We start from the raw sequence: 72,089 nt of genomic DNA on the forward strand, positions 1-72,089 counted from the left end.
AAAGTGCGTGGATAGGGGGGCATGCATACCGAAACGACTAAGCACAGGATTGCAGCAAATACACATTGTAGCTCATCTGTCCCGCTGAATTTAACATTTTCTTATTAATTTCAGTATCAGAGGAAGCCCTTTAGGTAATGAAAGACTTCCGATCATCATGGTTCTCAATTCTATGTCTGATAGGTGGTTGGATAGTCATTTTTGAGAATGGGGCGAGTTTTGGAGCTGGCGCCTTGTCCATTGGTACATTTTGCATGGTTCTGTTGGGAATCCTCATCCACGGAACGAAACGAAAAGTGCGTGGAAAGGAGGGCATGCATACCGAACAGGACTTAGCACAGGAGTGCAGCAAATACAGATTGTAGCTCTTCTGTCCCGCTGAATTTCACTTTTCCATTTATTTCTACGAGAATAATTGGATAGATACTGCGCGAATCAAATAATCCAATGAAGATGGTGGGGGATATTGAGTTGGTTTTTTTTCCAAAGTTTGCTGACATTTTCAGTAATTGTCTAAAGGCGAACAAAATTCAAAATGTTCAAAGTTCTGATTCAGAATAGTCCAAAAATAAAATTTAGATTCTCCAACATGTAATAAAGCTCTTAATTGATGTCAGTTTCAAAGTTCAGAATTTACTGTAAGTGCAAAAATATAAACTACACAAATATGATTTAAAACAAATTTCGTAGATTGAACAAATTGGCTTTTCCTAGTACATTTTAACAAACTGAATTTAACAAAAAATTTTACTAGATTGTCTAACTTACAAACTCACTCACATCTAATCTTTGACAACTCCGCCCACTTTGGTTTGACCAGTCAAATGTATTAAGGATAGAAAATTGCATGAACGGGGGAATCCGTATGACAAAAATTTAAAACACTCAAATTAGGTAGAGCTAAGCATAACAAATTCAAAGAATGCAATCCTAAGATCTAACCATAAAATTGATAATAAGTATAAATTAATGACATTGATATCCTGAGACAGGAAAGAAAAAATGCCTTTTCTAAACATCAAATGAAAACAATTAACTTTCAACTACAGATGCCAAACAAGTCTAAAAAAAAATTAAGAATAATTATATAGAAAGATTGATAATTAAAAGATTGTCATTCAGAAACCCGCATAACAAATAATCATAACATTGGAACCAGTACACACCATTAGCATACCCATGAACATTATATCTTTTATATTCAATATAATACTAAACATTGTTATATTTAGTAAGATATTAACTGTTTTGTTATCTGAAATACAGTACAGAATTACGTTTTCTTTATTGTGAAGAAACATGGCAAAATAGGACGTAAACAAAATTGTCTGTCATGGTTAGGTTTATAATTAGGGTTAGGGTCAATCTCCGCGTCCGACGGTGTCCGCAAATCTAACCATTTTCACCTGTTTATATATATTTGACCTCAACGACGAGCCTATTGTGACGTCACATTGTTTTTGGAATCGTTAAGGTTTAATTACGTCACATTTTAGAAATCTTCCAATAAAATGAATTTAACAGAAAAGGTGGGGAAATTCTCATGCATTATTCCTAGCCAGTAAATTATAAAAAAAAAAATTATTGACGGTCAATATTTTTCGGGTGGACTAATATTTCAATTATCTACTATTCGTCTATATAGAGTTTATAGTGAGATTAATTGTGTTTTCGGGCAACATTGAACCCCCGAAGAACGAAAAATTGCCCGAAGCAAAGCGTCGGGCAATATTTCCTTCCTCGGGGGCTAACATTATCAATGTTGCCCTATTTGTCGGGCAACATTGATATTGTTAACCCCCGAAGAACGAAAAATTGTCCGAAGCAAAGCGTCGGGCAATATTTCCTTCCTCAGGGGCTAACAATATCAATGTTGCCCGAAAACATAGTCAATATTTGTGTAATAGTTATGGTACAAATTTATCATGATCAGGATTTGACTATAAAATAAAAAAAAAATCAGCTGCCAAACGTGTTGATATCATCTCTGTGGTGTTTTGCTTTTTTGTAAAATAAATTTCAAGTTTCTAGAGGTTGATGTCTTGATAAATACTTTCTTAATTTAGGGGGCAAATATGTGTGCAATAATTCCAAAAAGTCTTCAAAGTTTATACTGTTTAGGGAAACTCTTTTTAAAAAAAAATATTTAGATATTCCTTATTGTGAAACCTTCATAGGTATGGCATTACAAGCCAATTGCATATGGAATTGCTTTATGAGGAAACATAATTGACTGGAACAACAAACAATAAAATAACACAATATTTCGATCTACGCAATCCCAAACTTTAAATATCAGGGAATCGACCCTTGTTTTGATCATATATCTTTTGCATTCTTAGAGACAAGATGGGACATAAGGAAAAGATACATGTAACTAATAGTTTTTTAAATATAATAATATACAATTAGGGACTTCAGTGTAGGTCGATATGTGGTTATAAGGGCAATTAATATTGACCGAAGACACAGAAAGTTATAGCGACCGAGCCTTCGAGGTTGCTATCGTTTTCTGTGTCTGAGGTCAATATTAATTGTCATGATTCCTTATAACCACATATTGACGTTTACTGAAGTCCATGATAGTTATATTATATAATCACTCAAAGTGAATGCACTGAAACAGTCCTAACAAAACAGACTTGGCTGTTATAACGTCACAATTATTAAAAACACGCTTCTCATACTTTGACGTCACGTTTTACGTAACTTCACTGCAACCGAACGCTGTGTCGTGCGCTATCATTTTCCACCGAAACATTTTCGTTTCGTTATCACAAAAGAAGGCATAACACGTGACGTCATTTCAGCCAATGAAAATTCAAAAATAATCTACTTATATAATACATATAATTATACTTATAATTATATATTATATTATTATACAATTATGGACTTCAGTGTATGTCTATATGTGATTATAAGGACTCATTGCAACTGATATTGACCTAAGGCACAGAAAGTGATAGCGATCGAGCCTGCGAGATCGCTATCACTTTCTCTGTATGAGGTCAATGTCAATATTGCAATGAGTTCATTTAACCACATATTGACCTCTCACTGAAATCCATAATTGTATAATAATGGGGGAATTTCACGTGACGTTCTTTCAGCCAATGAAAATTTCGAAAATAATCTTACAATTATAATATAAAAAATAATTCATTTTAGTGACAACGTCAGGTGTCCACAATTGATCCAAATGAGAGCTTGAAAACTCTTTTTGATTTCTCAACATCGACATCTGTGGTGGCTTCAATGGCATCTAGGAGCTTCTCCACACTGGCTTCTCTCCCCTCCTTCCTTTTCCAAGCGTAGAGCATTTGGAAAATTTGGGACTCCACACCATATGCCTGGTAACTCATCATTATTTGTTGGATTTTGATGTTGTCCAGTCCCAGCCGAATTCCCAGTAACATGAAATTTTTTCCAATATATTCGCTGATTGAGGCAAGCTCTTTATCCGTCGGTGTTCTTTCAAGAGTATCAGCTAAAATGGCAATTTTTTGTATACATTTAATAAATGTTTGTAATCTAATCTCAAATATAGAAAGATGTTTTTTCATGTAGCTTTTTTTAAATTCTAGCTTCTTTTAGGCCTTCAATCTAGAATATGACCTTAATAACTCAAATTCTTGATTTAGTCAAGGCATATTTTGTGATAGTTTTGTTAGCAAAATACCAGGTTAACATATTTTAGAAAGATATAGTTTTAAAAGAAATCATAACATTTTTCATTGACCTAGGCAAAAACATTCAAAGAAATGAAATTAATAAATAGACTTATATTGTTGTAGTTCACTTGTGTACCTAGTTTTATACTGAGACTAGGAGGGAAGTGATTGTTTAGGTACTCATTAAAGAAATGTTGAACAACTAAAGTTGTTGCATTTCTATTCATTTAAAAGGAAGTAAAAATAAAGCTACGTACTTAGCCTTTGACATTTTTCATCTTTGTGGACACTTTTCTGTTGCTGTTCCTGATTGACAATTTGAATAATTAAAAGTAATAATATAAATTATGTAGACTCTTAGAGCTTAGAGGAGTAGTACGGAAATATGTGGGGTTCTTGAAAACGTACATAATTGGGTGAGGCATTAGCCGAGTCCAATATGTATTTTTTTTTTCAAGGACTCCAGATACTTCTGTATTACCCCTCTAAGTGTCTACGTAACGAATTTATCCAGTCGATGGTGGTCTTAAAGAATAAATATTTGTAGTATCAATTGATTGCTTTCACTGAGGGAAGCAATCCATTCCACATCCATTGTGACGTCATTTATGAAACTCCATGCCGGGCTACGTGAAAACAGTATTGATGATAAGCATTGGTTAACTTTAATATATGGTGGGTAGGTCACGTTGAGGGGGCACATTAGCAATATCACAAAGTACGTTTGTAGGCAGCATGCATCGTTTAATACAGTAGCACTCCCAACCAATGAAACTTCAAGATTTTATCGGAGACAGGATAAGTCAACACATTACGCAAGGAAAGCTTGCTTTTGAATAACATTCAGGTACTTCATCACAACTTAAAATGTTTCTATTAAATTATGCACGAAAATTGAACACTTACTTATGTCGGTACTGGAAGAAAATATATTTCGTAGAAAATTCTTCAAATCTCTACAATTCTTTAATGTAATAGCTTCAAACTCAAACACCAAACAGATTTACTCAGAGTTTATTTTCCCTCATTTTATGCTAGTTCAGGACGCTCCAAACACTGCACACTAAAGAGCTCTATTTATTGGGTAGTTTTATTGATTTAGAATGATCTGCCCCTAGATGTAAGATTAAAGAAATTGTTATTTACAATTGATTACATAATTTATAAAAGATTAAAATATTTTTCGCATTATATAAAACCAAGAGTAAGACATTTAATTTATTATTTTCATTAATTTTCCCGATGTAAGTTAGCAACGGTGATTTCTGCTCACAAATAGCCCATTGTCTTTGAGCATTTTTCCTGCGCAAATAAGGCACGTACACTATGTTTTAAATGAATGAAAAAGTCTCAATATGCATATCTTTATATGATGTATTTTTTCTGAGTTTCTGTTAGTGTTTAGAGCTTCCTTAAAATATATTTTTATAACAATTTTACACATTTACTCAACAGTCTTTGCCAAGAAATGAATATATGCTTAAGAAAATATTATATAAAATATTAAATTCAAACTTTTTTATATTATACGTTTAAAAAATCCATGATAATTATAACAAATTTCACGAGTGACAAACTTTATCATCCTTGGTAAACAAAATTAAACTTACCAGATATAAACAAGTACTCGATATTATCTTCGAGGTTCTTTTCTTTCCCCTTTTACTGGCGTGTTTTTCTTTCTTTATAATTTTTTTCTGAATAAAAAAGAAATTACTTTTCACGTGTGTATTTGTATCTTAAAAATATTTTTTTTTAATTTTTTTTCAATATTTGTCTCTAATATTTCAACAACAAAATACCAACCATGGGCTCTGATTCTTCTTCCTTCTTTATTACATCTAATTCTCTTTGAAAAACTGAACCTGTCATAAGATTTTTCAAACCTTATAAGTCTTCATTTTACAGCTTTTAAAATCTCAGAATCTTTGAAAAAAAAATAACTTTGTCTAGAGGTAATTATTTGTTTTTGTTATTGAGTTCCTTCAACTTCCTTTAGAAGACATTCATGTTTTCTGTCTGTTTGCATGCGTGCATTTATTGACATAAATCAAGACCGATTACCGATCCGAAATTTTTCACACTGTCGGGGATTCGAATCTCGCTGGGGCAGTAATTTTTTTTTTACCTTTTTTTTGTTGCAAATAATTTTGCGATATTGAAAAAAAAAACCTTTAGTAACATGATCTATGTAGAAAGACTGATACATGAACGCAAACGAAAAAATACATTCTATAATCTATTGCATGTAGAAGCATATCGTTTTGGAGAAAAGTGGGTAAGAGGACCAACTGTTGCCTTATCAACAGAAACAACGCATCTACAGTACCGACCAGACCCAACCTGACACAAAGCAGTCCCAGAGCAGTCCCGGGGACTGCTTTCTGGGACTGCTAAAGCAGTCCCACAGCAGTCCCAGAGCAGTCCCACAGCGGACCCAGAGCAGTCCCAAAGCGGTCCCAGCAGTCCCAGCAGTCCCAGCGGTCCCAGAAAGCAGTCCCAGCAGTCCCAGAAAGCAGTCCCAGCAGTCCCAGTGGGCGGGGTTTATTAATTTAACGGGTGGGGCTAACTCAGAAATGAGATTTCCAATAAACTATGGAACTATAAAAGGCAGCTGAATTTTTTTCTGAGCAGTATGCCAGGAATCCTTACAATGCGAAGGTCATTTACATGTATGAGTAGTATCCGCATATATTTGAAACAATTTGAAATCATATTTATTGAAGGAATAAAGCTTACACACCTACATAAATGAATTACACTGAACATGTATATTTAATCACAATTATCTTGGTTTTTTGTGATTGATACTGGCTCCCATATTTATTTTCTATACAGAAAATTAAAATTGAATTAATTATATTTCACCAGAATTAGTTTTAAATAGATCTATTCATTATACATCATGGCCGATTTCCATACTATCGGGATACTCTAAAGGCATTTTTTTTAAAAGTATTAGGGCTTTTGAAAAATTCGTTGCTTAAATTTTGCCAAGTAATATTTTTCAGTATTGATTATTCTTTACTGACATGTTAATTTAAAAATTATTGTTTTATATGTAAATTGTATTAGTGGCCAGTATAGAATCCTAAGATTATGTTCAACATTAATTAATCTTGAAAGAAATTTATACACATTTCACTTATCTTTTTTATGCATTACATTTTTTACATAGATTGAAATTAGGGTCATTGTTTATTGAGCAGCATGTTCAATGATGTGTAACACTGATACGTGTACCCAAATAACATGCATGATTGATTTTCTGCCCAAAGGCGATTGAAACCACAGGTGTTTATACCATTTTATTCATACACATTATCGGCCAGGTAAACAAAAGCAAAACAAAAAAGAAATAAATCACAATTACAGGTATTACAGGTTTTCAACTGTTTATTAATTTTTTTTATTTACTCTTTTAATAACTTATTCATAAATTAAAAACTCATCTGTAAATTCCCGTATAATTGTTCACATTGCTTATGTTACGGAAGAATGGTGGCATAATTTTATTTCATGTCATAAAATAAATTGTTAGATTTTTATTTGAGGGCTGGATGTAATACTCTTTTAACGTGGTGTTTGTAAAACGTGTAGCCTTTTCAATTAAAATATCTTATATCTAAATGTAATGATTTTTTAAATAGTGCCAAATGAAAATTTTGAGTATTTAATTTTAGATTTAATAAGAAAAGAAATCTACATGTAGATATTTTTTCTCATAAGCCTGTAGTTTTATATACTTTAGAAATAAAAATCTCCTCCTAACTTCCTTATTTAACAACTTTATTTTTAAAAATATTCTGTATTACATTTGTGTAAATATACAGTCCCTAAAACTATAAATTAACTATAATACATGTAATCTCCAGTTATTAAAGGATTATAAGAAATCCTTGCGTATTAAACAGTTAAAACACCTCTCTGCTGCAAGTAAACAAAACAATAGGGAGCCTGCAAATTCAGAATACACAAGGGGGCGGAGCTATCATGTCACTCAGAACCTTTGTCACACATGAGTGAACAAAGCAGTCCCAGAGAGCAGTCCCAGGGGCAGCTGGGACTGCTGGGACTGCTTTTCATAGCAGTCCCAGAGCAGTCCCATAGCGGTCCCAGAGCAGTCCCAGAGCAGTCCCACAGCGGTCCCAGAGCAGTCCCACAGCAGTCCCAAAGCAGTCCCAGGGACTGCTTTCTGGGACTGCTTTGGTGTCAGGTTGGGTCTGGTCGGTACTGTAGTTATGATTATTTTATGATCTAAAATCAAGATATTTTTTTTATTTTCTATTATAATAATGGAAAATGAATCTAAAAAAAATAAGGAAAATTTCTTGCATCAGATTGAATGATTTCCTCATACCTTGACGAAGATCTAATTTTCTCTTACGATTCCTGAAAAAAAAAAACCCAAAGTTTATGTAGCGATATCTTACTTAATCAAAAGTATTAAAAATCATACTTGCCCTTAGTTTTTTTTTTTTTTTTTTGTTTTGTTTTTTTTTTTTTTTTTTTTTTTTTTTTTTTTTACTTTTACAGACATTAGAGATTGTTCTATCTGACGTATCCGTATACGTATCCGTATCCGTATCGAGATATGAAAGGCATCTCGATCCCGATGCCTAAATCATTTAATACAATTCCATCTCTGTTTGTGGTTACTTAAATAAGCCAAAGTCTTGCATTGAAAAATAACAAATGGCAATTTTTTTTCTATGAAAATAATAAACTGCTGTAAACCTCTATCATTTTGAAGAAAAATATTGATTAAAAAAAAAAGAAAATGAAACCATATTAATTTCATTTTGTTTCCAAATATTTGTTGAAAAATCCCCTTTCTCCTTTTCCTCTCTCATAATATCAGGATATTTTATTGATTCATTCTGTATTTTTCACTATAATACCATTACACGTAACTGATAACATAACAGATACCCCCCTCCCCCCCCCCCCAAACACACTGAAATACAAAATACCTTATCATCAACGCGATCAATAAAACTCTGTGGCCGTTTTTAGAGAGAGTTTTCAAATTGATTTCATAATTCGCTTCAGGACCGTTACACGTTCTGAGTATATGCTTTGAATAGCCAGTTCAACTCCCTCCTTTTCACCTCCCCTCACATTGGAGTCGGAAGGAAATTGAAAGTAGGGAGTGGGGCTAATTGAAAGAGAGAAAAATTCAGCCCTGAAAAAGCAGAAAAAAGAAAAAAAATTTGTTGATTTCCAGACTCCTTAAATACTATTGTGTGAGTGTGTGTGGGGGGGGGGGGGGTCGAACTTTTTTCATTACAGTTTTCTTTTCAAACACTCCCACTTACCCTACTTTAACCATTGGCGTCGGCAGCAAATTGTAATTTGTAATTGGAGGGGGGGCTAATTGTAAGAAATATTTTTGTTATTCCTTCAAAATTAAAAAAACTGACAGACAAAAAAGGAAATGTCCGTCTAAACACGAAAATCCTATTCGGGGGGTGGGGATGGGGGGGTGTTAGTTTCACTAGCAGTCATTTTCCAAACAATACCACTTTCCACATTAATTTAACCTAAACTAAAACGTGTTTGTGGAAAGTGGGGGGGGGGGGGGCTTAACCAACGCAGCGACGTTCAATGTCTATATTAAGTCTATCTATGGATAAAAAAGTGGGGGGGGGACTACCCCCTCCCTCTAGCCCCTCGGTTCCGACGCCTAAGTTAACTGCAATAAGCCCCCTGCCCCCCCCCCCCCCCCCCCACACACACAATAGTATTTAAGGGTGAGTTTTTCAGAGCTTGCTTTGTTTTCTTAAAACTTCATCATGTAACTTTCATGACAAGAAGTTAATATGCAAAAAAAGAAATAGTTAAAGAGAGGAAGATAAATCATAACCTAACATTTATTTTCCTCCCCCTTTATCGACAAGTGTTTAATCAATCAAGTCTAAAATATACAGCGTTTAAACACAACACTTTCAAATCTTGTACATAGTCATTTCTCAAGGTCCTTGAAACCCTGGATACGCATAGGCGTCGGAACCGGGAGGGGGGGGGGGTAGGGGCGGCCTAGCCCTCCCCCTCTTTCTTGCAAAGATAGACATTATATAAAGGCAATTAAATTGGAGTTTACCTTTTTTTTTGTTGGTTTAGCACCCCTTTTCAACTAGTTCCCCTTTCTATTTCCTTCCGACGCCCATGATACGGTTACATGTATCAACCTACAATTTAGGGAGTGTATTCAAACTGCCCCAGAATTACCAGATATCCAAAATTTTTTTGGAGAACTATGACTATCAAATACGTGATAATGAATGGCATAGAAGATGATAAAAAAGGAAATGAGGATGGACATTTTCAGTGAATCCCCCATACACATTTGTTTTGCACTTTGATTAAATCTTTCCCAGTTAATGTACAGGTACATGTATTTACAATTTACAAGTTTAAGATAAAGAGGTTTAACTGTATATATATTATTGGGGATATGTCGTGTTCTTGTAAATGTTATTTCAAGAATGAAGAATGAATACTCTAAAATTGAGAGAGAGAGAGAGAGAGAGAGAGAGAGAGAGAGAGAGAGAGAGGTCGATCTATAAATATTTTCTACACATTTAAATTTAAAAAAAATCATACCTGTTTTTTTAATTTTGTTTTTAAACTTTTATACCCCCTCCCCCAAAAAGACATGATGCATAAGACGTGTACAGCAACTTGTATGTTTTTATTTTAAAAAATCACACTACATAATTATCATTTCTTAGTGAATAAGGTTAAAAACCAAACTTGAAACGATGGAAATGTAACAAGATGGTTTAGACATCGGGATCGAGATGCCTCTCATACCTCGATACGGATACGGATACGTATACGGATACGGATACGTCAGATAGAACAATCTCTAATAGCATATGTTAAAGTACTTTGAGCAAAACATTGTTAATTTACTGAATATTTAGTTCTATTTGACAATCAAACTGTTTAACATGTCATTTTGATTCACACTATGAATCTTCACACAGAATCCGAACTGATTTGACATTTAATTTCTCAAAACATCAATAATTGTGTCCCTCGAAACAATATTGAATACTTGTACATTCACACACACACACACACACATCCTTGTAGTGTTTGTTTGAGTGTAAGCAGAATTTTATTTTACAAGTGAAACAATGATATTCTGATTAGGTATAGTAAAAATATGGATACTTTGATATAGTTAATTTAAACGCTGAAAAACGTTCGAACTTAATAGAGGTTAATTGTACTTAAATGATGTTCCATATGAATAAAACCTACAGTATATCAGCGGCTATGTAATGTTATTATGTTTCCTTTGTATATTTATGAATAAACTATCAGTTGTGCATTATTGGGAAAAGAAGCAAAAATGATGACTTTTTTGAAATTGATGATGATGATGATGATGGTGATGATGATGATGATGATGATGAAGTTTATGATCAAACACTTAAAAGAAAACATACTGATAAAAGCAAAAATGTATATTTATATGCACTAATTACCGTGAAGAATTGTTGTCATTTCTAATATCCTTTTTCATGTCATTATCCTTCCTAACATCCGCAAATAAAAGAAGAAGACGAGGGATTTTTTGAATAACTTCCTTCAACGTCTTCGTGTACTTAACGAACAACTTAAAAAAAATAATAAAGATTTAAAGTTCATATTGGTGATAAACATTCTCTCAAATTAAAGTAGTATTTCGCAAAGTTGCTTTTAGTTTCTGTCCTTTTGAATTCTCGTACCAATCAAAGGGAACACCATTTCCGGATAAAAAAAAATGATTTGGAAGTTAGGAGACATACATTAAAGGTCGACTTATCATCCCTTATCTAAAGAAACATTCCAAGGGGGTAAAAACATATTTTTTCACACAGTGTTATAATTGAATACTCTTAAATGTTGAAGTATTTTGATGATCAGATTGGAAGCAATTTTAATTCGACGAAGTAAACATGTATGAAAAATTTAAAACGATCATTTCATGACTTCTCACTTTTCTACGATCAATAATATTTTTTTTTCCCCTTTTTAACATTTTTCCTTAAAATCTTTCGAGAAATATGTCGTCAAATGTGATAATATCCTGTATTATGTTTTATTCCTAAGAGACATTTTTCGGAATTTTTTGGTGTATGAGACTTTTTCCTCTGATGACAAAAACCTTGCACAAGTCATATATATATATATATATATAGAAATAAAAAAATATTATTATGCGTCCTGGGTATGTTCTCCTAGATTTCTATGATCAAAATATTTCTTTAATCAACTTCTAATATTTTAATTTTCTATTTTTTCAAAAAAAAAATTAATAAGATCTTACTTTTTCCAAATTCTTGTTTACTTGCAAATTCTGAGACAAATCTAGTTATACATTTATTTTCAAAGATAGATGTTTATTATTACAGTAAATTGAACTCCGGCAGTGTTTCATCAGAACTTACAAAACCTTCATATCAACCAATTTTACGTTGCATTGCAATTTGTGTTAGCTTTCTGTACAGGAATCCACTTGGAACCTACACTTACGAGAAAGATTCGAAGTAACTGATATCAAAATATCCGGGTTTACTTTTATTTTTCTGCTGATCTGATGAAGGTACCTTTCACATGCTTTCTTCATAATGCAAAACCAGAGGTAACTGCTTCTTATTTGTCCAAATTCATCTTTAACATCATAACATATAAATAATAAATATTCTTACTATTTAAAGTAGTACTTGGTAAAGTTGATTTAAATTTTTGTCCTTTTGGATTCTCAGATCCATCTAAGGGAACACCTTGAACTGTTAAAAAAAAAAGAAAATGAATCGAAATTTAGGATATATTTTATATAAAAGGTCCAATTATCATCACTTTATCTACAGTATCTAGAGAACAATTCCGTAGAAAAAACATTTGTCTTTAAACAATGCTAAAATAGAATACTCTTTAATTTTCTAGCATATTGATGATAAGGTTGCTACATTGTTGCAATTTTAATTCGACAGGGTCTAAAAAATAAGTTCGAAATGATCATTTCATGACTTATTACTATCCTCAGCTCAATAAAACAATTTCTCGTACGCAACATTTGCTATTCTTTTAAACCCTTAAGTCAATATGATTGAAATTTTGAGAATATACTGCTGGATGATGTTTAATCTCAACAAAACAACTTTAAAAAAGTAATTTTTTACGTTTTTGAAGCTTATTTTGTCTAATGCATGACAGGTTTTTGACCATGTTTCCACATAATGAGATGTTACACGTTACACAATTTACTTGTTTACTTTGCTTGTTCATTACAGATAAATCCCGATTAATATGTACAGTGTATTAAAACAAGCACGTTTGCGTATAAATATGAACATTTTTGTCCTCTATTTTTATCAAAGAAAAAAAATAAAAGGACATTTTGTAGCAATTTTTGTGTGAAAGTCCCTGGCTCCGTAAAAAATTTTAAATCTAGCCCAAGAGGAACATGAGCATACTAAAGTTGTCTTCTTTCTTTACTTAGTTAATTTGAGATATTGAAACCTAAGTTAAAATATTCTTCCGAAAAGAAAGCGTATTTGAAAAATACCAAAATCTTTTCACTGTTTGCCAAAAATCTATATTGATAGAAAATGGTGCCCATCATTCCATCAGATTTAAATTTCATTACGCTAAATATGCCTTTTGGTCAGATTGTATCAATTCAGTTAAGTGATTTTGAACACTAAATTCAAAATGCAAACTGTTTTTCAGCAAAATACAACAGACACACAGAACAATCCATGTCGAAAACTCTAAAACTTCTTACTATTAAAAGTAGTTCTTGGTAATGTGGCTATACATTTTTGTTCTTTCGGATTCTCGTACCCATTAAAGGGAACACTATGATCTGCATAAAAAGAAATTGAATTAAAATTTGGGAAATATTGTATATTAAAGGTCGAATATTCATCAGTTCATCTAGAGAATCATTCCGTAGAAAAAAAAACATAAGTCTTTAAACAATGATAAAATAGAATACTCTTAAATGCAGTTGCAAGTCAGGGCAAAAAAAATACGAAAGTTTAGAACTATCTTATCATGAATTCTCAATTTCCTACGATAAGTAATTTTTTCCCATTTGAAACGCTTGCTCTTCTTAAAAAAACTCTGAAATTTTATAAGCTTTTTATATGTGTATGACTCAGTTTAATATTCATATTCTAGTACAAGAGGAATTGCTCTGGGCATACTAAAACTTTCTTAATTCTTCACTTAGTAGATGTGCCGTATTTAAAGCTTTAATATTCTTTTTAGAAATTAGTACTAGTATTTGAAGAATACCAAACTCTTTACACTGCTTGCAGAAAAAACTTTTTCAATTAAAAATAAGGTCCGTCATTGCATCAAACTTAGATTTCATTTCAGTAAAGAAGCTCTGTTGTCAGTTTTAATGATATTGGATCAATGATTTTGAAGAATCAACTCAAAATTCAAGCTCATAGTTTTCGGAATTAATTCAACAGAAAAACGGATCGATCAGAGACAGACACTCTTCTTAACCTATGAGAATGTAAGCTAAAACTTGGACTGTTTCTCGTCTTATTTGTCCAAATGAAACTAATATTAGTGACAACTCATGTTACTATTTAAAGTATTTCTAGGTAGAAGTGATTTAATATTTGGTCTTTTCGGATTCGTATACCCATCGAAGGGGACACCATGCACTGCATGAAAAGAAAATGAATTAAAATTTAGAAGATATTATGTTTAAAAAGTCGAATTATCATCACTATATCTAGAGACTCTAGAGAACAATTCCGTAGAAAAAAAATGCCTTTAAACAATGCTAAAATAGAAAAATCTTATATATTGAAGATTGTCGATTATAAGGTTGCTAGCAATTTTAATTCGACCGCGTCAAAACATATGAAAGTTCAAAACGACCATTTCATGATTTGGAAATTTCCTATCCTCAGTTATACTTTTTTTTCTATTAGAAACGCTTGATCTTCTTTCAAACACTTAAGTAAATATTATTGAAATTCTGACAATATACTGCTGAATGCTATCTTGTACAAAAATTTACTTTCCTTGTTCATTAAAGAAAAATCCTGATAAAATTGTGTAAAAACAAAAGCATTTGTGTGTATAAGTAGGAATAGTTTTATTCTGTTTTTATAAATGAAAAATCTCAGAAGATTATATTCTATTCTAAACCAAGAGAAATTGGTCCGGGCACACTAAAAATGTTCTTCTTCCTTTACTTAGTAAATGTGTGTAATCTAAAGCTAAAGGATTCTTTTGAAAACAGTAAGTGTTACAAAAATACAAAATCTTTACACTGCTTATCAAAAATCTCTTTCGATAGAAAATGGGCCAGTCATTTCATCAAACTTAAATTTCATATAACTAAAGATGCTCTTTGGTCAGTTTGCTTGAATTTAGATCAGTGATTTTAAAGAATAAATTCAAATGCAAGCTGTTTTCGGACAAAATTCAAAAGAGAAACAGAGCGATCCATGTCGGAAACTCCATATCTACGATCAGATAAACCTTCTGAACCTATGAGAATGTGAGCTAAAACTTTGACTGGTTCTCTTCTGATATTCTCAAATGAAACTCTAAATATAAATGACAAATATTCTTACTATTAGAAGTAGTATTTGGTAAAGTTGATAAAATATTTTCTCCTTTTGGATTTTCATCAAAGGGAACTCCATGATCTGTATAGAAACGAAAATGAACTAAAATTTATGAGATTGTGTACATTAAAATTCAAATTATCACCCCTTTATGTAGAGAATATATAGAAACATTTTGAAGAAAAAACATTTATCTTTACATAATACTGTAATATAATGTTCTTTAATATTGAAGCATATTGATGATAAGGTTGCTAGCCATTTTAATTCGACAGGGGAAAAATTACGAAAGTTCAAAACGATTATACACTTGTCATAATGACCTTTAATTCTGACAATATACTCCTGAATGATGACTTGTACAAAATTTACTTGTTAATCAAAGAAAAATCCTAATAAACTTGTATTAAAACATAAGCATATGTGCGATTTAGTGTAACGAGTTCAATCCTCTGATTTTATCAAAGAAAAATCTCTGAATATTTTATACCATTTATGTATGTCAGTATAATATTTCCATTCTAGTCCAAGAGGAATTGGTCTGAGCATACTAAAATGTTCTTCATTTTTACTTCATATACATGCACTATTAAAAGATAAAAGATTCTTTCGAGAAAAAAGAATTAGTTTGAAGATTACCAAAATCTTTACACTGCTTGCCAAAATTCACTTCCGATTGATTCATTATTTATCAAACTTAAATTCCATTTCACTAAAGACGCTCTGTGCTCAGTTTGCATGAATTTGGATTTGGAAGAAATAAATTCCAAATGCATGATGTTTTCGGACAAAATTCAAAAGAAAAACAGCGATCCATCTCAAAAACTCTTCGAAAAGATAAACCTTCTTAACATATACTACTGTGAGCTAAAACTCTTATTGTTTCTCTTCTGCATTGCTCAAATGAAGCTTTAGAAATAAGTGACAAATATTCTTACTATTAAAAGTAGTATTTGGTAAAGTAGATTTAATATTTTCTCCTTTCGGATTCGCATACCCACCAAGGGGAACGCCATGATCTGTATAAAAAGAAAATGATTAGTTTTATCAAAGCAAAATCTCAGAAAATTTTATACCATTTTCGAAAGTTTATGACTTAGTATGATATTTCCACTCTAGTCCGAGAGAAATTGATCTGAATATTAATGAAATGTTCTTTATTTTTTCATTCTTTAGTTAGTTAATGTGCAGTATTAAACACCGAAAGATTCTTAAGAAAAAAATAAGTATTTGAAGAATACCCAAAACTCTACACTGCTCTCAAAAAAATCTTTCGAGAGACAATGGGGCCCGTTTTTTCATCAAACTTAAATTCCATTTCACTAAAGACGCTCTGTGCTCAGTTTGCATGAATTTGGATTTGGAAGAAATAAATTCCAAATGCATGATGTTTTCGGACAAAATTCAAAAGAAAAACAGCGATCCATCTCAAAAACTCTTCGAAAAGATAAACCTTCTTAACATATACTACTGTGAGCTAAAACTCTTATTGTTTCTCTTCTGCATTGCTCAAATGAAGCTTTAGAAATAAGTGACAAATATTCTTACTATTAAAAGTAGTATTTGGTAAAGTAGATTTAATATTTTCTCCTTTCGGATTCGCATACCCACCAAGGGGAACGCCATGATCTGTATAAAAAGAAAATGATTAGTTTTATCAAAGCAAAATCTCAGAAAATTTTATACCATTTTCGAAAGTTTATGACTTAGTATGATATTTCCACTCTAGTCCGAGAGAAATTGATCTGAATATTAATGAAATGTTCTTTATTTTTTCATTCTTTAGTTAGTTAATGTGCAGTATTAAACACCGAAAGATTCTTAAGAAAAAAATAAGTATTTGAAGAATACCCAAAACTCTACACTGCTCTCAAAAAAATCTTTCGAGAGACAATGGGGCCCGTTTTTTCATCAAGCTTAAAATTTCATTTGACTAAAGACACTCTGTGGTCAGTTTGCATGAATTCGGATAGTGATTTTGAAGAATAAAGTCCAAATTCAAGCTGTTTTGGGAAAACAGAGCAACCAATGTCGAAACCTCTTCGATCAGATAAATCTTCTTAACCAAGGGAAATTTAGCTAAACCTTTGACTATACCTCTCTTTCGATTTGTCCAAATGTAACTTTAAAAATTATGACAAGTACTATATATGTATATTCTTACTATTAAAAGTAGTATTGGGTAAAGTCGATATATTATTTTCTCCTTTCGGATCCGCGTACCCACCAAAGGGAACTCCAAGACCTGGATAAAAAGAAAATGAAATAGAATTTAGGAGATATTATACATTAAAGGTCGACTCAATGTCCCTTTATCTAGAGAAACATTCTGTAGAAAAAAATATTAGTCTTTGAACATATATATAATAGAATGCTCTTAAATGATGAAGCAGATTGATGATAAGGTTGCTAGCCATTTTAATTCGTCAAGGTAAAAAAAATACGAAAGTTCAGAAAAATCATTTACTGGTGATCAGTTATATTTTTTCCCTATTAAAAGGCTTGCTCCTCTTTTAACGACTTAAGTCAATATTTCGTAATTCTAATAATATACTGCTAAATGATGTCCAGTACAAAATTTACTTTTAATTACTTGTTCATTAAACGAAAATCCCAATAAATTAGTAGTAACGTAGTGGTATGAATAGTTTAATTCTCTGTTTTTATCAATGAAAAATCTCTTGACATTTTATAAAATTATTGTAGGTCTATGACTCAGTTTAATATTTCCATTCTACTTCAAGAGGAATTGATCTGAGCATACTAAAATGTTCTTCATTCCTCACTTAGTAGATGTGAACTACTTAATTCTAAAAGATTCTTTAGGAAAAAAAATAAGCATTTGAGGAATACCAAATTCTTTACACTGCCTGCCAAAATTTTCTTTCGATAAAGAATGAGGCGCGTCATTTTATCAAACTTATATTTCATTTGACTAAAACACTCTGTGGTCAGTTCCCATGAATTTGGATCAGTAATTTTGAAGAAAAAGTGTATAATGCAATCTGTTTTCGGACAAAATTCAAAAGAGAAACAGAGCGATCCATGTTAGTTACTCTTCGATAAGATAAACCTTCTTAACCTATGAGAATGTGAGCTAAAACTTTTACTCTTTCTCTTCTGAATTGTCTAAATGAAACTCTAAATGTAAGTGACAAATATTCTTACTACAAAAAGTAACATGTTTTAACTTTCATTTATCATTTAACATAAATTTAACATGTTTTATTCGACAAGGTAAAAAAATACGAAAGTTTAAAACGATCATTTCATGACTTCTCAATGTAATTTCCTACAATCAGTAGTATTCTTTTCTTTTAGAAAGACTTTCTCTTCTTTAGAACACTTAAGTCAATATAATTCCTTTCATTCTGACAATATATACTGCTGAATGATGTCTTGTACAAAATTAAGTCCAGATGTTCATTAAATGAAAATCCCGATAAATCTGTATTAAAACATAGGCACCTGTGCGTATTAGTATGAATATGTATATCCTCTGTTATTATTAAAGAAAAATATCTTAACATTGTATACCATTTGTGTATGTTAGTATAATATTTCTACTGTAGTCCAAGATGAATTGGTCGGAACATACTGTAATGTTCTTTATTTGTTACTTAGAAAATGTGCGCTATTTTAAGGTAAAAGATTCCTCAGAAAAAAATAAGTATTAGAAAAATACCAAAATATATACACTGCTTACCAAAAATATCTTTCAGTAGAAAATTGGGTCAGTCTTTTCATCAAAATTAAATCCCATGTCAGTAAAGATGTTCTGTGGTCAATTTGTCTGAATTCAGTTCAGATTTGGATCTGTGATTTTGAAGAATAAATTCCAAATGCAAGATGTTTTTGGACAAATTTCACCAGAGAAACAGAGCTATCCATGTCGGACACTTTTCGATCAGATAAACCTTCTTAACCTATGAAAATGTGAGCTAAAACTTTGACTGGTTCTCTTCCAAACTATTCTGATGAAATTCTAAGCATAAGTGACAAATATTCTTACTATTAAAAGTAGTATTTGGTAAAGTAGATATAATATTTTCTCCTTTCGGATTCACGTGCCCACCAAAGGGAACTCCTTGACCTGGATAAAAAGAAAATGAATTAAAATTTAGGAGATATTGTACATTAAAGGTCGAATTATCATGCTTTTATCTGTAGAATCTACGAAAATATTTTCTAGAAAAAACTTATGTCTCGAAACAATATTAGAGTACAATACTCTTAAATGATGAAGTATATTGATTATGAGGTTGATGGATATTTCAACATGTTTTATTCGACAAGGTAAAAAAAAAAGAAAGTTTAAAACGATCATTTCATGACTTCTCAATGTAATTTCCTACGATCAGAAGTATTCTTTTCTTTTAGAAAGACTTTCTCTTCTTTAAAACACTTAAGGCAATATAATTCCTTTCATTCTGACAATATATACTGCTGAATGATGTCTTGTACAAAATTAAGTTCAGATGTTCATTAAATGAAAATCCCGATAAATCTGTATTAAAACATAGGCACCTGTGCGTATTAGTATGAATATTTTTATCCTCTGTTCATATTAAAGAAAAATATCTGACCATTTTATACCAATTATGAATCTCAGTTTAATATTTCCACTCTAGTCCAAGAGGAATTGGTCGGAGCATACTGTAATGTTCTTTATGTTTTTCTTTGAAAATGTGCGCTATTTTAAGGTAAAAGATTCCTCGGAAAAAATAAGAATTAGAAGAATACCAAAAAATTTACACTGCTAACCAAAAAATGTCTTTCGGTAGAAAACTGGGTCTGTCTTTTCATCAAAATTAAATTCCATATCAGTAAAAATGTTCTGTGGTCAATTTGCCTGAATTCAGTTCAGATTTGGATCTGTGATTTTGAAGAATAAATTCCAAATGCAAGATGTTTTTGGACAAAATTCACCAGAGAAACAGAGCTATCCATGTCGGACACTTTTCGATCAGATAAACCTTCTTAACCTATGAGAATGTGAGCTTAAACTTTTACTGGTTCTCTTCCAAGTTACTCTAATGAAATTCTAAGCATCGTAGAATCTACGAAAATATTTTTTCTAGAGACTTATGTCTCGAAACAATATTAAAGTACAATACTCTTAAATGATGAAGTATATTGATGATATGGTTGAAGGATATTTCAACATGTTTTATTCGACAAGGTAAAAAGAAATACGAAAGATTAAAACCAACAATTCTTGACTTTAAATAAAATGAAAATCCCGATAAATCTGTATTAAAACATAGGCACCTGTGCGTATAAGTATGAATATTTTTATCCCCTGTTCTTATAAAAGAAAAATATCTGAACATTTTATACCATTTATGTATGTCAGTATATTATTTCCACGCAGTACAGTTAAAGCAACACATGAAAAAAATATGGTAATGAAGTCATAATGAGGACTGACGTCATGACAGTTGCTCCGCCCTGATTGATCCATATAAGGAAAAGTTGCTCAAAATAACTATTTACCGATATTGGCAACAATTTGTAATAAACAACAATATCTTCATGTTTAAATAGAAAATAATTAGTGATTTTCTCGTATTTAAAATAGCATGTCTTTAAAATAATTCTCTTTATAATGTGTCGTTTGTCTACATTCGGCTTCATCCAAGCGCTTGCACTTGGTGACACGGAATGTTGTTTACATCTAAAAACGTGGCGACATCAGCTGAGATTTGCAGTGGATTTAAATGCAATAACCACACAATCTTTAAAGAAAATAGGGATAAAATAAGAGACAAGGCATTGCTTCTCCATTTTACAAGAACATGAGGACATTATTTCGGAAAATAGCAGAAAACTGAGATGATTTGCACCAGCTCTAGCTCCGTAGATCAATCACTGCACTGTAATTCCAGGCCAGGTACATGTATGTATACGCTTATGTAGGTACATGTGTAGATCTACAATATGTAGACATGCTTTTGTTAACATAAAAAAACCGAGTGTGTTCATGTTCATTTTAAATGTATTAGTACAGTCTGTGAAAAACTGTAATTATGCAGTGCCAAGTGTGTAACACCCCCCCCCCCTCCCCCATGGGCCCCATACTAAGTTGCACACTTTTTAGAATTGTTAAAAATTAATTACACTAAATATGTACTGAGTTCCTGTCAATTAGCTCATTTTTTTTTTTAGACAATATGTGTAATAATGGAGATCATGAGTAACACAAAATTAAACTAAATTGATTGAGATGTTTTCATTATTTCAGTCATTCACTAGTGACTAGGCCTAAAAAAAACGATGTATTTTCATTGACATACAAATATGCTACACAATTTTAAAAAAATATCCGTAACATTGTGTTAAAAACATAAAAGCCCCACTTCAGATTTATGGTTGTAATTTTCTAGAATTTCTAAATTAATGAAAAAAAATCATTTTTTGTTTAGATAACATGTACATTAAAAATATTTATATAATACTTTTATCATTGAAGCTGTCTAGAGTTTCAGGCTTAAAGAGTGAATAAATAAAAAATGCATCATTTCTCCACAGGGTTTGTATACTTTTGAAGTATTTCACATTTTCAAAGTTTGCATGTGCTTTACATATTGTTTTTTTTTTCACTTTGGTAAAGAAGAAACTTTTTTTTATAGAAAATATTCTATCAATAACTATTGTAAATGTCAGAGGCTTTACTTTCCCAGAGAAGTTTTGTAACACATTTTTTTTCATTTATATCAATTACATAAAAATTTACTATAATATACAATGAAGCATAATTTGTTTTGTCAAATGTATTAAATGCCATTTTATCCTACAGTGTATATTTACTAATCTCATAGCATATAACTGCATATATATTGTGTTGTAGGCCCTAAGCTATTCCCAGATGTTGGACAAATGGATTCATTCCGACAGCAAGTTAATCCATCATTTAAGGAAAATGGTATGCTCAATATAAGCTATAAACCATACAAAGTTTTGATAATAAAACTAACAGAAGAATTGCAAACATGTGTAGCGGACAGTATATAGGGAACTTATACTGCCTCGCCAGTGAGCTAGCTTTTCTGGTGATGCGGTAGAGTCTCCCTCTATTTCAGGCAAGTTAAGCAACGGCGAGCCTGTTTAACCTTTGGATGGGTGACCGCTTCACGTTACACATGTATGTAAATTCAATGTTAAATGTTTCCATGCATTTTTTATTTCATTTTTTAAACACAAATTACTTTCAATAATGGTATTTCCTGATTTTCTCCTATTTTCAGAATTCATTTTATCCACAAGAACATGAGGTGATGGAAATAATTTGCACCTGCCCAGCATTCCTACAGTCTGTCTTTGGATTTGAAAAGAAATGTTTATTAAATAAATTTTCTAGATGAATAATAATTTGACTTTTTCATATATTTACTGTACAAGTGTTGAAAAGGCTATTAAGATATGAAAATCTTAACTTTCATACTATTTTGTGTGGAGGGTACTAATGATCATCAAGATCTTATTTCCAGCATGTGCATTGTGCTCATTTATCTTTCAATAATATTACCAAAAACAGGAGACTAGAGATCCCCCTAATTGATTCAAAATAGGATAGGGGACCACCATTTATTCTAAGGGAAGGGGGGGGGGAGGCGAGTTTTTCCAAGTCAGATTTTTTTTCATTTTCATGTCAATGAAGGACAGATTAATGTTTATTTCCGATCAATAAGATGAAAGACAGATTATTTATTCGTTTTCATCTTCATTAAAAATACTACATGCAAAAAAAAAATGTAAAAAAAAACTCTGATTCGTGGGAGGGGGAGATCACTGATCTGCAAGTATTTATTTTTAAAATCTGCCAGTCCCTCACCCTCAAAATAAAATAGCTGTCCCCTTAACAAATACAGGAGTATACCCCAATTCTTTCTTATTAGTACCTTAAACTTATAACTTAGTTTATATCCCTTTATTAACAGTAAGCGGTCTGATTGAAAGCGATCGTAGAACATGACCTCGTATGCAAAAAGAAAAAAAAATATTAACACAAGTGTGTGTACCATAGGCGTCGGAAGCAAAATGAAAGGGGGCTGATTGAAAGGGGGTGGGGGGGGGGCTAAGCCAAAAGAAAAAGGAAAATTCCAATGCCTACATTATGTATATAATTTGCAAATAAGTAGGGAGCCCCCCCTCCCTCCCCTGTTCCGAGGCCTATGCGTACAGTAGTGAGAGAGGGGAAAAGATATCTAATTGAATATTAATGAAGGCTATATTTTAATTAACCATTTGTGTTCTGCATAAATATATCGGCAATATTTATACCTATTTGTGTGTAATACTACGTGTATATACACATCGTTGTGGAAATGCAGGAGGTTTGAAAGACATTAAATGTATACAACGTATGGAGAACGAATACACAGAAAAGAAAGAAATGTCAAGGATTTTAATGCATACCGTTTGATTTAGTAAAAAAAAAAGAGTCAAGTCCTGCCCGCATGTATATATATTTTAAATTTACGAGGTAAACAAACTATTTCAAGTACTTAAGAGTTATCTCCCATGCTGGGTCAGTGATGCGTTTGAAAACTATAATTAGATTGACTCTTCCAAGATTTCATTTTTTAATCAAAAAGTGCAAGGGCAAGGCGACAATCTAAAAAGTAGGTTTTTATTTTAAATTATTCATTTTATTGTATAGTTTTCAAAAAGTGATGCTCATTACTTTGTAATCCTTTAGTTAATTTATAATTCTTGATGAAATTAGGAAAATATCATATTTTTCATACATTACTGTCTGTTAAAGCTAAATAACTTAATTATATCGGAAAACTAACTGAATGAGCATCACTTTTGAGAAAGTATAGATACATAGAGACAACATAAAACATTGTGCAGTTAATTTTTTGTTTGTCTTGCCCTTGCACTTTTTGGTTAAATTTGACATTTCATTTTTTGACCTAAAATCGGAGCCCACGTGACTTCAGGGGGTCACATGATGTCAAAAAATACCGATGTGAAAAGCGATGGACATACTCTTCAAGATCACAAAAAGCTGTTTTAACTAGAGTGTCTTGCTAAAAAATAAAACTGTTAAACATTATATGTATCGGATTCCGTGACTTTTTATAGAAAATGTTGCCTTAACTGTACTGCGCACTCTAATCCAAGAAAAATTGGTCGGAGCATACTGTAATGTTCTTTATTTTTTACTTTAAAAATTTGCGCTATTTTAAGGTAAAAGATTCCTCAGAAAAAATAAATATTAGAAGAATACCAAAAAATTGACACTGCTTACTAAAAATCTCTTTCTATAGAAAATTAGGTCAGATTTTTCATTAAAATTAAATTCCATATCAGTAAAGACGTTCTGTGGTCAGTTTGCATGAATTCAGTTCAGATTTGGATCAGTGATTTTGAAGAATAAATTCCAAATGAAAGATGTTTTTGGACAAAATTCAACAGAGAAACAAAGCGATCTATGTCTGACACTCCTTCTCAACATATGAGAATGTTAGCTAAAACTTTGACTGGTTCTCTCCCGAGTTACTCTAATGAAACTCTAAGTATAAGTGACAAATATTCTTACTATTAAAAGTAGTATTTGGTAAAGTAGATATAATATTTTCTCCTTTCGGATTCAAGTGCCCACCAAAGGGAACTCCTTGACCTGGATAAAAAGAAAATGATTAGTTTTATCAAAGCAAAATCTCAGAAAATTTTATACCATTTTCGTAAGTTTATGACTAAGTATAATATTTCCACTCAAGTCCGAGAGAAATTGATCTGAATATTAATGAAGTGATTTTTATTTCTTCATTCTTTACTTAGTAAATGTGCAGTATTAAACGCTGAAAGATTCTTTTGAAAAAAAAATAAGTATATGAAGAATACCCAAAACTCTACACTGCTCTCAAAAAAGACAATGGGGCCCGTTTTTTCATCAAGCTTAAATTTTCATTTGACTAAAGACACTCTGTAGTCAGTTTGAATGAATTCGGATAGTGATTTTGAAGAATAAAGTCCATATTAAAATTGTTTTGTGAAGAAATCAACACGGAAACAGAGCAACCAATGTCGGAACCTCTTCGATCAGATAAATCTTCTTAACCAAACAGAAATTGAGCTAAACTTTTGACTATATCTCTCTTGCGATTTGGCCAAATGAAACTTTAAAAATATGTGACAAGTACAAAATAAGTGTTCTTACTATAAAAAGTAGAATTTGGTAAAGTTGATATAATATTTTCTCCTTTCGGATTCGCCTGCCCACCAAGGGGAACACTTTGACCTGTATAAAAAGAAAATGAATTAAAATCTAGGAGATATTGTACATTAAAGGTCGATTCATTGTCCCTTTACCTAGAGAAATATTCCGTAGAAAAAATATTAGTCTTTGAACATATCTATAATAGAATGCTCTTAAATGAGGAAGCATATTGATGAAAAGGTTGCTAGCCATTTTAATTCGTCAAGGTCAGAAAATACAAAAGTTCAGAAAAATCATTTCATGACTTCTCAATTTCCTGCATTCAGTTATATTTTTTTCTCTATTAAAAGGCTTGCTCCACTTTAAACGAATTAAGTCAACAATTCGTAATCCTGATAATATACTGCTAAATAATGTCCTGTACAAAATTTACTTTACTTGTTCATAAAAGGAAAATCCCAAAAAATTAATAATTAACGTGGTGGTATAAATAGTTTAATTCTCTGTTTTCTCTGTTTTTATCAATGAAAAATCTCTGAACATTTAATAAAATTATTGTAGGTCTATGACTCAGTTTAATATTCCCATTCTACTTTAAGACGAATTGATCTGAGCATACTAAAATATTCTTCATTTTTCACTTAGTAGATGTGAACTACTTAATTCTAGAAGATTCTTTAGACAAAAAAATAAGCATTTGAGGAATACAAAATTCTTTACACTGCTTGCCAAAATTTTCTTTCGATAACAATGAGGCGCGTCATTTTATCAAATTTACATTTCATTTGACTAAAGATACTCTGTGGTCAGTTCCCATGAATTTGGATCAGTAATTTTGAAGAAAAAATTTATATGTAATCTGTTTTCGGACAAAATTCAACAGAGAAACAGAGCGATCCATGTCGGAAACTCTATGATCAAATAAAAACCTTCTTCACCTCTGAGAATGTAAGCTAAAACTATGACTGGTTCTATTCTGATTTTCTCAAATGAAACCCTAAATGTAGGTGAAAATTTTTCTTACTATTAAAAGTAGTATTAATATTTGGTAAAGTTGATATAATATTTCCTCCTTTCGGATTCCCCTGTCCACCAAAAGGAACACTATGACCTGGATAAAAAGAAAATGAATTAAAATCTAGGAGATATTGTACATTAAAGGTCGATTTATCATCCTTTTCTCTGTGGAATCTACAGAAATATTTTCTAGAAAAAAAATTTATGTCTCAAAACAATACTAAAGTACAATTTTCTTAAATGATGAAGTATATTATACTTATGAGAATGTGAAGAAAACCTTTCTTTCTCTTCTGATTTTTACGAATATAACTCTATATATAAGAGAATAATATTCTTACTATTTAAACTAGTATTTGGTAAAGTCAATATAATATTTCTTCTTTTACGATTCGCATGCCCACCATAGGGAACTCCGTGACCTGGTTAAAAAGAAAATGAACTAAAATTTAGGAGATATTAATCATTAAAAGTCGAATTATTATCCATTTATCTTGAGAATCTACAGAAATATTTTGTAGAAAAAAACATGCTTCTAAACAATGCTTTAACACAATATTTCTAAAAATTGAAGCATATTGGTCATAATGTTGCTAACCATTTTAATTCGACAGTGTTAAAAATACAAAATCTGTTTAAAACGATCATTTCATGACTTCTCATTTACCTACGATCAGAATTTTTTTTTGCTATAAGAAACACTTGCCCTTCTTTAAAACACTTAAATCAATACTACGAAAATTCTGACAATATACTGCTGAATGATGTCTTGTACAAAATTTACTTTAATTGTTAATTAAAAGAAAATCAAGATAAATTTTGTACTAAAACAACATCATTTGTGCGAAAACCTGTTTTTATGAAAGAAACGTCTTTAAATGTTTCCATTCTAGTCCAAGAGGAATTGGTATGAGCATACTGAATTGTTCTTCAATCTTTACTCAGTTAATTTGCAGTATTAAAATCTTAAAGATACCTTAAAAAAAAGTATTTGACGAATACCAAAATCTTTACACTGCTCGGTCAAGATATCTTTCAAGAGAAAATGGGGCGCGTCATTTTATCAAACTTATATTTCATTTGACTAGGGACAATCTGTGGTCAGTTTCCATGAATTTAGATTAGTGATTTTGAAGAAAAAATTCCAAATGCAATCTGTTTTCGGACAAATTTCAAAAGAAAAACAGCGATCTAATTCGGAAACTCTTCGGTCAGATAAACCTTCTTAACTTATGAGAATGTGACTCAAAACTTTGACTGTCTTTCTTTGATTTGCTGAATTGAAAATCTAAATATAAGTGACAAATATTCTTACTATTAAAAGTAGTATTAGTATTTGGCAAAGTCGATATAATATTTTTTCCTTTCGGATTCGCGTACACACCAAAGGGAACTCCATGACCTGGATAAAAAGAAAATTAATTAAAATCTAGGAGATATTGAACATTAAAGGTCGAATAATTAGCCATTTATCTTGAGATTCTACAGAAATATTTTGAAGAAAAAACATGTCTCTAAACAATGATAAAATAGAATACTCTTAAATGATGAACCATATTGATGATAAGGTTGCTGGATATTTTAACATGCTTAATTCGACAAGATCCAAAAAATATGAAAGTTCAAAACGATCATTTTATGACTTCTCAATTTTCAATCAGCAATATTTCTCCTTTTAGAAACAGTTGCTCTTCTTTAAACACTTAAGTCAATATTACTTCTTTCTGACGATACACTGCTGAATGATGTCTTGTTACTTTACTAGTTAAATTCAAAGAAAATCTAGATAAACATGTATTAAAGAAACATCATTTTTGCGAATAAGTATGCGCGGTTTTATCCTGTTTTATGAAAGAAAAATCTTTAAACATTTCCATTCTAATCCAAGAGGAACTACTCTGAGCATACTAAAATGTCCTTCATTTTTTATATTGTAAATATAAATTTAAAGCTAAAAGGTTCTATAGGGGAAAAAATAAAGATTTGAGGAATACCAAAATCTTTACACTACTTGCCAAAATTTTTTTTCAATAGATTATGGAGCCCGTCATTTTATCAAATTTAAAATTCCTTTCACTAAAGTAGATCTGTGGTCAGTTTGCATAAATTTTCATAGTTGATTTTGAAGGTTAAATTCAAAATGCAAGCTGTTTTCTGACAAAATATAACACAGACACAGAGCGATCCATGTCGGAAACTCTTTGATCAGATAAACCTTCTTAACTTATGTGAACGTGAGCAAAAACTTTCTTTCTCTTTTGATTTGCTGTATTGAAACTCTAAATATAAGTGACAAATATACTTACTATTGAAAATAGTATTTGGTAAAGTCGATATAATATTTTCTCTTTTCGGATTCGCGTACCCACCAAAGGGACCTCCTTGACCTGTATAAAAAGAAAATGAATTGAGATTTAGGAGACATTGTACATTAAAGGTCGAATTATCATCCTTTTAGCTATTGAATCTATCGAATATTTTGTAGAAAAAACATACGTTTCTTAACAATTCTTTAATATAATACTCTTACATGTTGAAGCTTATTGATGATAAGCTTGCTAGACATTTCAATTCGCCAGGGAAAAGATACGAAACTTCAAAACGATCATTACATGACGTCTCTAATTCCTACGATCAGTGTTTTTTTTGTTTTGTTTTTTTTTTTTGTGTTTTTTTGTTTTGTTTTTTTTTTTTGCTATGAGAAACACTTGCTCTTCTTTAAATTACTTATATCAATATTACTTAAAGTCTGACAATATGCTGTTGAATGATGACTTGTACAAAATTAACTTTAATTGTTAATTAAAGAAAATCGAGATAAATTTGTATTTAAACAACATCATATGTGCGAAATAATATGACTGGTTTAATCTTGTTTTTATGAAAAAAAAATTTTTGACCATCTCCATTCTAGTCCAAGAGGAATTAGTCTGAGCATACTAAAATATTCGTCATGTTTTACTTGGTAAAAATGAGCTATTTAAATTTATGATATTGTTTAGAAAAAAAATGAGGAATATCAAAATCTTAACAATGCTTGCCAAAATTCTCTTTTGATAGAATATGGGCCTGTCATTTCATCAAATTGAAATTTTATTTCACTAAAGTAGCTTTGTGGTCTGTTTTCATGAATTCGGGTCAGTGATTTTGAAGAATAAATTCCAAATGCAAGCTTTTTTCGATAAAAAAAAAATCAACAGAGACACAGGGCAATTCATTCGATCAGAAAAACTTCAGAAGTAATACGAATGTGGGCTAAAACTTTGACTGTTTCTCTTTTGATTTGTCCGAATAAAACTCTTAATATTAGTTAGAAATATTCTTACTATTAAAAGTAATATTTGGCAAATTCGATACAATATAATTTCCTTTCGGATTCGCGTACCCACCAAAGGGAACTCCATGACCTGCATAAAAAGAAAAATGATTAAGATTAAGGATATATTATTATACATTGAAGGTCGAACTATTATCACCTTATCTAGAGAACCTAGAGAAACATTCCTCAGAAAAAAATGTCTTTAAATTATGCTTGAATTAATTCTTAATTCTTAAATTCTTACTATTAAAAGTAGTATTAGTATTTGGCAAAGTCGATACAATATTTTTTCCTTTCGGATTCGCGTACCCACCAAAGGGAACACCATGACCTGCATAAAAAGAAAAATGATTAAGATTAAGGATATATTATTATACATTGAAGGTCGAACTATCATCACTTTATCTAGAGAATCTAGAGAAACCTTCCTCAGAAAAAAAATGTACTTAAATTATGCTTAAATAGAATATTCTTAAATTTTGAAGCTTATTGATGATGAGGTTGCTAGCCATTACAATTCAACAGGGGAAAAAATACGAAAGTTAAAAACAATCATTTATGTATTCTTATGCTCATATGCAAGCTCAACGCTGCTTGTTTTTGCTAATTTAGTATAAGTCAAATAAAACACTTTAATAGAGATGAATAATGTCATTTATTAAAATACAAGAAGGGGATAAGATTCACAAGCTTTGATTAGCAGTTACCTAGAATATGATAATGTCTGATCCCCCGTTCAAAACAATCTTTTCATGACTTTTCAATTTTCATACGATCAGTAGTTTTTCTTCTTTTAGAAACACTTGCTCTGTTTTTAAACGCTTAAGTCAATATTACTTAAATTCTGACAATATCCTGCTGAATGATGTCTTGTACAAAATTCACTTTACTTGTTCATTAAACGAAAATCATGATAAACTTGTTTTAAAACATAACCATTTGTGCTTATAAGTGTGACAAGTTTTATCCTCTGTTTTTATCAAAGAAAATTTCTTAACATTTTTGTATGTCTATGACCAACTATAATATTTCCAACTATTTTAGCCCAAGACTAATTGATCTGGGCATTCTAAGATTTTCTTCATATTGTGATTAGTTAACAGGTTAATGTGTGCTATTAAAAGCTAAACGAGTCTTCAGAAAATATAAGAAGCGTATTTGAAGAATACCAAACTCATTACACTACTTACCAATAATTTCTTTCGATAGAAAATTGGGCCAGTCATTTCATCAAACTTAATTTATATTTCACTAAAGAAGCTCTGTTGTCAGTTTGCATGAATTGAGATCAGTGATTTTGAAGAATAAATTCCAAATGCAAGCTGTTTTAGGACAAAACTCAACTAAGAACAGAGCCATCTAAGTCGGAAACTCTTCGGTCAGATAGAAAAACCTTCTTTACTAATGAGAATTTGAGCTTCACAAATTTTCTCTACTGATTTCCTCCAATGAAACTTTTAATATGTGACGTGACAAATATTCTTACTATTAAAAGTATTTCTTGCTAAAGTTGATATACATCTTTCTCCTTTCGGATTCGCATTCTCATCAAAGTGAACTGCATAACCTTCATAAAAATAAAATAAATTGAAATATAGGATATATTACACATTGATGTTCGAATTATCATATTGGTGATAAGGTTGCTAGAAATTTTAATTCGACAGCGTCAAAACATATGAATGTTCAAAACAATCTTTTTATAACTTTTCAATTTCTATGAATCAGTAATATTTTTTCCCTTTTAGAAACACTTGTTCTTCTTAAAAAAAAAACTTGAGTCAATATTACTTAAGTTCTGACAATATTCTGATCAATGATGTTTTGTACAAAATTTACATTTACTTGTTCATTAAAGGAAAATACTAATGAATTTGTATTAAAACATAGGGAAATGTGCATTTCAGTATAAATAGTTTTATTATCTGTTTTTATCAAAGAAAATCCTTTGAGCAGTGAGTGATCTTTATCGTGCCAACGCCTGCCGCTCGCTCCGTGATCGGGAGGTCGTGAGTTCATATCTCGGACGCGACTGACCTAGTCATTAAAATTGGTAGCAACTGTTCCTTCGCCATGCGCTCGGCACTTTGAAGTGAAAGTTGCGGGTCCTTCGGATGAGACCTTAAAAACCGAGGCCCCGTGTCAGCGGCAGGCGTTGGCACGATAAAGATATCTCACTGCTCAATGGCCCTGAGTGCCGAGTAAAGGTCAAAATTTGAAGCCCTTCTTCGGCATGCGGTGACGTCTCCATATGAGTGAAAAATTCTCGAGAGGGACATTAAACAATATACAATCAATCAATCACGCAGCACTGTTAAGGCCTACTATGAGAAATCAACGGAAAATAGACGTGCAAAAAAGGGGGATTTTTTGGAATGAATTTATTTTAATTAAGCTGTTTTATTACCAAAGAACTTAAATACTTATGGAAATAGCATAGTATAACTCACTCTGTACTGTATAAAGTTTGGTCCCATCGATGGACAGTTACGTGATGAATACATAGTTTGTGTACTGAATGTAGGTCATTTACAAATTTCAATTTCGCAAGGGCATACCCTATTTAAAATTAAAAATTCAAGCTATGAATTGTTTCTGCATAGATTGTAGTTTCTGAAAAGTGCTGCTGCTTTGAATAGAATTCGTGTTTTAGTAGTTAAATTTTCAGGTAAATAAGCTAATGTCGAAATATGTTTGACTTTTACAAAATATTTTGTGTACTTATAAAATTACGCTCTCGATTCAAAGAAAGCAGCAGCACTTTTTAAGTTAAGAAAAATATCCTTTATCTATATACAAAAAATGGTTAAGATCTATTTAGTGTATGCCCTTGCGAAAGTTCGAATTTATGAGGCATCTCGATGTAAAATATACGTAACCTGTACATAAAAGCACGACATGATTAATAAAATACATTATTTTGATTGTAAATGAATAATTGACAAAAACAAAGGATATACATTGGTATTAATCGACTATTTAAAACCTGTAAATGATATTCTGTTTAATAATAAAACGCATTTTTCAATGTTAAAAAAATCCTCAATCTGCCGCTCACAGTACATGATATACGTCATTTTACCAAAATGACCTCATCTTGACAAGTTCATCGCGATCAGTGCTTTGTTTATAACCAGCTACATGGGATTTAATTAGCAAGTTTTTTTTAATGCATTGATAAGTTTTATTGTTGTTTATTATGCTAATACAGCTAAAAGTTGCAAATTATTTCATTTTCAGGTATAATGAGAAATATATAAGAGTCATATTTTTGTGTGACGTCACAGTAAACTTTTCCCGTATAAATTATGCCCCGCCCCCTTTTTCAAGCCTTAACAATGCTGCGCAATAAATCCAAGAAGAAATTGATATGAGCATACCAAATTTTCTTCATTCTTTGCAAAGTTTTTGTGCGCTACTGAAAGCTAAAAGATTTTTCAGAAAAAAATAAAAATAAGTATTTCAAGAATACCAAACTTTTTTCACTGCTTGCCAATGATTTCTTTCGATAGAAAATGGGGTCAGTTATTTCATCAAACCTTATTTTCATTCACTAAAGGAGCTCTGTGGATAGTTTGCATAAATTCGGATCTGTGATTTTGAAGAATAAATTCCAAATGCAAGATGTTTTAGGACAAAACTCAACAGAGATCAGAGACATCCAAGTCGGAAACTCTTCGATCAGATAGATAAACCTTATTTACTAATGAGAATATGAGCTGAAACTTTGACTGTTCCTCCTCTGACTTGTCCAAATGAAACTTTATTACATATATGTATTCTTATTATTAAAAGGATTTCTTGGTAAAGTTGATATACATTTTTGTCCTTTCGGACTCGCGTACACATCAGAGGGAACTTCATGATCTGTATCAAAAGTAAAATGAATTGAAATTTAAGAAAATTATATTATACATTAAAGGTTGACTTATCATCACTTTATCTAGATAGAGAAGCTACAGATACATTCCGTAAAAAAACATCTGTCTTTAAACTAAGCTTTAATAGAATACTCTTAAATGTTGAAACGTATTGGTAATAAGGATGCTAGGCTTTTTTTTCGACAGGGTAATAAAATATGCACGTTCAAAACAATCATTTCATGATTCTCAATTTCCTACGATCAGAAATATTATTTTTACTATTAGAAACGCTTGCTTTTCTTTAAAAGAATGATGTTTTGTACAAAATGTTCTTAATTGTTCATAAAAAGAAATTCCAGATAAAGGTCTTTATATTTAAGCATGAACATTTGTGCGTATTAGTAAGAAACTTTTATCCTATGTTTTCATAAAAAAAAAAACTCTAAACAACGAATTTATATCATTTTTGGCAGTCTATGAATCAGTATAATTTTTTCCATTCTAGTCCAAGAGGAAATGGTCTGAGCAAAACTAAAATGTTCTTCAATTTTTTACATTGTGAATGTCCGCTATTTAAAGCTTAAAGATTCTGAAGAAAAAAAAGTATTTGAAGAATACCAATATCTTCACACTGTTTGCAATAAATTCTCTTCTGATAGAAAATAGTGCCCGTAATTTCATCAAACTTAAATTTAATTTCATTCAAGAAGCTAAGTTGACAATTTGCATGAATTTTGATCGGTGATTTTGAAGAAAACATTCCAAATGCAAGCTGTTTGGGGGCAAATTCGACAGAGACACTGAGCGATGTCTAACACTTCGATCAGATAAACCCTCTCAACCTTTGAGAATGTGAGCAAAAATTTTGTTTTTCCTCTGATTTGTCCTACATGTAATAAAACTAAATATAAGTGACATATATTATATCTATTCAAAGTATTTCTTGCTAAAGTTGATATGAAATTTTCTCCTTTCGGATTCGCGTATCCATAAAAGGGAATTCCGTGACCTGTATAAAAATGAAAATGAATTAAAATTTAGGAGATATTTAACGTTAAAGGTCGAATTATCATCTTTTTATTTTAGAATCTACATAAACTTTTAGCAGAAAAAAATATATGTCTTCAAACAATGCTTTAATAGAATGCTCTTAAATGTTGAATCATATTGATGATAAGATTGTTAGCTATTTTAATTCGACAAGGTAAAAAAAATACGAAAGTTCAAAACGAACCTTTCATGACTTTTGAAAATTTCCTACGAACAATAATAATTTTTCTTATTTGAATCACTTGCCCTTCTTTAAAACGCTTAAAGCTATATATGCCGTATTAGTGCTTTATTTTAAAAGTAATAAATATATGTGGTGTCTCATCAAGTTAAATAAGTTATATACTTTCTGTAAATAAGACAATTCCCCTTGATCACTTTTAAAAGTTATGAAATATTATTTGGTAAAAAAATATTTTCTCTGCGTGTCGGATAAAAAACCGCCTCTTATTGAAATATTCATGATCACGTTGTCTCGCATGTTTACAACAAACAATGGTCCAATCTCGTGAATGAACAAAAAGCATGATGGTCTACTACGTTTTTACTACAAACACGTGAGTTAGGGATTGTCAATATTGAAAGCACCTCAGAGTTGGTTACTTTTTGTACCGAGGACTAATCACATGCAATTGTCTTTTCAATGGACATTTTCGGTTGGGTGAACTTCTACAGATGTCAGCGACTATGGATAAAGAAGTGTGGAAACCATGTTGTGCCAAAATGAAATAACTAATACAAACAAATGATATAATTTGATCAATCAAAATGGTTATTAGATACATTCGATTCTGCATTTCTTAATGGTTCAAAACAACAAAAAGTATTCCACAGAATATCATGTATAAATCTGCACAATATACCGAATGCCAAAAGCAGAATACTACTAAATAATATAAATATATTCTTTACATATGAACCACAGTATTTCTGACCCCTTGAAAATAATATGAAAAATCTTGCAAGTAAGTTATCAGCATTGCATGGCTCGGGCTAATTCGAAAGTGAAAATTGGAGTTTGGCAGTAAATTGTAGTGAATGAATAAAATTTAGTAGTGAAAGATATTGGAACCTATTTTACTTGTCAGATTTCTTCGAGCTAGTTGATTTTTATTATAACTGTTCTATCCCCCCCACTAAAAAAAAACGATGCTTACCTACCTGAATTAAATTTTCTTAATGGTGTTCATCGAAATGCTTGGTTGTGCCCTCAAACTGGAATAGATTTTAGAGGCCTGGAATTCCTTGACCAATTTTATTTTATTAGCCCAACTATATTTCTAAGAAGGCAAGATGCATGGTATATAAGTTTCATCTACATATGTTATGTAGTTCATCTTAAAAAACCAAAAGGGATAATTGACGATATCCCATTCAGGGTGTAAACATAGCAGTTTAAATTACTTTCCATACATTGTACTTGACATAAAATATTTTTTGCGCATATGCGCTCCATACTGAAGATCCGTAAATGTTCACCCAACCGAAAATGTTCACTTGCAGTACAGCACGGGGAAACTCTAAACAAACGGACATGTACAATGGAGTGGGGAAAACTTTAATTTTCATCATTGTTAATCATTTGTATGCATATATGAGCATGAGATTTGTAGATAATGATGTACATAATGCATCAAGTCTTTCTGAGAGCGATTTAAAAACCTAGCCTTTTTGAAAAACACATGTAGTATTTTATGTAGTAACCCATAAATGCTTTAAATGCGACTCATTGAGCTGATTGGTCTATTTGTGTCCCTCACTGAACAGACGTCACAAAAAATATTTTCCTCGACCTGATGATTCTCACGATGCTTTTCCCGCGCACATGCGCAGATCCAGGATAAACGTCAATCCTTTATAAATATGCATGAGAATATCGTGTTCTTTTCCTGACCAGTACTTTGTTAATACCGAATAAAATTTCGTCTAATTTTCAAGAATGCTTCATTTTTGGTAGCTTATCATACTCCAGAAATTTTTGTTCGGTTTCAGCTGTGCCAAAATACCTTTTAACACGGCATACATATCTTTAAATCAATATTATACTTAAATTCTGACAATATACTGCTGAATGATGTTTTGTTTACTTGTTCATTAAAGGAAATTAAAGGAAAATCCTGATCAATTTGTATTAAAACATAAGCATTTATGCGTATTAGTATGAATAGTTTTAACCTCTGTTTTTATCAACGAAAATTTTATACGTCAATAATTCACCATAATATTACAACTTTAGTTCAAGAGGAATCGATCTGAGCATACTAAAAATGTGCATCATATTCTTTACTTAGTAAGTGTGTCCTATTTAAAGCTGACGTATTCTTTAGAAAAACAATAATAAGTATTTGAAGAATATCAAAATCATTATACTGTTTACAAAAAAACATCTTTTGATAGAAAATGGGGCCCGTCATTTCATCAAACTTTTCTATTTAACTAAAAAGCTCTGTGATCAGTTTGCATGAATTCGGATCAGTGATTTTGAGGAATATATTCCAAATGCAAGCTGTTTTGTGGACAACATTCAACGGAGACACAGTGCGATCCATGTCGAAAACTCTTCGATCTGATAAACCTACTTAACCTATGAGAATGTGAGCTTAAACTTTGTTTCTCTTCTAATTTGTCCAAATGAAACTTTAAATAAATGACAATTATTCTTACTATTTAAAGTTTTTCTTGCTAAAGTTGATAAAGTTTCTCCGTTTGGATTCGGGTAACCATCAAAGGGAACACCATGACCTGTATTAAAATAAAAATGAATTGAAATTTAGGAGATATTGTACATTGATGTTCGAATTATTATCCCTTGATCTAGAGAATCAAGAAAAACATTTTGTATCACAAAATAATTTAATTTTACTTGAAACACGTCATTTTTTTTGGTTACACGCTTTTCTCTATTTTGTATAACACAACTTGCCTACGTCACAATGAGTTACGTCAAAAACATATTACTCCGCTTGACATTAACGTTAAAAATATGCGATATTTAAAACCGTTTTCCGAAGGAAAAAAAATGGAAAAATTCTCTTATTGTCTACATTGAAATTAAATTATATTTCCAAAATTACAAATTTCTTTTGACAATGGTTTAATAGAATACTTTTAAATGTTGAAGCATATTGATGATAAGGTTATTGGTTGACAGGGTAATCATTTCATGATTTCTCCATTTCCAACATCATAAAAAAATTTCTTATTAGAAACTCTTGCTCTTCTTTAAAAGGTTTAAGTCAATATTGCTTAAATTCTTAAATTTTATTGCTGAATGATGTCTTGTACAAAATTTACTTTATTTGTTCATTACAGGAAAATCCTGATGAATTTGTATTAAAACATAAGCATTTGTTCGTATTAGTGTGAATAGTTTTATCCTCTGTTTTCATGCAAAAAATTCTGAACAGTTTATACCCAATTTTGTTATATAACTCACTATAATACTTCCATTTTAGGACAAGAGAAATTGATCTGAGTATACTAAAATGTTTTTCATTCTTCACTTCGTAAATTTGCGCTTTTCATTTCACTAAAGAAGCTCTGTGGTCAGTTTGCATGAATTCGAATCAGTGATTTTAAAGAATAAATTCCAAATCCAACCTGTTTCCTCAAAAAATTCAACAGAGAAAGGGAGCGATCGAAGTAGAAACTCTTTGATTTTAGTGAGATAAACCTTCTTAACCTATTATGCGAAAGTGAGCTAAAACTTTGACTGTCTCTTTTCTGGTTTGTCCCACCGTTCACGGTAGCTCAGTCGGTAGAGCGCTCGCTCCGTGATCGGGAGGTCGTGAGTTCGTATCTTGGCCGCGACCGACCTAGTCGTTAAAATGGGTAGCAACTGTTCCTTCGCCATGCGCTCGGCACTTTGAAGTGAAAGTTGCGGGACCTTCGGATGAGACCTTAAAAAGCGAGGCCCCGTGTCAGCGGCAGGCGTTGGCACGATAAAGATCCCTCACTGCTCAATGGCCCTGAGTGCCGAGTAAAGGTCAAAATTTGAAGCCCTTCACCAGCATACGGTGACGTCTCCATATGAGTGAAAAATTCTCGAGAGGGACGTTAAACAATATACAATCAATCAATCAATCTGGTTTGTCCAAATGAAACTCTAAATATGAGTGACAAATATTCTTACTATTAAAAGTATGTCTTGCTAAAGTTGATATACATTTTTTACCTTTCGGATTTGCGTACCTATCAAAGGGAACTTCATAACCTGTGATGACCCAATGATATTTTCCTACACCTCACAAATGTATTCGTTACAACCGCATTTGTAGCCCCCTACAGTTTGGGGTATTTCGAATCACGTATATGCATGCCTGCAGCTGAATAGTTTTCACACGCTGCATACTTGTTATATGTCGGATATTTCGGTAACATCGATCGGTGTTCTTTACATGCAAATGTATAAAAATTATGAAATGACAAAGCTGTGAGGAGTTAATGAGTAGCGAACTAGTGTTGATCCTATTATCATAAATGTGTAAATATATATGGACTTGTACACATGTATGATGTACACTCTGCATGCATGCAGTGATTTATGTCATATTTAATAATTGTGATACGTTTATCTAGAGAAAATTGCTAGTTTTTAATCCTGTTCATACATTATTTTTATCATCATCATCATTATATCCTAACATGTTTGATCTTTTTTGGTAGCCCATTTGTAGACTTATGTTATTTTAAATGTTATTTGTTTTGCATCGAAAAAAAAATCATAGGAACAAAAGAGTGACATGATTATATTTACAGGACAACAATTAACAGTCTTGTAATTTTTGAAACCCCTATTTTCTTGAGAATAATTGCTTTTCTGCATGATCCGCCTCTGAGAAGCTGTTTTATAGTGCGACTATAGAGGGGGTGTTTATAACTTTCAAATAAACAAAAATAATCAAGAAAAAATAATTCTTTTTATTTTTAGAGCTTTTAATAAACAATACTAACTAGTTCATCAATTAAAATGATGTTATCTGACCGTTTTCAACCAATTTGCCTGGTGATTTGAAATACTCGGAAGTATTCGCAATTAATACACTGGAAGGGTGATGTAAATATAACCCAACGTCAAGGTCGCTGTGTCGAAGATAGACTCGTTTATAAGGTAGATCTAATTTTTCACTAAATTGGCTTTCGTTTGAAACCAAACAACCATGTGCAAAGAGTTTAATATAATTATCTCCAGTCAAATTGTAAAAGGTGATTCGGAATGCCCTAAATTACTGTACATTTCATTGTATCGGCTTTAGAACAGATTATTCAGCAAATAGCTCAATATAATCATTTTAACTATATATCAAATACCTGTGTAACCCGTAAAAGCGCCAATTTATTGGGAAAAAACTCTGTCCGAAAGACGTTTCATTACAGATATACCACTTTTTTTTTTTACTAAAAAAGTAATATTGAGATCCTCATAATAAAATGGAAAGGAAACAGACTGATTAACTCCAGCCACATTATGTGAAAATGTATTATTGTTTAAGATAACCCTGTCTGTCTATTTTGCAAATGATATAAATAGAAAATGACGAGGTTGATTTTTACCAAAATAAAAAAATACCTGAATTTACCAGATCTACTTTCGGTTTCAAAACATTTAAATAATGAAGTAATCCAGAATGATAAATTTTTGATAACTTTTTAACTCAATCATATTGTAAAGATAAACCAGTCTAACTCGTTTTATGCATTTTTAAAGAATGATATTCATAATTCATTTACCTCTTTGGCCTGTGCCAAGCCACTCTATCGAAGACGTCGCCATCTTGAAAAGTGACTAAAATAAGTATAAAACCGGGGCCGGGTCGGTAATTTCGTTACTGAAAAACGGATTTTTGGTAATTAGTGAAAAAAACCTTATTAATTCATCATGAAACTGGCATATTTTAATACTACAATTGTTTTCTTAATTAATAATTTTAATCCCAAATGTATGTTTCAATTGTCAACTTTTCAGATTGCTGAACAATTAACTCTGTAAAAGGTAGTAAATCCGGTTCACATATTTTGGTGTTTTGTACTTAAGATATGTAATATACAAGGGGTGATAAAAAAGTTAGCGATCTAATTTAATAACTTTCAAAAAAGAAATGGTATAGGGCGTCATGATCAGTGTTGAAAATTTTAATAGGCATCTGCAACCGTTCTGCCAGGCGCAGATCAGGTGATATAGGCGTCACGTGCCAAGCTCCTTAGCTCCTTCACAGAAGTTTAAATGCATGTATTTTTCCGACTCTTTTATATCTAACCAGGCAAGTTATTTTTTACAATAAAACAGTCCATTTGTCAGAATGGCTAAATTTTGGCAATAGATAATTTTCACTTGACCTAAATTTAGCCAAAGTCACCTCCCGTTGGCAGCCATGATGGAGGTCCAAATGCTCATATTGCTTCATTTTTTTACCAATTTTAAATTTTTATGATTGCGATTTTGAATTAGGAATCATTATTTTTCTGAAATATATAAATTTTTGGAAGCCTCCTTTATTTAAAAAAGACTTTTAATAAAGATTTACCACCAAATATTTCTGCTGTATTTTCTTTAACTTGGTAAGACAAAGAGGAAAACTCACCGACTCGACCTCCAATATGGCGACCAACGGGAGGTAACTTTTGCTAAATTTAGGTCCATCGAAAACTATCTATAGTATGGTTGGATAATGATATCCTTTTCCAGAATGACTCAGCATGGTTACCATCTTTACCCAAGTCCTCTGTCTTTGGAGCGTCGTTTATACAATGTGGATTAAGTAAGCGTATGGGTGCTTTCTTTATATCATATCTGATATGCTTTAAGGATTTTCATCCCTAATGGGACCAAATTCGCTACCCTTAAATATCTCTGAAGCAAATAATACTCTCATATTATATTAAAGCATTTTATAGTAGAAAAGGATTGACCGCGAGAAAGTTTAAAAAATGCCATTAATTAAGCAGTAGTTAATTAACAAAGATTGCATTGAAGTCTATGGGGGAAAGCGTTTTTTCACAATAAATTAAAAAAAATGAATATCAACAAATTCTGCAGTGGAAAGATGCATTGAAACGTTAAGAATGTTCAATTGTGACGGCAGTCAAGGGTATTGTGACGTGCCTGAGTCGACGCTGCGTTAAAACGTATGCGCGGATCAAGTAGATCGGGCCTCGTGAAATATGATAAATAAACATTCATTGAAAATTTTAGCTTATTCTGTACATTATTTTTCGAGAAAAACGCGCTCTGTCAACGATTTTCCGGACAACCCTCGTATTTTGATAAAAAAAAATAACTTTTCGTATTTTATGTGATTTAAGCAAGTATAAAATAGAAGGAATTTGGCAATAAATTGAAGATTAAATGATCTTTTTAAAGTGCATGAAAATGCTTGATTGAGGGGAAACGGTGTATGCGTGATTTTGCGTTAGAAATAGGAAATGGTATATGCGTTTAAATGCGTGACTGCGGGGAAGGTGGTTAAACAATCATTCTAACTAATGACTAGACTTCTGGGAAGTTTTTTGTCATCATAAACCGTGTACAAATGATTATAAGCCTCTGCAGAAGAACTTCCAAGATATTCTTTTAACTTTACAGCCGTTCGTTTCTTCACTATTACTGAATTAACCATTTTTTTGTCACAGGTCACTTACATATTCAACTTCCCTTACTTTCATGTATATGCAGCAATATACCTTCCTCATATACAAACGGAGTTTATAACTCTTAGTTGATTCGATACACAAGAGCATGCTCTACGTAAGTACAATTTGTACAATGAGGTACATGTTAATTATTGACAAACAAGTTGGTGAAACGAAACTATCAATCATCTTGTTTCGAAGTCATTATTTCGTTCGTTCTATGGAGATACCTTGTCAGGAAATACAATTTATCATTGTTTCAAATACTGACTGACATTTTTTTTTCGTAGTAATTATTCGTCCAATGTTTACACAAAATTGTCGATGGATTTTTTCGGTGTTTTTTCGATCATGACATGGAGCCAGGCTTGGGGTCAATTACTTTGAATTACTTTGAATTGTTATTTATTACTTTCAAAAACATTGATAATCAATTACTTGCAATAACAATAACATTGATTTTTTCAAATGTTATTAATTACTTTCAATTACTTTGGCAAATGTTACTAAATACATTCAATTACTTGAATCTTATTTTTATAAAAAAAAAATTTAAAAATTTAAATAAGATTTTTTTCTATAGCGATGGAATTCGAACTTTTATTAAGTGTTTTTGTTCTTGGGTATGATTGGGGTTCACACCTGGTCAAAATTAGACCTTTACCAATAATGAGTGTGACACACTGTATAAGCAAATTTAACGTTATGAGACAATTAATTATTGTACTAACACAAGCCCATGCTACACCAATATGGTGCATGGCAAGATCTTTTTTGTTATTTTCTCAAATCCATATTTTTTGAAGGAAATAAATAATATATATCACAAAGTTATTCATTATTTTCTATCTTGAAATGAATAGAATACAGGTAAATCTAAAAGGAGACATAGATAGTCTAATTGCTGTAAAACAAATAAACTATCTAAACAATCATTGTTATTTGCAAGTGGGAAAAGGGAGAACTGAGATTTATAAAACATGGGAATAGGTACTGTAAACCCACCACTGTGACCAGTATACAACTGTATATCAGTATAAGACACCTTTTTTATATAAAAAAAGTAATTGAAATGTAATTGAAAAGTAATTGAAAATACATACCGTATAAGTAGAATTTTTAGCGAGGATTTAATTTTGGCATTATTAGCGAGGATGCTGACATCGCTAAAATTGAATATCGCTAAAATTTAACTGCGTATTATTTGCAATAGTTTCTTTAGTTATCATTTTAAAATCGCTAAATTTACTTCTCGCTTAAAATAAAATACCATATTTCAGGAAGAAATCGCTAAATTTGCGTCTCGCTAAAATTTCCACTTATACGGTAGCATTTTTTGAAATGTAATTAAATACATTCAATTACTTGTAATTGAAGGCTTGCTCAAATACAAATTACTTCCAATTACTTTGAAAAATGTAATTAATTACACTCAATTACATTTCCTTTATTCAATTACCCCATCCCTGCATGGAGCACACGTCGGTTGTGACCAGTTGGCAGGGGATGCTCACTCCTCCATGCATGGGGTCTCTGCCCACTTCCGATGTTTAGAGTTTCCAAGTTTTTTTCTACAGGTTTGTGTTGTTCAATGCTTGAACACGTATACGGATGTTTCTATTACATGTTTATCCTTATCTTTCATTGGTAAATCCAATATATTCGCAGCAGACTAATAGTAACCTTTTTTGTATGGTAAACTGTTTGCTGTAAGCTTGTCGATACTTGCCGCAAACTTGTTGTAAACACAAAGGTTTTTAAGTCTCTCATAGTTTCTTTAGCTTCTTTGCATCAAATTTGCAGCAAGGTCTGTAACAAGATTGCATCACTGTCTGTTACAGACTTGAAACAAATGTTTGCAGAAAGACTTTGACTGAATGAATGAATTTGGTATTAATAAAATCAAAAGTTGAAATCTAGATTATAATAAGGGTGTTACCGATTGCCTTAAGCACACTTAACACTTCTCAAACAACAAGGGTTATCCACATTATGCAGTTACATGTATGCCTAAGAGAGCCTACATTGATTATATACATCAAGAAATATGACCATGGAGAAGCATGCAGTTTTATTTTTATGAGCTCAGTTTGACCAATTTTTCTTAAACAAGTATTGAAGGTTAACTTTATTCCGTTCTTATTTTGTTTTATAAGAAATCATAGTTTTAATATATATTCAACAGAAATATAGTTAAAAGGTAAGATCAAAACGGGAAACTATCAAACGAAAGTAAATAAATGTTATAAATTGTCAAAAATTTGAAATTAAGGTCAAGATCTAGTAAATAACTTGAGACTAATTTTTTGGTGCTAGATCCATTATGACGTCATAATCAATTTGAACTTTCTTTTTTCCCGTACTTTACGGCTTAAGCAGAGTTATGTAGAAAATAGGGTATTTTAATGTCATTCAATTTGAAATCATATGAAAAGTAAACCGGATACCTATATTAAATTTGATATTGATTTAAAGAAGAGGCCATGAACATACTAATTAACGTTTTTTTAGAGACTGTAGGCAATCTAGATACATTTCCTTTGCCGAATACGAAACAAACTCCTATTTTCATGACTGGTTTTCTTAATTTTTCATTGAAAATGACAGTTTAAACTACAGTTTTGCATCTTGTTTACCTACAAATTATGCCCCGAAACACCTTATGTGACCGAGCTAAAGTTGTAAAGCATAAAACAAAGGAATTTATTTCTCAAATTTGATCAATCTGTAGGCACCTTTCATTTACTAGATCTTGACCTTAAGGTAAGTCACTCGTCAGCTTTTTAGAAAAGTTCACGCAGAAGCTTTTACTTCAAAACTACTTATCAAAATTCAATTTTTATAACATATTTAAATTCAACAATTTAAATTTTTTAACATTCAATGAAAAAACTGCTCAAAAATTTACAAAGAAGCAAGATTTATGAGGGACTATTTCTTTTGGTGGAAGGATATTTAGCAGAAAATTCTGCAAATCTGCACATTTATAAAATTTAATGTAATGGAAATTTAGCCTCACATACTTTTACTCGGAGAATATTTTCCGTTTTGATATTGCTAAAAATATTTAATATAGGTCTTAATTTATATTTTTAGACTAAGTTTTGCACCTTCCCTCAACAAACTTTTCCAAAAAATGAAAATATATTAAAGAAGTCAAGGTCAAATTTTTACCATTTTTTGCCTGAAAATCACATATTTTGACAAATATTTCAAAATTAACATCACTGACACCACCTTTTTCTTTCATTATTTTAAACTACTCGATACTTGTGACTGATCAGCACTCAAGTCGTAAAAAGTTTGATATAAGAAAATTTTTAATTGCCTATTAAGTTTTTTAATACCCCAAATATGTTATTTTTTAGTGCAAAAAGTCACACAAGAATTTACGCGCATTAATTTGCAAGATTTGTTTAATGATAAATATTTATCAAACTATTTTACGTAAAATAAGGTTATATTTATTGCCATGCTTACATCTAATCAAATATAATAAGGGTTAAAGTAATTAACCAAAGAGATGAAATTTAAGTGCAAAAAGGTCAACTTAAATGTACCGTAGATCAGTAGGATGCACACTGACCCCCTATTTTCTTTACGAATTTGAGTTACACTTTATGAGTACTTATCCAAAATATACTTCTCAAAAAATCCTTGATACCGGTATAACAAATTTCAGGAGTGACTTACCTTAATTAGGTCTATGTCATAGCGAAAAAATAAACTGTTGCCCCCGTTGCATATGCAGTCTCAGTTGCTGGTAATAGAGTGTGATTTAGCAGTATTACCTTCGTTATAAATTTTCCTATACCTGCTGTAAAACAAGAATAGATATTGGTTACCCAATATTCAAGACATTCGACTTTTACATTAAAACTCGAATTTAAACCGCTCATATTTTTGACTTAAATAAAAGAAAATGCACTTGTTGTGGAACTGATGTTTAGTTCATGAGTCCATAGCAATACTGTCGGTCAGTCTCCTAACAAACACAGTGTCTGTACGACTAGTTAGCCCTAGTAGATCTGCACACGTGCGACGCAAACAATCAATGAATAATATTTTTACTCAGAAGAAAATACACAACAATTAACGATCAATAATCATGAATATAAAATACATGTGATTGGAGAAGAGATTTATCAATCGAAGAATGACTTGTCTATCTTTCTTTAAAAAAGACTGAGTGGGTGGCTAGGGTAAGAATAGGAATATTTATTTCTTTGCATTTAGGAGAGAAGAGTGATTTCCTAAGTTTTTTTTAACGATACTTATGGTTTCTTTGACGTTTAATTATAGACATACCATTATCTTTATCATTTGCAGTAGTACGTGTTTTATTTACTTATCATGAACATGATGAATGGAACTATATTTTGTAGGAACAATTTTGTGGAGTAACCCTGACTATAGTTATATATCTTAAAAAGATAGATTCACTGATCGAATACCGTATATACTCGCCTATAAGTCGGATTTTTGGGAGTTAATTTCTGGTCCAAAACTCTATGTCCGACTTATAGGCGAGCTATAAAATGAATGGTATTAGATGAGGTCAGTCTCTATGATATAAGCTTATTAAATACAACCGACTTATAGGCGGACCGACTTATAGACGAGTATATACGGTATATTAAAAATGGGTAGTCGAGGGCGTTGTGAACGGCTTGCAAAGACATAGATTGATAAATTGATTTTATTTTGTTTAACGTCCCTCTCGAGAATTTTTCACTCATATGGAGACGTCACCGTATGCCGGTGAAGGGCTTCAAATTTTGACCTTTACTCGGCACTCAGGGCCATTGAGCAGTGAGGGATCGTTATCGTGTCAACGCCCGCCGCTGACACGGGGCCTCGCTTTTTAAGGTCTCATCCGAAGGACCCGCAACTTTCACTTCAAAGTGCCGAGCGCATGGCGAAGGAACAGTTGCTACCCATTTTAACGACTAGGTCAGTCGCGGCCGAGATACGAACTCACGACCTCCCGATCACAGAGCGAGCGCTCTACCGACTGAGCTACCGTAAACGGTGCAAAGACATAGAAGGATTAAATGAAGAACTCAAAGAAGCAACTTAAGGGGTAGTCATAGAACGGTTACGTCTCGACTTTGTAACAAGAAAACGATCTTGCCTAACCGTCGTTTTTCGTGGACGTTCTGAGTGCTGACAATTACTATTGTAACGTGCAACGCAGCCGAGCTTTGTCTGTGTGTGGTGATATTTCTTGTATCACCGAGGCGTTACACTAGGTTCGTTAACCTGTTAACTCAGGTTTTTGTTGACCAAATAAAATTACAATCAAATATTTACAATGAAATAATACAGTAGATCAATGGGTTTCTTCTTGATTGGATAACCACTAGCTGTGGTCAACGGGTGTCTCCCGTAAGTAGATTTCGTCAGTCCTGCCACTTCTCACTGTACTGACTCCTGGCACGTCCCCCACTTCTCACTGTGGTATGCCACCTCTCTCAATCTATACTACCAAGTGACTGCCTTATTCAGGTCTTACGCTTTCGGGTAGTCTACAACACTTACCTGTCTATCCCCCGCAACTGTCTGCCTTATTCAGGTCTTATGACCGTGTGTAAGAGGAGAAACAAGCTAAGGTTTCACAACTCCGTCACCAGAGAGGTTTCAAAGGTACTGCAATACAATTAGTATTATCCTAATGCAGTCTCAGTATAGTGGCAGATTCATACTACTTGTATGATCGTAAAATTAATATTTTTCAGTGTTTAAGAAATTGAAAGATAACGTAGGTCTAACGTTTGTACGAAACTAAATAACAACCATTTCCGTTTCACTACCCTCCCCTCAAGATTATATGCGTCCCGCATATGATAAACTATTTACAATATTAACATCTATATACAATTCTGTGCAATGCCCGACAACTTGTGACTCTTTTATACAAGACATAGTCTTCAATCCACTGTGGTTTTGGTGTGTCAAATAGATGGCCCGTCACAACTTCGTCAACCCCAGCATTTGGTGTGTAGCTTGGTTTGCCTTCGTCTGGAAATCTAACTTTAGACCGTGCGCCGTACTCGTCAAATGACACATCTCCTGACATACCGGTATTATCAGTACTGTGTGTTTCATATCCAGACTCTTGGCTTGCCGCATTTGTCTGACCACAGTCACTGGTTGGCGTTCTCATTCTTTCTAAGATCTTCTCCATCCGCTCTATAGTTTCTGATACTTTCTTAGACGAATCCATGGTCAACAAAATCCCGACGCTTGCCACCAAATAATGTAACGTGCAACGCAGCCGAGCTTTGTCTGTGTGTGGTGATATGTCTTGTATCACCGAGGCGTTACACTAGGTTCGTTAACCTGTTAACTTAGGTTTTTGTTGACCAAATAAAATTACAACCAAATATTTACAATGAAATAATACAATAGATCAATGGGTTTCTTCTTGATTGGATAACCACTAGCTGTGGTCAACGGGTGTCTCCCGTAAGTAGATTTCTTCAGTCCTGCCACTTCTCACTGTACTGACTCCTGGCACTTCCCCCACTTCTCACTCTGGTATGCCACCTCTCTCAATCTATACTACCAAGTGACTGCCTTATTCAGGTCTTACGCTTTCGGGTAGTCTACAACACTTACCTGTCTATCCCCCGCAACTGTCTGCCTTATTCAGGTCTTATGACCGTGTGTAAGAGGAGAAACAAGATAAGGTTTCACAACTCCGTCACCAGAGAGGTCTCAAAAGTCCTGCAATACAATCAGTATTATCCCAATGCAGTCTCAGTATAGTGGCAGATTCATACTACTTGTATGATCGTAAAATTAATACTTTTTAGTGTTTAAGAAATTGAAAGATAACGTAGGTCTAACGTTTGTACGAAACTAAATAACAACCATTTACGTTTCACTATAATATGTCACCTTGGAGATAGTATTCTATGCTAAATTATGCAAAATGCATATGGTACATATTAGAAAGTCGAATGTACCATCCGCCATAAAACAAGGCGGCAATTTTGCCCCTTTCACAATTCAAATATTCATATTACTTGCTCAAAATGCGGAGAGCGCAATATGCGCCCAAATTGGTGAAATTCACCAACATTCAAACTGTAACTTAAAATTGCGACAGATGCGCTCATGATCCAATTCAAAAAAGTAAAAGTACGAGGGTCGTTAGAAAAGTTCTCGGACACAATGAATTACGGAAAATCTATTGTGTACTGTTAAGTATGACCTATGTCTGAATAAATTCCTACATTTTGTTCATTGGTATGTAAAAATCAGGTCCATATAATAAAATCTTGAAAATTTACAACGATTTTTATTATGAGGTCATAGGATTCAAGGAGCATCACTTGACGTAAGGCGACGTGGCAACCAGATTTGAACTGGTTAAGCTTTGTCGCATTTCTATAAATCTTTCATTTCTTCAGATTTTTCTGATGTTTTTTCTACTTTAAAATTGATTATCTTTATCAAGACATGTTACTTTTCTTCAATATAATGTTTCTTTTACTGATTTGGATATTATTGAGATCTTACAAAAAGTGTATGCAGTTCATCGATCAGGTATGGAAACATTGCAAAAAATATAGGCGCAAGGCAACGTCCATGCGATACGTGGGTATTGAAGTATCGATGGAGCTAATCATTCAAAATGTTAATCCTTCCATTCTTATGAAGCTACAACAATTTGAAAACTTGTCCTTTGTAGGTGTAGGAAATTCCCGGCAGCATCTTATATATTTTAATCTCTTTTTAGACATTTTCCAGTCTGCATACGTAATTTTTACGTAGTGCAGTGCTCCATTACGCTCAATGACGTTCCGATTTTTGGCTGTGTTTTTAAGCGTTGACCAGTTATAAACGGCTATAAAACAGTCATATACCCTCCAATTTAGATCAAAATTTCTCCCAGTGACGTTTCATGAATACTTTAGCGGCAGGTAAAATATCATAAAACTCTTTGCGGTACAATTGTGCAATTTTTAATTTTAATAAAGAATTTTGTGATGTAAACGTGCCAAAATGTAGCATGCTCCGTGAAGCACGTTTAATCAAAATAAAAAAGCTTTTTATTTTTTCAATAATCATTGGAGAGCACCATATTCTTGTATATTTATTGGGAAAAAGGTAAAGATTTTATCTGGAAAGTTTGATCTGTTTCGAGGAAATAGCGCGCTCACAATAGAACTTGTCGGCGAACTTTTCTAACACCCCTCGTAAAGTTCGTCAAATGCGCCCAATTCAAAACATTAACGGTTGCGTCAAATGCGCTCATGATCCAATTCAAAGTAGTTCAATCAAATTATATGACAACACATATATATATAGACATCACCTAACCATGACAAGCACAATCATTTCAAGGAAAGGTCCTGGTTTGAAATTAACAAGATAAAAAATGTTTCAATGCATCCTTTACAGTATTAAAAAACAAATCATTGCCCAAATCTGTCATGTGAATACCATCTGGGCGGAACAAATTCCCTTGATTTGCCGTTATATCTGGGTACCTAATAGCTGCTCCATTTAACTTATTTTATACAAAAAATGCTACTGAACTATCGATTCTTCGCCTACATTTTTCTCCCTAAGTGTTAGCTACTACATTTGACCAGTTTGTTCGTTGCAAGATATGAGACCATATAGTAATGCAATTTGGTAATTGCTCTTTTATTTTTGCCAAATTAGCCTTCATCATCATTTGTATTCCTCTTAAAGTGTTATGTTGTTGTCCAATGTTGTTCCCCCCACAGTGAATAATAATGATATGTGGAGTTTTGTTACTAACTAATAAGAAGTTTTAAGGTTAGGTTTAATTGCTCCCATACCATTCAAAGGATTCCACGCTACAATATTTTTGTTTGGCCTAATCTCAGGTCCGACGGATTAGATTTGACTGCATAGCTATGTGCCCAGTGCACAATTGAAGATCCTATAAACCCAATGACCCCTGTGGAAAATCAATGCAATGCACCATAATTTCCATCAATTACCTAAACACTTGTATTTAAGTATTAAAGGACGAATGTATGATTTATATGTTGTCGATTTCCATCTACCCATTTGTTGAATTTCCCTTCCTCAGACAACCCTTCCAAATATAAGTGAGTAGCACCCCCAATGCGAAATAGGTGGGTTTTGTAGTTTGAAGTTTTGATATCTAGAAATTTAGGATTTATGTAACATGCTAGAAAACTGAAACTGTATCAATGGCTTTGAGTTAAAGTGAGCAAAATATTCATCCCTTTCAATTTTACTAGACAGCAGGGAAAACTCCTTCAACAAATTTACCAACAGTTCCGATTCTGACGTGTAAGGCACCCAAACTGAAGCTCCAGAGCCTAATTGGTCCGTTTTGGAACTTTTTATAAACACTGATATTCCACTGTCTAAATTCTGAATATCATCCCTTCTTAGATCATAATTTCATTTACTCTCAACAATTCAAAGAATGCCACCGTTCACGGTAGCTCAGTCGGTAGAGCGCTCGCTCCGTGATCGGGAGGTCGTGAGTTCGCATCTCGGCCGCGACCGACCTAGTCGTTAAAATGGGTAGCAACTGTTCCTTCGCCATGCGCTCGGCACTTTGAAGTGAAAGTTGCGGGTCCTTCGGATGAGACCTTAAAAACCGAGGCCCCGTGTCAGCGGCAGGCGTTGGCACGATAAAGATCCCTCACTGCTCAATGGCCCTGAGTGCCGAGTAAAGGTCAAAATTTGAAGCCCTTCACCGGCATACGGTGACGTCTCCGTATGAGTGAAAAATTCTCGAGAGGGACGTTAAACAATATATAATCAATCAATCAATCAAAGAATGCCAAGGCAAAATATGGCTGAAATAATACTGCTTCATACGCTGAGAAGGCCAAATGCAGTACTGCACTTATTAATCTGCGCAACACTGCTAATGTGATTTGTCGACGCATATCACAAGATAAAGATGACTTTAATTATTGAACCCTGCACTACTGGACGAAAAAAGTGCTGAGAATCCCAAATTTTACTGATAATGTTTGATAATTACTGATACGGTGCTGTTCTTGCTGATAATTACTGTTATTTACTGTTATTATTACTGTTGTTGCTGATAATTTTAGTTGTTGCTGATAAATACTGATAATTACTGTCGTCTTTTACTGTGGAGTCTGATAAATACTGATAAATACTGTTGAGGTACTGTCGCTGCTGAGAAATACTGATAATTACTGTTGAGGTACTGTCGATGCTGAGATTTACTGATAATTACTGTGGTCATTGTTTTTAACCTGGGAATGAATTAAAATAGCCTCTGAGAAATGATTATTATTATTATTATTTTTTTAAGTATTTTAACAAATTCATTACATTCAATTACAAAATAAATTATTTTAAATAAAAAAGTCACGTTTTATTAATTTGTTTTTAGTTTTCAGCTATTAATTTCATTATAATTATTTTTAGACCATAATGTTAACATAAGCTTTGAAATGTTTATGTTTTTTCTTACACGTAGATGACAGTATCTGAGGAAAATTATTCTATTGTATTTGCAGTGGTTTTTCTTCCCAAGTACTTTTTTAAAAAAAGTTTAATATTTGTTCATAAAGGTTAAAAAAATATCATCTCATATTTTTTCTCACATGTCTGTGTACTGTCATCTAAAGCTTTTTGTGGGTATCTTTAATACTTCAATACAGTCAATGCATGGTTGTAAATATCAATTTATTTTACCGTGTGGAGAACTGAAAATGCATGAGCACATTAAGTTGAAAACACCCCCCCCCCCCCTCTTTTCCATTTACTTTTAAATCAAGCTCTCATTTTAATAAGACAGTATTAAATATTTGTCCTAAAATCTAGTCTTGAAGCGTACACTTTGTTATTTTATAGAAGAATGTGACAGGGTTAAATAATTAAATTGAAGCATCTTTAATAATTATTTTTTTTTTATATATTATGTAGACAGCGCGCTCTAGACTAGTTCTCCGATGTCCTCCCTGTGAATTTATATCATTGTGTCGCTTTCTAGCTTCCCCCTCTCTCTCTCTCTCTCTCTCTCTCTCTCTTTCTTAAACTCTCTCTCTCTCTCTTAAATTATTTGTTAGGGCTTAAGTATTGTACACTACATGACATAAATCTTATGCAGTGTGATTTTCAGTTAATGAAATATATGTATACACGTCTTTCTTTATAGGCTTATTCTTTTTTTTCATTGTGTACAGTTTTAAGTCTATGGGCATATGGCTTCTAATATTATGCGCAACTCCTTAAACATGTTACATGCGGTCAGTCAGTTAAAAAACAAAATAAAATAAATCATAACTTGAATTAACTTTTTTCCATTAATGCACACTTTGTGCTTGTTGTTCTGTCAACCACGTGTAAAAGTTCTACTTTCGTTTTAGAATCGGGTCAATTATTAGTACATTCTGCCATAGGGATATCGTTACGGCTTGCGTTTTTGTAAAATTAGAATTTTGTGCGGAGATTATAATTTTTTTTTTTAATTCCATTCTTGTCCGAGACCTTTGTATAAACGAACAGTACAGACTTGGTGTTTATTTATATGATTTTACTTGATTGTAGCACTAAACGGAGGGGGTGAATTACTGTTTACAATTAAGTGATAGCCGACAGGGCAAGGTCTGTTCTTTACTTTTAGTTGTGTGTTTTAAAAGTCATGCAAGTTATGATACTATACTTATCGAATTTTTTATAATTATGCATGAATAAAATTATTTTAGATAATCAATTGCAATGAAACCATACAAAATTTAGAGCTGAAGTAATTATAACATTTACTCATGAGTGCGATACACAACGTCATGTTTCTGACATTCAAAATCCATACATTTAAGGTCTTTTTTCTCAGATAAAGCGAAGTGGAGTTTCCCTGCATCTGAATTGTGAACAACTAATGCTAAAATTATTTCAAAAAAGTGCTTCACTAAAGAACCTTTCTCTTTATATCTATATTGATTGTATATTTTGCACACTTTTTTTTTTATTAAAAATTGAAGTCAATTCCTCGTCTACGTATTTACCGGTCCCAAACCATCGTTAGCAGAGATTCAGAATTGAAAATACATGTGACCAACTCCCCCGGGATATTCTTTTATCTGATAAACATAATATACTCCCCGGCCTAAATTCCCTTACTTCGCATTTATAGCAACCTACAAAAATTTTTTGTTTAATTTCTTATTCACGCATGCCTATTAGACCTACTGTTTTGTATAAAATCACCTACATTTTATATGTTTTTGTGGTCTATGTATACTAATGTAAAATGGTAAAAAGATTCAAATAAATGATTGATTGATGGAAGAAATATGCGTAAAACTAAAAAATGAAATTAAATACTGAAGAAAGATAGATCTTTGAGAATTGAAATAATAATTGAAATAAGTCTGTACAACGTACATGATGTACATGTATATATCTTCTTTTTTTTTTTATTATAGTACCAAAGTGTTCTATTCTAAATATTTTTTCTATCAATTTTATTCGTCATCAAATTCAATATTACGGATTTTTTTTTTCGTGCGACCATAGACTTTAAGATTGTTCCAAAGTAGCGAGTACATGTACAGTGTAGGTAGTTTGTTTATTGATAACACCGGTAGCCGCAGACGAAGAACAATAGGTAATTAGTGCCCATTGTTACGCTGACCACTACAATTTGCATGGAATATACAAGTTGTACCCCGTTCTACCCCGGGGCTGAAGACATGTACACAATACAGCCAAATCACAGATCGATCACCGATTTCTGATCAATTGAAATAAATTTAAAGGTGTTTTCCTTTACCATGCAAAATTAAAATCGATCAATTTGATCATATACTAATCATGCTAATAGTAACATATTAAATTAAATCTCATTTCAGTTCTTATTTCCCATTCCATAAAATCAAATAAAAAAAAAATAATGAGATTTTAAAACTGATTAAATAAAAAATGATTTTGTATTTAAATTTTAAGAGACAAACTAAACACATGTATCTTTGCACTAGGGATTCCTAACCTCTAACTTTTAATCAGCTCGCCCCATTTGCCGGTTGCACATGCATACAGTGTGTACTTGTACATACATGTATGTACATGTGGAGGAGTTTAATTCTTGGACGATCTACAAACGTCTACATAACATTAAAATAGATGAATAAATAAATAAATTATTAATTAAAATCAGTGCCCACAGATTGAACATATTCAAACCCGTTTTCACCTCTTAGTTACTTTTTAAAAGGGATAAAATTTCTAATTTTCGAGCAAATTTTCAAATATTTCGACAAAAAGAGACCAGAAAACTGAACATTTAACAAGACAAATATAATTGTTTTCGAGAAAAAAAGGCCTTCAAAAACAAAATGTTGTCCAAACTCGACCAGTTGACCTAGTGAAAACGGAACAAATCCAACTTTTCTAACCTGCAGAAAACTTTTTTTATCCCAATTTTTTTTCCATCCATTAAGAACTTTTTTCTTATTATTGAAAAAAAAGATAACCGATCTCCCTACATAATTTTCTTGGAGTCGGGAAAGGCGGCGATGGATCTTTTTTAAGATAGCATAACTTTCTTTTTATTTACAGTTTATTTTTCAATAAGATCTTATGCAAAAGTAAAATTCCATTTTTTTCTTCAGTTAATTTTTTTTATTAATTCTATTTCTATATATTCATTCTATTAATAATGCATTTGATTATTGTCAAAATTTTCACAAAGGTAATGTAGAAATTGAGATCAGCATTACAGTTATGTAATTTTGTCACAAGCAGAACATTTAAAGAAATATGAAAATTTTGTCATGATAATTCAAGTAAAAGAAAGTAATAATTGAAGGTTTTTATAGTCCTCTGTTTTATTTTAAACCAATTACCAGGTTAAAAACAATGACCACAGTAATTATCAGTAAATCTCAGCATCGACAGTACCTCAACAGTATTTATCAGTATTTATCAGACTCAACAGTAAAAGGCAACAGTAACTATCAGTATTTATCAGAAACAACAAAAAATATCAGCAACAACAGTAATAATAACAGTAAATATCAGTATTTATCAGCAACAACAGCACCGTATCAGTAATTATCAAACATTATCAGTAAAATTTGGGATTCTCAGCATTTTTTTCGTCCAGTAGTGCTGCGATCAATTTCCTCACCAAAAAAAAAAACTCAAACGGATTTGTCCAACCACTAAAATTAATTAGAAAACTTATCCCCGACACGTAGCATTTGCCTGTAGAAAAGCGACACCCCTGCTCAGACAAATAAGCTATGAAATTTAAAATATTGTCAAAAGGTGGAGACCAGGTTTGCTAAAATTTACAGTAAACTCTAAAATTATAAAAACTCTGTAGACCTTGTTTATAAACTTAACCAATATTTTCTGATATGCTAGCTTTCAAAAGTTTGTTTATAGTTTCTCCATAATTTCCCAAAATTGTATTGGTACCGTAGATGGAAACTGATCTGCCAAAGGGGCAAGCTACCTGAACATGGACCACTGAAATCGAGAAATTGCATCAGTCACGTTATTCTTCACACCCTCGATATGTTGCGCTTTAATTTGAATATTAAATTGAAGAGTTGTCATGACTAAGAAACGTAACAGCACCACGAGTCTTTTGTTTTAGACTTCTTTGATTGATAATCTGCACTTATGCCATATTGTCTAGATGAAGCAGCAGTTTAAAGTTTTTAGGTTTTGATGAAGAAATACTAATACCCAATACTATAGGAACAATGTCCAATAATGTTATATCCCTGATTATGTCTGAAGGCTAGTATGTAGGCCAAGATAAACAAGACCAATGATTTCCAAAAACTACCCCACAGCCCTAACTATCTGTAAAATATTCTAAAATTTCACCGTCATGCCAATGTAGCGAAGGAAATGGCGTAGTACTATTAAAGTTGAGCAGAAATTGAACCCAAATCTGCAAATCCATTCTTATTTAATTTTCATTCTAAGAAGATTAAATGATCTTTAACTCCCTCCATCGCCCCAGAAATCCTACGAATTAAAGCCCTTCCTGCTGGTAATGCGTTAACATGTACTTCAAAGGCCAATGTTCCCACAAGCGATTGCAACTGCTTGAGCGTTACCTTTTTACAACTTAAATATTTAACTTTTTTGATACTTAAAATTCCTTTATTTTGTCCTCTGGAATAAAAATCGTTTGAGTAAAAGTGTCAATGTCTAAGCCCCAAAAACAAATACGAGTAGTTGGACCCTCAGTTTTCTCTACAGCTAATGGAACTCCCAGCCTTTGACAGGGTTCTTGAAAGCAACACATCGATATTTGACATCTGTGGATGTCTCTCCAACAAATATAAAATCATCTAAATAGAGAACTATACACTCAATAGTTGATCTATGCTGCACTTCCCAGTGAAGGAAAGTTGAATTTTTTTCAAATAATGAGCAAGATATTGAACAGCCCATGGGTAAACATTTGTCGATGAAGTACAAGTCTGCAATTTGGAAACCTAATAAACAAAAATCTTGATGACATAGAGGTAGAAACCACCTCAATGCATTTGAAACATCCATTCTTGCCATTAATGCCCTCCCTACTTTGGCAGAAATGACTTTAAATGCATCATAAGAAGTTGAATAATTGACTGAATACAACTCTGAATCTGTATAGTCATTTGCACTATCCACTAAAGGATAAGATATATTGGTCATCATGCGCCAACCCCTCTGCTTCTTTGGAAGGATACCAATAAAATTACAACGTAAATAAGAAATGGGAGGGTAAGAAAAAGGGCCTAACACGCTCCCAAGCTCTATTTCTCTGTCTATCTTGATTTGAATCGCATTTACAAATTGTTAGTAGATCCATTTTCTATCTCCATGTTAATTTGATTTAAAACCAAATTTAAAACTATTAGCTAAACACTTGGTATTCTCACAGTCTGGGTAATTTTGTTACAACTTTTCTTAAAGTGATACATTTAAAGGTGATCTGCCCAAATCCCATAGCTGCAGCTGAAGATTAGTTGCCAACTGTAACCTAGTGTTTTTGTCCCTTCTTGAACTGGTTTCCAGTTCCCTGTTCGTTTTTTACCATGTTCTGCTGATCTGGCTGCGTCTGTATACGTACATGGAATGGCTTGTTCCATCATGCTGCTAGCGGGAATACTGATGGTTATGTTAGATACTTGAGGTAGCGTCGCCGTCGGAAAGGTTGATGTGGCTGTGGTACAGTAAGGCCTAGTCAGTGTAATGGCCACCTGGGTTCGGTACGTGGTCCTAACCGCAGTGGAGATGGCTGCAGCAGCATGACCGCTAGGACGGGCATATGGACTATTGGACTTTAATTTTCTGGGAGCTCGCTATATCTTTCCAGATTATCTCAACCCATGCCAATGATGGATGTCGATTTAACGAATTTTGTCTGACACAAAAATTTCGTGTGTTCTGCTCAGAGGGTTGATAAAGAAAAAGGGAGATTTGAACGCGCATGTTCACCAAATAAAAGACAGGTTTGTGCATGATCATGACATAGAAAAAAAGGGGTACACGTCAGGGAAAATACAATCGATTTACTAGTAAGAGTTACTGCCTTTTTTAGATTAAAATCATGCACAAGCAATTAATGCACTAAATAACCTGGTTTTTCCTTATGAGATATTTCTATTGAAAATACATTTTCTATATGTAAATGAAAACAAGGCAAACGCCTTGCTTATATTATGAAGAACTTTACGTTTTGTTTCTCGTTTGTTGATCAACAAATGATGTTTAAATATTTGCTGATTATTAGATGATACTTTACTTTGAAATTGTAAACATTTGAATTGGTTTTAAAAAATCATTTAAAAATGTGTTCATGTCCCCTTAAAATGACAGAAAATGAACACCCGATTTATTATCATGAAATGGCAAAGGCTTTTTGTTTGTTCATTATTTAACGTCCCTTTCGAGAATTTTTCACTCATATCCACTTGCCAGTGGAGAGCTGCAATTTATATTTTATACTTTGCACTAACAGCAACTGAGAAGAGAAAACCTTTGTGTGTGTGTCGGTTTGTACAGTCTCATCCAAATGACCAATGTCTGCGTCCAATAGTGAAATTTGTATAGATGTATGTAAAATAACGTTCGAAACATAACAAACAAAAAAGTGAATTTTGCATCATATATTCTTTGTAGTAATAACATGAAATTTTGTTGTCTAGCATAGTCTGGAAGTCCAGTTTTGTGATGATGTCTGCAGCTCTGTAAAAGAAAAATAAATGAAATTGTAATACAAAGCGACGCTATATGAAAAAGAACCAGGCAGGTAATCAAACCTAATAATTTGCTATTATTTTACAATTAAATTGTCAAATTTTATTTAAATTAATAAAGAGATATATACTTACATTCCATGGTCTGATTGAAAACGACTCCTAGGCCTTTTTCTTCCATACTTTTCTCAGGATACCATAAGCTAAATTAAAAACATAAACGTGAAGATTAAGTCAATCATTTCACATTTTAATAAGATATTTAAATACTTCACGAATTTCAGAGAAGATGAGAGACGAGAATCATCTCATAAATCATCTTTTTTTTGAAAACAAGAATCGCACAGGTTACTAGCTCCATAACACATACTGTATTATGAGCTTATACCAATTTTATAAATTTTACTGTGGGCGTTTTTTAATTCAATTTTTTTTCAAATATTTCATTACATAATATTATTGATTTCGCTCACTTATCCTAAAAGATTTTTTTTTTGGTAAATAAAAGTCAGGTTCTTCACTACAAATGTTACAGTGAAAAAGAATCATACAGTTAAACTTTATAAACTTTAAGATTTAATACTATTGGATTCCTTATGACCTTGGTTTTATTTAGGAGAAGTTTAAATAGCATTTATTTGTATATAAGTATAATCAAAATTGATTAATACTAAAATCAACATAATTTCTAATTGTGTTTCTATTACAGTATATAAATGCTTTTAAGAAAAATATTGTATTTCCTTTCTTCGTATGCCTAACCCCTCCTTTAAAAAAATACTTTTAAATCAATGAAATATTATGGATTTTTAATTGAAAATTTATTTCTTTTCATAACCATATAAAAATAAAAATTTTACCGATTAACACAAGGATTCATATAATTTTTATTTTTTTAATCCCCCTTGATGTAGTTTATAAACAAACATATAAATCTTTATCATTTATCACTATTGTTGAATCATGGGATATAACTTTCTTATTATTGAAAACGTATACACATGCTAAACTTTTTTTTTTATCGAGACTACTATTAAACTTATCGCATCAATATTGACAAAACTCACCTTTCTTGAAGATGAAGGCCATGAAAGCACTCAACAATCTGTCTTCAAGAAATTGAAGAAGATTGTAGTAGTCAAAGCCTACACTGCAATCTAGGTAAAACAAAAATTGAAATAAGTATTATTTCATTCCTCGAAACACTTTAAGAATTCAATTCCTTTTAATATTGTTATGATAAACAAAAATGCAAAAATATACAATAAGATTTACAATCCTCAAACAGCTGCAGGAGGGTGGTACAACGCATTTCCATTTGGATAACTTTTTGACTTGCAATTAAACGCCCAGTAGATGGTCCAAAGCATTCTTGACAAAGAAAGAAAAAAATGAGACGGTATGTACATCTGTGGCTGAAAGAATGTATAGCGTAAACGCTAAATACAACAATTGTAAGAAGTTATGTTCATATACCCAGAACTCTAATTAATGTATTCTTTATTTGAAAAAAATGGAATGTACACAGTTATATTGCAATCTTTTTTTTAAATAGATAAAATTAATTAATAAGATTGAATTAAAAAAAATTATTGATTTTTTAGCACTTTTAAAGATAGAAAAAGGGTGTGTTCCCGTTTTGCACACATTTGATAATTAAGTATAGAACAAAAGGTGTGAAACGTTTTGTTAGCAATTATAGTCTAATTTCTGGTTAGGATTAACCTGGATTTCCCTGTGTGTTATTTATGTATCATGAACAGGAGTAATAAATATTATTTAATTTAACAAAGTAAGATTTACCATCCTCAAACAGCTGCAGGAGGGTGGTACAACGCATTTCCATTTGGATAACTTTCTGATTTGCAATTAAACGCCCAGTTGATGGTCCAAAGCATTCTTGACAAAGAAAGAAAAAATGAGACGGTATGTACAACTGTGGCTGAAAGAATGTATAGCGTAAACGCTAAATACAACAATCGTAAGAAATTATGTTCATATACTCAGAACTCCAATTAATGTATTCTTTATTTGGAAAAAAAATGGAATGTACACATTTATATTGCAATCCTTTTTTGAATAGATAATATTAATCAATAAGGTTGAATTGAAAAAAATTATCGATTTTTTAGCACTTTTAAAGATAGAGGGAGGGTGTGTTCCCGTTTTGCACACATTTGATAATTCAGTATAGAACAAAAGGTGTGAAACGTTTTGTTAACAATTATAGTCTAATTTCTGGTTAGGATTAACCTGGATTTCCCTGTGTGTTATTTATATATCATGAACAGGAGTAATAAATATTAATTTAATTTAACAAAGTAAGATTTACCATCCTCAAACAGCTGCAGGAGGGTGGTACAACGCATTTCCATTTGGATAACTTTCTGACTTGCAATTAAACGCCCAGTAGATGGTCCAAAGCATTCTTGACAAAGAAAGAAAAAAATGAGACGGTATGTACATCTGTGGCTGAAAGAATGTATAGCGTAAACGCTAAATACAACAATCGTAAGAAATTATGTTCATATACTCAGAACTCCAATTAAAGTATTCTTTATTTGAAAAAAAAAATGGAATGTACACATTTATATTGCAATCCTTTTTTGAATAGATAATATTAATTAATAATGAATTTTAAAAAAAAATTATCGATTTTTTTAGCACTTTTAAAGATAGAGGGATGGTGTGTTCCCGTTTTGCACACATTTGATAATTAAGTATAGAACAAAAGGTGTGAAACGTTTTGTTAACAATTATAGTCCAATTTCTGGTTAGGATTAACCTGGATTTCCCTGTGTGTTATTTATGTATCATGAACAGGAGGAATAGATATTAATTTAATTTACATAAATATTCATAAGAAAAATTAAGTGAATTTATTGAATATTTTTTTAAATATTAATTATAACAGTTAAAAAAATGACTACCATTTCTTGAAAAACAAAATTAATTTTCAAAGCTGATACTGCAAAAAATTGAAACCAATTACTTTTCATTATGAATTATTTAGTATAAATTTCTATTTTGTTATAAAAGTAAAGAAATAAAAAGAAATCGTGTTATGCACTTAATTAAAGTTTGTTGGTCTAATTTCTAATTCTATTGTCTAATTCTCATCTCATATTTGTTCATCTCACCCCATCTACCTATTATTGTAAAGCTATAGAAAAAACTATTTGCTATAAAGCTATAGCAATTAAGATATTATCTCACCTGGTCAAATTCCCCTTTTGCACACATTTTTCCTGTGCCTTAAAGCTTAAAATCAAATGTGTGTCAAATGGGAACAAACCAAAAGGAGGCAAATTTAAGAGTTGAAAACTCACTAGATAATCTAAAGTATTTTCGACAAAAAAGGAGAAAAAAACGAGATCATATGTGTGTATACACAATGTATAATTTTATGGAGATACATGTGCATGTGTTTAATAAAAAAGGAAAAAAGTCCACATATAAAACACTGCACTGGCGGAAACCACACGGGAAACTTCAACGCCAAGTTTCAGCAAAGTTTCAGTATAGTTTCAGTTTTGCGGAAACTGGACTTTTCACCCAGTGCTGGTGAATTGAAAGAATTCTTACCTTCATGGACCAACTTTTGAAAAAAGAAATTTTCAAGGAATCTTCTTTGGTTAACTGTTAGACTTAAAACTGTGTGTTCTTGATGAAAAGGGAAAAATAAGATGATTTACACATTCATTCAAAAATGTTTAAATGCATTAGAATATTATCAATTTATTACATTAATTGTCATTTCACATGCTAACATTTGGTACTGCAAATACATATTCTAAAACCGATCCAGTGAGATTCAAATAACACCGAGGTTCATAAACAACAATATTCTATAAGAGTATTTACCCTCTCAAAAAGTTAGATTTAGAAAACATTGTAAGAAATCTTTATTTTGATGAAACATTTTCAAGAAAGCAGTTCTCCATGAGGACACACTCAAAAAGATTATGCATCTAAATAGGTCATATGGCTATATAATAACTTTTTGGATTATAACACGTATGGTTCTTCGAAGAATTGATTGACTATACTGATCATATACACTAAAGATCAATGCTGTTTGTGCATGGAATATCAAGAAATGAGACGTATGTACATCTATGGCAGAAAGCTTATTCTAAGAGGAAGTTGATTCAATGAAGTTTAAATGTACTGCGTAGCTTGTACGTTTCATGCAACAATTTATGGAATTCAGTTCATATACTCCGAAGTTTCTCAAATCAACTTTAGATTTGAAAAATGAAATATGTACACATTCATTTTACAAAAATAAATTTTGGAAAGATACATTTAGTTTATAGCATGAAAATTTATGACAATTTATCCTCTTTAACAGTATTTTGCAAAAAATGGAGGGGGGCAATTTTTAGACTTTAAAACTCAATATTATCGAGTTTGAATGTATGAGTAAATTATATGTTTATTACATGAATTGTCATTTCACTTTTTTTAATTTTTTAAAGAGATTTTAAGAAATGTTTGGTACATATTCGACAATGACAAAATGATCATGGTTAACCAATGAAATAAAATAAAATGGACCATCTTTAGGAAGCAGATAATTATCTGATAAACTGTTAGACTTGAAACAATGTGTTCTCTATAGAATGGGGAAAATGAAAAAAAAGTTTACAAATTCATTCAACAACGTGTTAATGTATTCTGATATGATCATTTCATTACTTGAATGGTTATTTCACATTCTTTTTGCTGTAACAAAGTTTTATATTGTGAAGATATGATCAGTTTTATTTTACATGAACGGTTAATGGCATTCTATAGCAATATTAAGAACATGAGGTCATATATATAAGAACAGACTCATAAGTATCAAATAAAAAGAGGATTGTAGTCAACAAAGGGATCAAAGAATATTTACCTTCAGTAATCACAATCATTTTAGGGAAAAGGCTTCTTTGGTTGACTTCTAGGCTTGAAAACGTCTTTGATAATTTACAGCTAATATGCTCTTGATAACAAGAAAAATAAAATGAGATTATACATCAACTTGTACAAGAATTTTCAATGAGGAATCTTTAGTTGATTACATGAATATTAGATTAACAGTTTCTTTTTAATTTGAAATAGCCAGTCTTTGAAAAACTGCTTCATATCGTAGAACCAATTAATACGTATTTAATGATATACATTAAGATCATGGACGACCGATTAAACAAACAAATATTTACATTGTTTGAAAATATTAATGACAACAGCACATAAAGTAACTATCATTTTTTAATGTTATCTTCTAGACTTAAACACGTATGAGATATTCCAATGTAATCTTGGCACGAAAAAATATAAAGTGCGAAAAATTATATTTATGACTGTATATATTCATCTGTAGATTACAGATAATTATCTGGTAAACTATTAAACTTGAAACTGTGTGTTCTTGATATATAGAAATGTGAAAATGAGATAATTTACAAATTCATTCAGCAATGTGTTTATTAATTCCGAAATAATCTTTTCATTACTTGAATGGTTATTTCACATTTTTTATTCCAACAAAGTTTAATTTTGTGAAGATATGATCAGTTTTATTTTACATGAACGGTTAATGGCATTTTATAGCAATATTAAGAACATGGGGTCATATCTGGAAGAACAGACTCATAAGTATCAAATAAAAAGAGGATTGTGGTCAACAAAGGAATCAAAGAATAAATACCTTCAATAATCATACTAATTTTTGGGAACAGGCTTCTTTGGCTAACTTCTAGGTTTGAAAGCTTCTTGGATGATTTACAGCTAGTGTATTCTTGATAACAAGAAAAAGAAAATGAGAGACATGCATCTATTTGTTCTAGAAATTCCATCAGATATCTTTAGTTGATTACATGAATATTAGATTGACAGTTTTATTTAGTTTGAAAAAGGCATTCTTAGAAAAACTTCTAAGATCATGGACGACCAATCAAACAAACAAATATTTACATTGTTTGAATTTATTAATGACAAAAGTACATGTAGCAACGTCCATTTTTGAATGTTATCTTCTAGACTTGAACACGAATGAGATGGTCCAATGTAATCTGGGCTCGAAGAAATAATAAGTGCCAAAAATTTATTTATTACTGTATATATCATTGTCCATCTTTACGAAACAGATTATTATCTGGTAAACTGTTAGACTTGAAACTGTGTGTTTTGATATATAAAAGGAAGAAAATTAGATAATGTACAAATTCATTCAACAACGTGTAAATGAATTCCGAAATAATCATTGCATGACTTGAATGGTTATTTCACATTTTTAATTCCACCAAAATTTAATATTGTAAAGATATGAAAAGTTTTATTTTACAAGAACGGTTAATGGCATTTTATAGCAATATTAAGAACATGGGGTCATATATAGAAGAACAGACTCATAAGTATCAAATAAAAAGAGGATTGTGGTCTACAAAGAAATCAAAGAATATTTACCTTCAGTAGTCATACTAATTTTAGGGAACAGGCTTCTTTGGCTAACTTCTAGGCTTGAAAACTTCTTGGATGATTTACAGCTAGTGTATTCTTGATAACAAGAAAAAGAAACTGAGAGACATGCATCTACTTGTTCTAGAAATTCCATCAGATATCTTTAGTTGATTACATGAGTATTAGATTGACAATTTTTTTTTAGTTTGAAAAAGGCATCCTTAGAAAAACTTCTAAGATCATGGACGACCAATCAAACAAACAAATATTTGCATTGAATTTATTAATGACAAAAGTACATGTAGCAACGTTCATTTTTGAATGTTATCTTCTAGACTTGAACACGAATAAGATGGTCCAATGTAATTTGGGCTCGAAGAAATATAAAGTGCCAAAAATTAATTTATTACTGTATATATCATTGTCCATCTTTACGAAACAGATAATGATCTAGTACACTGTTAGACTTGAAACTGTGTGTTTTGATATATAAAAGGGGGAAAATGAGATAATGTACAAATTCATTCAACAACGTGTAAATGAATTCCGAAATAATCATTGCATTACTTGAATGGCTATTTCACAATTTTTATTGCAACAAAGTTTAATATTGTGAAGATATGATCAGTTTTATTTTACATGAACGGTTAATGGCATTTTAAAGCAATATTAAGAACATGGGGTCATATATAGAAGAACAGACTCATAAGTATCAAATAAAAAGGGGATTGTGGTCAACAAAGAAATCAAAGAATGAATACCTTCAGTAATCATACTAATTTTAGGGAACAGGCTTCTTTGGTTGACTTCTAGGCTTGAAAACTTCTTGGATGATTTACAGCTAGTGTATTCTTGATAACAAGAAAAAGAAAATGAGAGACATGCATCTATTTGTTCTAGAAATTCCATCAGATATCTTTAGTTGATTACATGAATATTAGATTGACAGTTTTTTTTAGTTTGAAAAAGGCATTCTTAGAAAAACTTCTAAGATCATGGACGACCAATCAAACAAACAAATATTTGCATTAAATTTATTAATGACAAAAGTACATGTAGCAACGTTCATTTTTGAATGTTATCTTCTAGACTTGAAAACGAATGAGATGGTCCAATGTAATTTGGGCTCGAAGAAATAATAAGTGCCAAAAATTTATTTATTACTGTATATATCATTGTCCATCTTTACGAAACAGATTATTATCTGCTTAACTGTTAGACTTGAAACTGTGTGTTTTGATATATAAAAGGGGGAAAATGAGATAATGTACAAATTCATTCAACAACGTGTAAATGAATTCCGAAATAATCATTGCATTACTTGAATGGTAATTTCACATTTTTTATTCCAACAAAGTTTAATATTGTGAAGATATGATAAGTTTTATTTTATGAGAACGGTTTATGGCATTTTATAGCAATATTAAGAACATGGGGTCATATATAGAAGAACAGACTCATAAGTATCTAATAAAAAGAGGATTGTGGTCAACAAAGAAATCAAAGAATATTTACCTTCAGTAATCATACTTATTTTAGGGAACAGGCTTTTTTGGTTAACTTCTAGGCTTGAAAACTTCTTGGATGATTTACAGCTAGTGTATTCTTGATAACAAGAAAAAGAAACTGAGAGACATGCATCTACTTGTTCTAGAAATTCCATAAGATATCTTTAGTTGATTACATGAATATTACATTGACAGTTTTATTTAGTTTGAAAAAGGCATTCTTAGAAAAACTGCTCCATATCGTTGAACCAATAAATACATATTAAATGATATACGTTAAGATCATGGTCGCCCAATCAAACAAACAAATATTTACATTGTTTTAATTTATTAATGACAATAGTACATGTAGCAACGTTCATTTTTGAATGTTATCTTCTAGACTTAAACACGAATGAGATGGTCCAATGTAATTTGGGCTCGAAGAAATATAAAGTGCCAAAAATTAATTTATTACTGTATATATAATTGTCCATCTTTAGGAAACAGATAATTATCTGGTAATCTCTTAGACTTGAAACTGTGTGTTCTTGATATAGAAAGAGGGAGGGGGGGGGGGAGAGGGAATGAGATAATGTACAAATTCATTAAACAACGTGTAAATGAATTCCGAAATAATCATTGCATTACTTGAATGGTTATTTCACATTTTTAATTCCACCAAAATTTAATATTGTAAAGATATGAAAAGTTTTATTTTACATGAACGGTTAATGGCATTTTATAGCATTATTAAAAACATGGGGTCATATATAGAAGAACAGACTCAAAAGTATCAAATGAAAAGAGGATTGTGGTCAACAAAGGAATCAAAGAATATTTACCTTCAGTAATCATATTAATTTTAGGGAACAGGCTTCTTTGGCTAACTTCTAGGCTTGAAAACTTCTTGGATGATTTACAGCTAGTGTATTCTTGATAACAAGAAAAAGAAACTGAGAGACATGCATCTACTTGTTCTAGAAATTCCATAAGATATCTTTAGTTGATTACATGAATATTAGATTGACATTTTTTTTTAGTTTGAAAAAGGCATCCTTAGAAAAACTTCTAAGATCATGGACGACAAATCAAACAAACAAATATTTGCATTGAATTTATTAATGACAAAAGTACATGTAGCAACGTTCATTTTTCAATGTTTCCATTTAGACTTGAACACGTATAAGATGGTCCAATGTAAACTGGGCACGAAGAAATATTAAGTGCCAAAAATTAATTTATTACTGTATATATCATTGTCCATCTTTACGAAACAGATAATGATCTAGTACACTGTTAGACTTGAAACTGTGTGTTTTGATATATAAAAGGGGGAAAATGAGATAATGTACAAATTCATTCAACAACGTGTAAATGAATTCCGAAATAATCATTGCATTACTTGAATGGCTATTTCACAATTTTTATTGCAACAAAGTTTAATATTGTGAAGATATGATCAGTTTTATTTTACATGAACGGTTAATGGCATTTTAAAGCAATATTAAGAACATGGGGTCATATATAGAAGAACAGACTCATAAGTATCAAATAAAAAGGGGATTGTGGTCAACAAAGAAATCAAAGAATGAATACCTTCAGTAATCATACTAATTTTAGGGAACAGGCTTCTTTGGTTGACTTCTAGGCTTGAAAACTTCTTGGATGATTTACAGCTAGTGTATTCTTGATAACAAGAAAAAGAAAATGAGAGACATGCATCTATTTGTTCTAGAAATTCCATCAGATATCTTTAGTTGATTACATGAATATTAGATTGACAGTTTTTTTTTAGTTTGAAAAAGGCATTCTTAGAAAAACTTCTAAGATCATGGACGACCAATCAAACAAACAAATATTTGCATTAAATTTATTAATGACAAAAGTACATGTAGCAACGTTCATTTTTGAATGTTATCTTCTAGACTTGAAAACGAATGAGATGGTCCAATGTAATTTGGGCTCGAAGAAATATAAAGTGCCAAAAATTTATTTATTACTGTATATATCATTGTCCATCTTTACGAAACAGATTATTATCTGCTTAACTGTTAGACTTGAAACTGTGTGTTTTGATATATAAAAGGGGGAAAATGAGATAATGTACAAATTCATTCAACAACGTGTAAATGAATTCCGAAATAATCATTGCATTACTTGAATGGTAATTTCACATTTTTTATTCCAACAAAGTTTAATATTGTGAAGATATGATAAGTTTTATTTTATGAGAACGGTTTATGGCATTTTATAGCAATATTAAGAACATGGGGTCATATATAGAAGAACAGACTCATAAGTATCTAATAAAAAGAGGATTGTGGTCAACAAAGAAATCAAAGAATATTTACCTTCAGTAATTATACTTATTTTAGGGAACAGGCTTTTTTGGTTAACTTCTAGGCTTGAAAACTTCTTGGATGATTTACAGCTAGTGTATTCTTGATAACAAGAAAAAGAAACTGAGAGACATGCATCTACTTGTTCTAGAAATTCCATAAGATATCTTTAGTTGATTACATGAATATTACATTGACAGTTTTATTTAGTTTGAAAAAGGCATTCTTAGAAAAACTGCTCCATATCGTTGAACCAATAAATACATATTAAATGATATACGTTAAGATCATGGTCGCCCAATCAAACAAACAAATATTTACATTGTTTTAATTTATTAATGACAATAGTACATGTAGCAACGTTCATTTTTGAATGTTATCTTCTAGACTTAAACACGAATGAGATGGTCCAATGTAATTTGGGCTCGAAGAAATATAAAGTGCCAAAAATTAATTTATTACTGTATATATAATTGTCCATCTTTAGGAAACAGATAATTATCTGGTAATCTCTTAGACTTGAAACTGTGTGTTCTTGATATAGAAAGAGGGAGGGGGGGGGGGGAGGGAATGAGATAATGTACAAATTCATTCAACAACGTGTAAATGAATTCCGAAATAATCATTGCATTACTTGAATGGTTATTTCACATTTTTAATTCCACCAAAATTTAATATTGTAAAGATATGAAAAGTTTTATTTTACATGAACGGTTAATGGCATTTTATAGCATTATTAAAAACATGGGGTCATATATAGAAGAACAGACTCAAAAGTATCAAATGAAAAGAGGATTGTGGTCAACAAAGGAATCAAAGAATATTTACCTTCAGTAATCATATTAATTTTAGGGAACAGGCTTCTTTGTCTAACTTCTAGGCTTGAAAACTTCTTGGATGATTTACAGCTAGTGTATTCTTGATAACAAGAAAAAGAAAATGAGAGACATGCATCTACTTGTTCTAGAAATTCCATAAGATATCTTTAGTTGATTACATGAATATTAGATTGACATTTTTTTTTAGTTTGAAAAAGGCATCCTTAGAAAAACTTCTAAGATCATGGACGACAAATCAAACAAACAAATATTTGCATTGAATTTATTAATGACAAAAGTACATGTAGCAACGTTCATTTTTCAATGTTTCCATTTAGACTTGAACACGTATAAGATGGTCCAATGTAAACTGGGCACGAAGAAATATTAAGTGCCAAAAATTAATTTATTACTGTATATATCATTGTCCATCTTTACGAAACAGATAATTATCTAGTACACTGTTAGACTTGAAACTGTGTGTTTTGATATATAAAAGGGGGAAAATGAGATAATGTACAAATTCATTCAACAACGTGTAAATGAATTCCGAAATAATCATTGCATTACTTGAATGGTTATTTCACAACTTTTATTCCGACAAAGTTTAATATTGTGAAGATATGATCAGTTTTATTTTACAAGAACGGTTAATGGCATTTTATAGCAATATTAAGAACATGGGGTCATATATAGAAGAACAGACTCATAAGTATCAAATAAAAAGAGGATTGTGGTCAACAAAGAAATCAAAGAATGAATACCTTCAGTAATCATACTAATTTTAGGGAACAGGCTTCTTTGGTTGACTTCTAGGCTTGAAAACTTCTTGGATGATTTACAGCTAGTGTATTCTTGATAACAAGAAAAAGAAAATGAGATCATGCATCTATTTGTTCTAGAAATTCCATCAGATATCTTTAGTTGATTACATGAATATTAGATTGACAGTTTTTTTTAGTTTGAAAAAGGCATCTTTAGAAAAATTTCTAAGATCATGGACGACCAATCAAACAAACAAATATTTACATTGTTTGAATTTATTAATGACAAAAGTACTTGTAGCAACGTTCATTTTTGAATGTTATCTTCTAGACTTGAACACGAATGAGATGGTCCAATGTAATTTGGGCTCAAAGAAATATAAAGTGCCAAAAATTTATTTATTACTGTATATATTATTGTCCATCTTTAGGACACAGATACAGTGCAGGGAACTAATTTTGTTACATAAACCAGCATCAGGATCAGCATAAGTAGGATCAGGATAGAACTAGCATCAGCATCAGCATTAAAAAAAACAGCATTACTTGGATCAGCATCAGCAAGCAAAGGATAGAACTAGCATTGACCAAAATGAAAACAGATAAAGGAAAGTCATTTAATACAAATTACAAATAAAAATTACCCCAAAAATTATTTTTAATGGCTTTAAATAGCGATGCTGTTTTAAATTATT

The 72,089-nt window shown here is 31.6% G+C and overlaps 2 protein-coding genes and 2 long non-coding RNA genes across 5 annotated transcripts; 1 reads left to right on the top strand and 3 right to left on the bottom strand.

The window, feature by feature from the left end:
* Positions 1-3,092: 3,092 nt before the first annotated feature.
* LOC134266228 (uncharacterized) lies at positions 3,093-11,295 on the bottom strand. Of its 2 annotated transcripts, XM_062748456.1 has the most exons (6): positions 11,174-11,295; positions 8,035-8,066; positions 5,481-5,539; positions 5,285-5,371; positions 3,932-3,980; positions 3,093-3,490 (listed from the first exon to the last, which is right to left on the bottom strand). In XM_062748456.1, exons 1-6 carry the CDS (start codon positions 11,209-11,211, stop codon positions 3,180-3,182), a joined length of 576 nt encoding a protein of 191 aa, XP_062604440.1. In that variant the 5' UTR covers positions 11,212-11,295; the 3' UTR covers positions 3,093-3,179. The 2 variants fall into 2 exon arrangements, with proteins under 2 accessions (XP_062604440.1, XP_062604441.1); XM_062748457.1 differs by lacking the exon at positions 5,285-5,371.
* Positions 11,296-12,323: 1,028 nt separating this feature from the next.
* LOC134266231 (uncharacterized) lies at positions 12,324-48,549 on the bottom strand. The gene is made up of 10 exons (XM_062748458.1): positions 48,225-48,549; positions 25,446-25,526; positions 24,825-24,905; positions 19,287-19,367; positions 17,439-17,519; positions 16,823-16,903; positions 16,213-16,293; positions 15,281-15,355; positions 13,459-13,539; positions 12,324-12,460 (listed from the first exon to the last, which is right to left on the bottom strand). Exons 1-10 carry the CDS (start codon positions 48,547-48,549, stop codon positions 12,324-12,326), a joined length of 1,104 nt encoding a protein of 367 aa, XP_062604442.1.
* On the top strand, positions 20,934-22,820 carry LOC134266229 (uncharacterized). The gene is made up of 5 exons (XR_009991922.1): positions 20,934-21,167; positions 21,747-21,810; positions 22,125-22,199; positions 22,357-22,418; positions 22,522-22,820. It is a non-coding gene; the product is annotated as an uncharacterized LOC134266229 (long non-coding RNA).
* Positions 48,550-59,431: 10,882 nt separating the features above from the next.
* Positions 59,432-60,686, bottom strand: LOC134266230 (uncharacterized). The gene is made up of 3 exons (XR_009991923.1): positions 60,604-60,686; positions 59,672-59,739; positions 59,432-59,525 (listed from the first exon to the last, which is right to left on the bottom strand). It is a non-coding gene; the product is annotated as an uncharacterized LOC134266230 (long non-coding RNA).
* Between the last annotated feature and the right edge of the window lie 11,403 nt (positions 60,687-72,089).

This window comes from Saccostrea cucullata, unplaced genomic scaffold (genome assembly GCF_032062105.1).
Source record: "Saccostrea cucullata isolate Sc308-1 unplaced genomic scaffold, CSIRO_AGI_Scuc_v1 ctg677, whole genome shotgun sequence".
NCBI classification, from domain to species: Eukaryota; Metazoa; Mollusca; class Bivalvia; order Ostreida; family Ostreidae; genus Saccostrea; species Saccostrea cuccullata.

Coding starts and splice junctions, on each gene's coding strand:
- LOC134266228 (XM_062748456.1), bottom strand. CDS start 11,211: ATGAAAAAGGATATTAGAAATGACAACAATTCTTCACG. Junction 5,540..8,034: donor AAAATTAGATCTTCGTCAAG/GTATGAGGAAAT, acceptor ATCTTATGACAG/GTTCAGTTTTTCAAAGAGAA. Junction 5,372..5,480: donor AAGAAGAATCAGAGCCCATG/GTTGGTATTTTG, acceptor TTTTTTATTCAG/AAAAAAATTATAAAGAAAGA.
- LOC134266231 (XM_062748458.1), bottom strand. CDS start 48,549: ATGGATTCGTCTAAGAAAGTATCAGAAACTATAGAGCGGATGGAGAAG. Junction 19,368..24,824: donor ACCAAATACTACTTTTAATA/GTAAGAATATTT, acceptor CTTTTTATCCAG/GTCAAGGAGTTCCCTTTGGT. Junction 15,356..16,212: donor ACCAAATACTACTTTTAATA/GTAAGAATATTT, acceptor GTTTCTATACAG/ATCATGGAGTTCCCTTTGAT.